This window comes from Brassica napus, chromosome C7 (assembly GCF_020379485.1).
Source record: "Brassica napus cultivar Da-Ae chromosome C7, Da-Ae, whole genome shotgun sequence".
NCBI lineage: Eukaryota > Viridiplantae > Streptophyta > Magnoliopsida > Brassicales > Brassicaceae > Brassica > Brassica napus.
Genome location: NC_063450.1, coordinates 11217888 through 11289976, shown reverse-complemented (window position 1 = coordinate 11289976; position 72089 = coordinate 11217888). Strand labels below are relative to the sequence as shown.

The 72089-nt window shown below is 39.4% G+C and overlaps 3 protein-coding genes, 1 long non-coding RNA gene and 1 pseudogene across 4 annotated transcripts; 3 read left to right on the top strand and 2 right to left on the bottom strand.

The window, feature by feature from the left end:
- Positions 1–2791: 2791 nt before the first annotated feature.
- LOC111207452 lies at positions 2792–6988 on the top strand. Its single transcript, XR_002659649.2, has 2 exons — positions 2792–5924; positions 6444–6988. It is a non-coding gene; the product is annotated as an uncharacterized LOC111207452 (long non-coding RNA).
- Positions 6989–35948: 28960 nt separating this feature from the next.
- LOC111208312 lies at positions 35949–36993 on the top strand (annotated as a pseudogene).
- A 6974-nt stretch (positions 36994–43967) lies between these two features.
- Positions 43968–45484, bottom strand: LOC111207585 (PXMP2/4 family protein 4). Its single transcript, XM_022705775.2, has 4 exons — positions 45088–45484; positions 44714–44942; positions 44450–44574; positions 43968–44365 (listed from the first exon to the last, which is right to left on the bottom strand). The coding sequence occupies exons 1-4, from the start codon at positions 45376–45378 to the stop codon at positions 44267–44269; spliced, it is 744 nt and encodes a 247-aa protein (XP_022561496.1). The 5' UTR covers positions 45379–45484; the 3' UTR covers positions 43968–44266.
- An 11546-nt stretch (positions 45485–57030) lies between these two features.
- Positions 57031–59952, bottom strand: LOC111207868 (pentatricopeptide repeat-containing protein At5g02860). The gene has a single exon (XM_022706306.2). It carries the CDS (start codon positions 59867–59869, stop codon positions 57431–57433), a length of 2439 nt encoding a protein of 812 aa, XP_022562027.1. The 5' UTR covers positions 59870–59952; the 3' UTR covers positions 57031–57430.
- Positions 59953–69052: 9100 nt separating this feature from the next.
- Positions 69053–69921, top strand: LOC125590407. The gene is made up of 2 exons (XM_048763969.1): positions 69053–69355; positions 69493–69921. Exons 1-2 carry the CDS (start codon positions 69053–69055, stop codon positions 69919–69921), a joined length of 732 nt encoding a protein of 243 aa, XP_048619926.1.
- The last annotated feature ends 2168 nt before the right edge of the window (positions 69922–72089 follow it).

Sequence of the window (72089 nt, the reverse complement as noted above, 5' to 3'; positions counted from 1 at the left end):
CCTACATATCCAAAAGCATTCAAATGACTTCAAAACTTCAAAAAAGAACTATGAGCTTAAAACAACAATTTTTTTTCTCAAAAAGTAAGAGCTTTAAACAACAAGATGTTACCAAATAAGAATATATGATTTATAGATTTACCTTTAAAGGAGAAGAAGATGAGAACTATCTAATGAAAAACCTACAAAACAAGATGCGTTAGTAAGAATGACATGAGGCAAAAAAATGATAAATTGATATAAAGTTTGATGTTTACAAAAAAGGGTTAACGGCTTATTTCCACACCATAACTATCATATAGTAAAAAAATTCACACAAACTTTCATCCTCGTCATAATTAAACATACTATAACTATCTCAACCTATTACCTCCTAATTTGAAAGATCGAAACCCGAATCCACACAGACGAAAATTGAACTTGGTTTTAATGGTTTATAATGCTAACCGATATTAAACCTGTTGCTATCAGTTGATATTGGTACAATCCGACCCAAACAAAGATCCGACCGTAAAACATGTTTTAAAATTCCAAATAGAACATGAGAACCCTAAAATTGAATTTTAAAATTTGATTGTCTAAATATCCATCGATCAAAATTAATGATGTATGGATCGTCAAATACTACAACCAGAGGTTCGAGTGAATCATCTAACCTGCTTTACCGAGTTTTCGTTTGGTCATAATAAATTAATCTAGGGAGTAAAAGGAAAAAAAGCTTTTAAAATCAAAATTACAAGTGCTAAATTGTATTTTTTAATAGGGGTCTGTTATATTTGGATAAAACGCACAAGAATCAGTTAAAAAGCTATAAATGGTGAAAAAGTGAGTGAAAATTCGAATTTTAGGGTCTGCAAATAGCAGAGAAGATTGAAGAAGACAAGGGTAAAATCGTCAATTTATATTCATTTAATTAAAATCATAAAAGATATTAGAATGTGTTACACCTGGTTCGAACTTGTGACCGCATCCCTTGTTATAAGAGGCACCAACCACTATCCTACTAAATCTTCATCGAACGTCAATATATATAGTATTATATAATTACTAGCCTACGTATCTGTTAATAAAACTTCATCTTCTCCGTATCTTCTTTGCAAATATATTTCTTTCATTTTTCGAATGAATATACATTTGTCTCTCTGCGTATAAGTATATTGTATCTACGGTGCCTTTAATCTTTTCTATTTGACTTCAATCTTCTCTCAAACTTCACTTTTATTTTCGATTTTGAAATTGGAACACACAATTTGAGTTAACAAGTTTTTCCGATTTGTATTATTAATTTTAGGGTTAAATATGTCGGATTTTGGGTCAGGTTAAAGGATTTGGTTCTAGATTGGGGTTAATTGGTCCACTTATACCGGTTAAACTGTCTAATCGGGTTGTTTGGGTTAAATTAGGTTAACCACTGGTTAACATTTTAACCAACAGCTAGTTAACCAACAGTAAACCACTTTGTGGTGGTTTTAGATCGGTCATTATAGTTCAGGTGGATTCGGGTTTTGATCTTTCGAATCGGGGTAATAGGTTGAGATAGTTAAGTTATGTTCAATTATGACGAGGATGAAAGTTTGTGTGTATTTGTTACTATATGATAGTTATGGTGTGGAAATAGGTCTTTAACCCTACAAAAAATGATAAAATGTGAAAAGGATAAGAGCTTTAAGCAAACAAAAGTTATCAAATAAAAAAAATCAAACATATAAACTTACCAAAACACTCAGATCTGAAATAAAAGAGCAGACATAGGAGAAGACTCCGCCAGAAGTCTTCCAGAATAAGTCTTCTAGTGCATTAAAAGTTAGAGCATCTCCAACCCCACTCCATAATTTACTGCAAAATAGAGTGGGAAATGGAGTGATGAACAAACAAAAAACCCATTACTCCATTTTTATGGAGTAATGGTTTTTTCTTTGTTCATTACTCCATTTCTCTTAGAAGACTTCCGAAAAGACTTGCATATTCAAAAGCATTCAAATGGATTCAAAACATATAAAAACTTCAAAAATAAGATACGAGCTTAAAACAACCAAAAGAGTTTTCAAAAGATAAGAGCTTTAAGCAACAATAGGTTATCAAATAAGAAAATATTATTTATAGATCTACTTTTAAAGGAGTGGAAGATGAGAACCATGTAATGAAAAACCTGCAAAAACAAAATAAATCAGTGAGAAGACATGAAATTGATATAAAGTTTGGTGTATTTAAGTTCAAAGAGATTAGAGAGGGGTTTGAGAGTTTAAGAATGAGAAACAATACATTTTTGTTGCAGCCTTTTGAGAGAAAAAAAAAAAATAAGTAAATTTTCTTTATAAAGAGAAACAAAAATTCCAATAAGGTTAAATTTTTTCGATTCAGAAGACTTTCAAATAAGTCTTCTAATAGAAGACTTCCTAAAAGACTTACCTGGAAATCTTCTGGAAATTAAAATATTATTAGCGGGAGTTAGAAGACTTTCGGAGAAGTCTAGACCCTAAATATGAATCTTAAACTCAAATAACTAATTGAATAGAAATAAACACTTCATTAAACTTAAAAAGTGTTTAACATACACAAAACTAAACATATATATGTCAAAATTTAAATTTTCAAAAACATGTTAAGCTTCCAAAATCTAACTCTAAGAATACATACAATACTACAACATATGTTGTCAAACCCTAAACCAAAGAATATCATGACTCACTATTTTCATTCATCTATGTTGAAACCAATTCAATTTTATTAATTTTAATTTATATCACTTACAAATGTTTATAATTACATGATTTCAATTTTTTCCTATCAAAATATTTTTTTGCAAAATTTATAAATTACTAGGGGGGTGTCCGCGCTGCGCGCATAATATTGTTTTATTATTGCTAAGAACATGATTTTTTGGATAATGTAATTATGTTGTCGTTTTTATTTTTTAAGAGCATTATTTGGTGTTTTTAATGTGTTATGTAGTAGTAGGTGATAAGTTAATATATTTTATGTTTGTTTTTTTGAATAATGTGTTATTGTGTGTAAAGTACTTGTTAATAGTGAAGTGAACCTTTAACGTAAAAGAATATTGAATTTCAATAACTTTGCATCTACGCATTTGTTGATTAATTCTAAGATTAACGGATTTAACGTCAAAATTGTATTATATTTTTCACATTTTTGAAAATTAAAACTTTTAAGATATTTTTTGTCCTCTTCCCATATTTTGACTTGAGTCGTCACCGTCTATGTAGTTCATTATCTTTCTGGTGTGCGGTGCTTCTCACCATCACCGGAAAAAGACTCACTTCTTTCTCTTGTTTTTCTTTGGATTCTTCACCTGTGAGATTATATGGTATTTGTTGTAGATCAGATTTCTGAGTTTTCAGTTATTCGGTTGATTGTCACGGTATTGTAGGCTGTTCCAGTCAATATTGATTGCTCATCTTTTTCTTTAGATTTCAGCTGATGTTAGGAATTGTATCTCCTTGGTTGGGTCAGAGTTTAGTCGTCTTTGATGTTTTATCTCGTCGTTGGCTTACCGTCAATAGTCTTTGCTCGTCCTGGTTTTCAAGATCTAGTTTTTGGTGTTCTGACTTCTATGCTCTCTTTCATAGCTCGAGGGCGGCTCCATAGTTTGCTGATTTCGTTTCGTCTCTCTTTCCCTCTCTATTCTCGCATCTCTTTGCAGCTTTCATCGCATCTCTGGTGGCTCTCCCTTTCACCATGTTTGCCACTCGAAGTTTAGATAATGTTTTCGTTCGTGTATGCTATGTTGGCTTGGAAGGTAATTTTTGGTGTCAAGTTTAGTTTCTGATTTTTTGGTGGTTGTCTTCCATTCTCCCTTCCTCAAGTTGTTTCTTTTCTTTCCATGTTTCCTTTGGTATAGGTGTGCGGAGTTAGTCTCTTGGAGCTTTGGTCTTTTCTATCCAGAGCTTTGTGTTTTTTCATTTGCATGGTCGTCTTGTATGTTCGTGTTTAGTTTATGAGATGTTTCTTACCTTTTAGCTACTGGTTGTGATTCCGGTGCTTTAAGCATATATCTTCATGCTTCTTGGTGGCTTTGGCCTTTCGATTATTATTCTCCATCTGACTCGTTTTCTTGGTTATTTGTGTTGGTGCTCTAATATCTTATTTAGTTTGATTATCTTATGATATTAATAGTGAAATAAATATATAATTTGTAAATAAAATAAGAAAAATTAGTAAAAAAATAATAAAATGGTGAAAGTTTATGTATTTTTAGTTATTAATAAATTTAAAATTTTAACTATATTTATATTATTTTATTTATTTCGGACCAATAAGTGCGAGAAGGATTAGATAGTACACAATTAGAAATTTATAGAGTAAATTGTAATAATTTAAAAGAAGAAGGATTTAAAATAAAAAAAAAAAAGAAAACATGAAGACACATGAAAGTCATCCGCAGCATCCCTTGTTTCTTACCTCATCCGAACCCATTGACTGTGGTGCTTGTAATGAGATTGCATCACCTGTATTGAACTGCGTTGACTGTGGCTTTTCTTTGGGATATGACTGCGCTACTTTGCCTAACAAGGTCAAGCACAAATGCGACACACATTTTCTCTCTGTCTGCTATGGAGAAGAGACGAGTGGGGAATACTGGTGCGAGGCATGCGAGAGAAAAGTCAACCCGAGTACAAGATTCTACACATGTGAAGATTGCAGCTCCACTCTTCACATCACATGCGTGATTGGGGAATTCACATTCTGGAGACCAGGGAAGATGGCCATATCACGTCACGAAGTCGCAATAATTCCCAATGATTTTGCATCTCGGCCATATTGTTATATGTGCAGGTCCCGTTGCGAAGACACTTCAGGTATTATATATATCTCAGAGAAGCACATATGTTCCTCTAAATGTTTAGAAGTGTATATCAAGTTCGACCTTACATTCTCCAAGTTGGAGACAGTGGAGATGGCGCTTCATAACTTGGAATTATTTCGACTTGACCATACCAGCCATGGCTGGAGCATTCTGTAAAAGATCCTTTTCAATCATTGTATGTTCTTCTGAATGAACTTTTGTTGAAGAAATTAAATATTAATAGATGAAATTGGATAGAAAAAAATTCCCATAGTCCTAACTTTTTTAATCACAAATATAGCAGAATCAAAACAATCCAAATAGGTTTAATCAAAATGGATTTTTAACTTTAAAACATCTTTGCTAAGTTTGTTTTGAGCAAAAAACCTCAAACTAAGTATTTAACGAAAAAAATTCACAAACTAACTTTATTTTTGTGAATTAAATCATAGCAGGTCATAATTATCATTACTACCGGTAAATCTTTAGTTTATGGATTTCTACATTAAGTAAACATAATTGAGTGGTTTTACCATTAAATAAACAGAGTTGAAAATATGATAAAAATTATCTAAAGATTTATTATTACATTTTTATTATTTTTTCTTGTTTTTTACATTTTTAATCTTTTAGTATACATGTAAATCTTTAGATAATTTTTATTATATTTTTTGGGTTTTTATATTTTACAGGGAATTTGCAGCAGATGTCAATGATAACAAATTTTATTAGCTAAACGGACATGGCACTGTGTGTATTTTCATAATACCAACATTACCCCTATTTTGTCTGCAAAATAGCTATACATGACTGACATAGACCTTTATTTTTCCAGTCAAGCACGCGCTTGAATTAATGATGAAATTCTTTGAATCCTCAACTCGTGTTACTTTCTCACTTATGCAAAAACCAAGAGTTCTAAATATCATATCTCTTACATACCAATCGACGAGATAGCCATCAATTTCATTCTCAATACACTTGTAGAAGACAAGATCCATTATCTACGAGGACTTCCTTATATATATTGACGTCACAGTTTACACAAACAGACACACGTCTCTCTCTCTCAAAACTTAAATTCTTCATCCCGAGCTTTGATTCATCGTCTCCATCTGAGGTATTTCTCCAGATCCTTGTAGGGGTATCGTCGTGATTACTGTTTCATTCTTATGTGATTTTTAGAGAGGGCTTTGGTTCGATCTGTTTGTTTCTTCTCCCATTGATCTAATCGTTGAAATCTCATATTGATTGATTGAATAATTGTACTGTTTCTTAGGTATTTTATTCTCCCATAGGCTTCGGTATTCAGGAATAGAACATAACTCATGCTCGGTCTTTTGACCTCCAGATCCTTATACTTTGTTGTTCATACGCTTACTGTTTCAATCTTGTTTTTTTTTTTAATTTTTTTTTGTTTCTTAGACTAATAAGGATATTTTCCGGATTTTCCATAGTATTGCTGGTTATATCCGGTTATATGCCGTCTATACATTAATTTTAATTTTTATCCGGATATTAAAGAAACAATGGTTTGCTTACTATCTCAAGATATAACCGGTTATCACTATTAATATCTGGTTTTGCCCCCACTTTCTTTGTATTGTTTTCGTTGTAACTGGTTTAACTTTTCCCACAGCGTCATCAACGTTGCTAATCTATTCGCCAGCAAAGACACTACTAAAATTGCTGAAACGAACCAACCACTACCCGCCAAGGTTTGCAACAATATACATTGTAAGCCATTGACCAAAGACCTCCTCCCAATTTCGCAAATGTCCCCGTTCTTACTGAAATACTCTGGTCGCATTGAAGCGGTTGATGGAAGAATCAAAGGCGTTGCACATAATGCCAAATTAGTTTATTCTGGTCTTATGGTAGCTCTCCTAATACAAACGCTTGCCATGTTTGGACCGGAGACGTGCACCTGCATCACCCCATTTGGTATACATGAAGAAGCACAAATGGCTGTTGTCATGATGTACGAGTACCACCGAAAACTTTAGAATGTTATCTCACAATTCAATGTTATTTTCTTAAAACCTTTGCTATCTGCTTTTCCATTTTATAGCCAGTTTCAACTTTTCTCTATGAAACTTTGTTGAAACATCATGCAATTCTTCTAGGACTCTTATTTTTTTTACATGGGCTCTCACATCTTCTACCATAATACCTTTCCTCAAAGCTTTATAGCCAGTTATTATATCATATAACCTTGCGGGTTTAACCTTTCATATTTTGTCCTTTTCGGATACTATGCATGAAAACTGGTCAGAACCATTCTCAATGTTTGTATGTGGACCCTAAATTAGACTTAAGTTACATTTCTGTAATTTTTCAGGCATCTAAATCACAACTTCATACATCCTCATGGATGATGATTATTCCCATGATTTTATTTTATCTGATATTAAAACCGGTTATCCACTCCATAGGGTGAACCTTTAAATTCACTTTACCATCTAGGACCAATCAAAATGCCACATAAATATTTAAATAAAATATATTAAATTTTTAAAAAATAGTCGAAAAAGAATAACATCAATTTTAACGACGTTAACGCCGCCAGCTAAATCATAAACCCTAAATCTTAAATCCTAAATCATAGACCCTAAATCCTAAATCCAAACTCTAGAACTTTAACCCAAACCCTATACCCTAAACCCAAATTCTAGTCCCTAAACCCAAACCGTATACCTTAAACCCAAATCATAGGCCATAAACCCAAACTGTATACCCTAAACTCAAATCCTAGTTCCTAAAGCCAAACCGTAAACCCTACACCCAAACTTTAAACCTAGACGCTATAAAGTTTGGGTTTATGGTTTACGGTTTGGGTTTAAGGTCTAAGATTTGGGTTTAGGGTATTGGGTTTGGGTTTAGGGTCTAGAATTTGGGTTTAGGGTATATGTTTCGATTTAGGTTTACGGTTTGGGTTTAGGGTCTAGGATTTGGATTTAGGGTATATGGTTTGGGTTTAGAGTCTACGATTTAGATTTAAGAGGTAGGGTTTAGGGTTTATATTTTAGGTCTAGGATTTAAATTTTAGTTTTTAGGATTTACCTGAGAGTGCTAGCGTCGTTAAAATTGAATTACTTTTTTCTTTTAGCTATTTTTTTCTAATTTAATAGTTTTTATTTAATAATCTACGTGGTAATTTGATTGATCTTTGAATGAGAAGTTAATACTTTTTCTTCATATTAAAAACATACTTTTTCTTCATATTAAAAACGATATCAGGTGACACAAGCTTCCGGTTACATAATAGATAATTTTATAACCACATTCTTGTCGGATATAGAAAAATATCCAGATATTTAACAGACATTCTTGAATACTACAAACTCAAAAATGTACTATATCACATGAATACTACAAACTCAAAAATGTACTATATCACATGAGTACTATAAACTCAGAAATTCAAAAATGCCCACCTAATGTTTACCGTGTCTTATTATATACAGAAAAGCCATAGTTGTGAAGGTCAAGGCAAACCGAGACATATGCAGAAAACATATGATGATTCACCAGCATTCAACAGCTGACTGCCACGTATATCCACTTCATTATTTTCATAACACTATCTGTTCTTGTACACAGATTGAAAGCTTCCCCAGAAGCTAAATATATTTTAGAGAAAATTGCCAAATATGACTCACAACTTGATTTCAAACACAAAGGTTAACTCAAACTTGAATCAAATGCAAAAGTAACCTAAAAGGCTATTGAAATTACAACCAACCTCTTGTGAACAAACAAAAAAACCGAAATTTTTTTACGTTTCTAGCCCCCGTTAGTCGTCTAGTTATTCTTCCTTTGGCCCGCTTTTTTAGTTTATGTGTTGGTTGTCTAGTTTCTTATTCTTAATTTGATTATCTTATGATACTAATATTGAAATAAATATAATTTGTAAATGAAATAATAAAAATTAGTAAAAATAATAAAATGATGAAAAGTCTTGCTATTTTTAGGTGTGAATAAATTAAATATTTAAAATATATTTATATTATTTTATTTATTTCTTGAATTTTAGAGACCAATAAGTGTGAGAAGGATTAGATAATACACAATTAGAAATTGATGGAGAAAATTGCAATAATTTAAAAGAAGAATTTAAATACAAAAAAAAACATGAGGACACATGTCAACAAACCCCCCTTCCACATGTCATAAGAATGGAAAAAGCCAACTTTATATATAAAGATTTTTAAGATCTACTATAAAAGAAGACTTCTTGGAAGTCTTCCAGAAGACTTACAGAACCTCAGAGGACTTACAAAATCTCAGAAGACTTTACGGGGTTATATTCGTAAAAATGAATAATGGGTTTTTGTTTGGTCATAAGGAGCTGGTTGTAATTTCACTTGTCTTTTGGGTTATTTTTGCATTTGATTAAAGTTTGGATAGTTTTCAAGTTAAAATCAAGTTTTGAATCATATTTGGTAAATTTCCCCTTTTTATTTCCTTTGTTTTTTTTCTTCTCCCCCTCCCAATTTTATTTGATATGTATCTTTTGTATCATATATAATTAAACCAAATAATTATGTTGATAAAAACATACGTATTTTTCTACATATGTTATAATTTGAAATTTGTGGGAACCGAAATTCGCACCGTCGATTTCCGTTGAATTAGGAAAGTTAGGAAAACCCTAATTTCCGAGAGGTCCTGGATATATGCTAAACCACACATCAAGCAATCAAGAACACGAAAAGACAGACGGAAAAAATATGAGAATTGAAAAGAGAACGAAATTGGTCTTTATTCTGAATCTGCGTATGAGCGTTTCAACAAGGTAAAGGCATCGGCTGCTAGAGCTGCCAGCAAAAAAAACCCTAGTTCTAGCACCTAAGATTGTAACCCCGACTCCTACGCCGACACTCCCTTCACGGATGAAATCACCTTGATCGAGATGCCCAGGAAGTTCTCCTTCCCCAGCATAAAGGCGTATGATGGCACCACTGATCCGGACGACCACGTCGCCCAATACATACAAAGGATGCTCGTCGTAGCACTCCCAAAGGGGTCGCGCGAAGCTACCATGTGCAAAGGGTTCGGCTCCACCCTGACCGGGCCCGCTCTACAATGGTATATCAACCTACCTTCCAGGTCCATAGCTCCCTTTCACGGTTCTCAGCGACAAATTCATGAGCAATTTGCCAGCAGCAGGGACCTGGAGAAGACCTCCGACAGCTTTTACGAAATCCTCCAGCACCGAGCGGAACCCCTGCGAGGCTACATAGCCCGCTTCAAAAGGTCGCCATCCCCGAATGCAGTATCCCCACTGCTATCTATGCCTTCAAGAGAGGCCTGCTCCCCGACGGGGACCTCTATAAGGAGCTGACCAAATACCAGTGCAAAACCATGGAAGACGTCCTATCTCGAGCCTGGGCACATGTAAAATGGGAGGAAGATGTCGCCAGCCGCGCCAAGGCACAGCAAAATCATGATCCCAAGACGATCAGACCAGACCGAACCGAGCTAGAGGAGAAACCCTCTCAAAGACCAGCCAGGGACTCCGGAAATCGAAACAGGGGCATATACCAGAACCTGCCGATCGAGAAGGCAGAAGGGATGGCAGTGTCCACATAGCCAGACATCTCTCACCTCTCCGTCTCAAGGCCGGAGCTGATCAATGTTCTGAGGCAGATGGGCCAATAGGTCAAGTGGCCTACGAAGATGAAAGCACCCGACTCTTTCCGGAATCCTGGTTTCTGGTGCGACTTTCACCGAGACCACGATCAAAACATGGAGGACTGCGTCGCACTAAAAATCGAGGTCAATGAGCTGCTTAAGAAAAGACACCTCAAGGAGTTCCTTTCCGAGAAGGCCAAGAGCCATCTAACCAAGGAGACAACGGGTAAGCCCACTAAAGCTGCTCCCGTCTCGCCACCGCGACAGGACTGAGTGATCCATGTCATATCGGGCGGTTCGGAAATCAGCGGCATAAGCCAAGCCAAAATGCCTGCTCCTAGGAACAGACTAAATAATCTTCACAGCCAAGGAGCAGGAGAAAGTTCTCACCCCGCATCACGACGCCCTGGTCATATCGCTCACTATAGCGAACTGCCTGGTAAAAAGGATACTGGTAGATAATGGAAGCTCCGGCAGCATCATCTTCCAGGCCGCATACAAGGACCTGGGGCTGGAGGAAAGCGCTCTAACTCGGAGGATAACCCCCCTTATTGGGTTCAACGGGGAAGTCAAACAAACCGCCGGGGAAGTAACCCTCCCCATATACGCTGAAGGAGTCAACATGTCAACCAAGTTCCTCATTGTTGACTGTGACTCGTCTTACAACATGATCCTAGTACGGGCCTGGATTCACGGCATGGGGGCCGTCCCCTCGACTCTTCACCAAATGGTGAAATTCCCTACACCCTCGGGCATAAAGGCAATTAGAGGGGATCAGGAGTATTCCCGCTCCTGCTACCAGACCACTCTGAAAGGAAAGCCAAAGTCTTACAGCAATTACAGAGTAAGCCTCCGGCTCATCACACCAAGGAACCGGAGGTAGAGGAAATGGACGACGTGCCTTGAACTGAAGATGATCAGACCCGACACCTCAAGATCGGTTCCAAACTGACTGAAGGATTGAGAAGAAGACTGATCGCTTGGTCCCACGCAGATATGCTTGGGATCGATCCGGAAATCATAATGCACAAGTTGCAAGTGGACCCCCTACATCAACCCGTCAGACAAAAGAGAAGGAATTTTGCCCCCGAGAGAGACGCGATCATCACTGATGAAGTCAAAAGCCTGCTCGGTGCGGGGTTCATTCATGAGGTGCAATAGCCAGAGTGGCTAGCCAACGTCGTCGTGGTCAAGAAAAAGAACAGGAAGTGAAGAGTCTGCATCGACTTCACGGACCTCAATAAGTCCTGTCCAAAGGACCCCTTCCCGCTACCTCATATCGACAAGCTGATGGACGCCACCGCGGGGGACCAGCTGATGAGCTTCATGGACGCGTTCTCCGGCTACAATTAGATACTTATGCATCCGGAAGACCAGGAGAACACATCCTTCATGACGTACAGAGGGACTTACTGCTACAAGGTTATGCCCTTCGGCCTAAAGAACGCAAGGTCAACCTATCAACGGCTGGTGAACATGATGTTCGCGGACCAAATCGGGAGAACCATGAAGGTCTACATCGATGACATGCTGGTCAAGTCCCTGGAGGCGGAAGACCACATATCTCATCTGCAGCAAGCCTTCTCCACCCTGAGGAAGTATAACATGAAGCTCAACCCGGCTAAATGCTCATTCGGGGTCAGTTCTGGCAAGTTCCTCGGGTACATCGTAACCCACCAGGGCATCGAGGCCAACCTGGAGAAAATCAGGGCCATTCATTCAATCCCCTCCCCGAAGAACGTCAAGGAGGTTCAAAAACTAACGGGAAGGATGGCGGCCTTGAGCAGGTTCATCTTCAGACTCTCCGACAAATCTCATGCCTTCTTCGGAACCCTCAAGAATCCGAAAGACTTCCAGTGGGCGGAAGAATGCGAATCCGCTCTCCAAGAGCTAAAGTCATATCTCACCACTCGTCCTCTCCTATCCAAGCCACTACTCGGTGAAGTCATGCTGCTATATCCAGCAGTCTCCGAACACGCCGTGAGCGCCGTCCTAGTTCGCGAGGAGGGAAACAAGCAGCTACCAATCTATTATGTAAGCAAGGCTCTCCTGGATGCGGAGACCCGCTATATCCATCTAAAGAAGCTGGCCTTAGCCCTGATAGTCGCTGCTTGTAAGCTCCGACCCTACTTCCAGGCTCATCCAATCGTGGTTGTTACCTCCTTCCATGAAAAGTTGGTCCTCCAGAAACTAGAAGTCTCCGGACGCCTAGCCAAATGGGCCGTGAAACTAGGGGAGTACGATGTAATATTTCGACCCGCCACGGCTATAAAGTCACATGTCCTAGCAGACTTCGTGGCTGAATTCTCCCCTGCCTTGCTCCCAGCTTTGGAGCAGGAGGTACACCTCTGAGGCAAAACTAAGGAAGAGGGAGAATGTATCCTGCACGTTGATGGATCCAGTAACATCAGAGGAGCTGGAGTGGGGATAGTGCTTACCTCGCCAACGGGGAACACAGCCTCAAGGGCCGTGAGATGCAACTTCAAAGCAACCAACAACGAAAGCGAGTATGAGGCCCTAATCGCAGGTCTAACCCTCGCCCACCAAATAGGGGCAGAGAACATCCAAGTCTTCGGCGACTCCCAGCTGATAATCAACAAGGTACAAGAAGAGTACCAAGCAAATGATGACAGCATGATCTAGTATCTGGCGGTCGCTCAGCGACTAATCAAGAAGTTCAAGAGCTGCAAGCTCACTCAAATCCCCCAGGAACAAAACTCGCAAGCCGATGCCCTGGCTAATCTAGGGTCCGCCCTCGAAACGGATAGCCAGATGAGTATCCCCTTGCTCGTGCTTCAATGGCCAGCTATCCTGGAGGAACCCCCGCCAGAGGAGGTATCTGCCGTCGAAGAAGGCGAAACCTAGGAATGACAATTGGTACCACCCGCCCAACATAGTTAAATATAAACTTCACCAAAAGAACAGAAGAAAAAACGGCATTAGATATTATATCAAGTCATTACCAACATTATGTTGGCAACACAATCAGTCAATCATTAGATTTCATCGTATACATATTATATCAAGTCAATACCAAGTGTTTTACTCGTATCATATGACTCGTATGTGGGACTGATACCAATGCATCATTTACGTGATAGTGATATTGTTTGCAGAAGTACATTACCAAAAGCACAGACAAACACTACAAATTTTTCAAGTCTTAACCAAATTTAAATTAAACAAAACACCAGATCCAAACGATGAATCCCAAAGGTAATAAAAAACCAAATCCAAACAGTCGTTCTAAATGTAGATAAAAGGAAAACACCAAATCAAAAAAAAAATCAAACTTCTTCTTCTTCATCTTCATCTTCATCTTCACCATTGACAATGGATTCAAATGATGGTAGCTTCTCTTCTTCATCATGAATTTCATCTTTAGAAAATATCAATAGTTGAAGTTAGTAAATATTAATAGTCATGGTACTCAAAATTATATGATAATGTGAATATTTTACCATGTTCATAAGCTTCATATCCCTTTAGTCAGTTCCTAGTACAGATCAGAGCTTGCACATTCTTTGGGAGTAGACGGCTCCTATATTTATTAAGGACTCGCGATCCAATGCTAAAGGAAGATTCTGAAGCCACTGTTGTAATAGGTAAATCACAAGCCATTGCTAACAAATCGCCATACCTATGAGTATTATCTTTCCACCACTTGAGAATGTCCATGCTCCGGAAACTATTAAAGTCCAAGGGTGGTTCATCAAGATAAGCTTCTAGAGGTGTTTTTCCACTCACAACGCCGCTGACTTTGCGAAACGCAAAGAAAACCTATGAAGGTTTAAAAAAAGGATCAAAAACTATTTTTAAAAAAATAAATAAACAGAATGTTAAAAAAAATCGAAACACTCACATTGTAGTTCTCAAACATACCAATTGACCCTTCAGCACAAACATTTTGTGGAACCGTCTCACATGGCTCTGTAGAAGGTGAGTTAGTCTTGAATTTTTTGTCGTAAGACTCGAACAGAGTACTGAGCTTATCACGCAAGTTTCTCAACTTTGCATCACGTGTACTCATGTCAAGCTTCCCTAAACAACAATCCACAATAGAAAGCTTAAAACGTGGATCAAAGACGACTGCCATCGCGAAAACACAACTGACTTCTTCCCAATATTTATCAAACTTCTCTTTCATCGGTGGCACCATCTCTCTGACAACCTCATCTTCGCTTTTTTCATTAATTCGAAGCCAATCATGGATCAACCAAACCTGATAGAAATACAAGTTCGAAGTCGGGTAATTGGAACCAGACATCAAACTTGTAATCACAGCGAAAGGTCCCAAAAAAAGGGCAGATATTCTCAGCTCTTGTCCATTCCTCAGCTGTAGGCGCCATTTTATAGCATCTCTTATCAAATGTCTCCAACTTAACAAACGCTTTGCGGAACTTGATGGCTCTTTCAAGCATATAGAAAGTTGAAACTCCATCTTGTCTGCACATCCAGTATCAGACCCTCATTTTCCTTTATACCAGCAGCAACCACACATTTATCGAACAATACTTCACGCGCTTTCGATGCTAATACATACTTAATACTCTCTCTTAGTTTGTGCAAAGAACCTCCAATAACCTTCAAACCATCTTGCACTATGAGGTTAAGTATGTGAGCTGTACATCTGACATGGAAAAACTCTCCGCCACACAACAAGTCACCGTTCAACATCAGCTGCGATTTCACAATATCTTGCATCGAGTCGTTGCTTGTAGCATTATCTAATGTGATAGAGAACACTTTTTTTCTATTCCCCACTCTTTCAGTGATTCAAGGAGCTGCACCGCAACATTCATACATGTATGTGGTGGTGATAAAGCACAAAAATTCAGGATCTTGCTGTTTAACTTCCAATTTCGATCAATGTAATGAGCCGTCCCTCACGTTTTAGCGATGACCACAAATCAGACATCAAGGAAACTCTTCCAGGAAGACTCGCTAATTCCCTCTTCAGTGCATCTCTCTCGTTTTCATACAACTGATACACATCTGATTTCGCAGTGTTTCAACAAATTGTTTGGACATTAGCATTCAAATACCTCCAAGTGTCTCTCACTTTTTCATACTCCACATACGAAAATGGGAGGTCATGCTGGACTATTGACTTAGCTACCAGCTGCCTAAACACAAGATGGTCATATTTGGGAGGTACTAATTTCCCTTCAGCATTGACATTCATCTTCCCATTCAACCTTGTATACATTTTGCATATACCACGATGTCTTTTCAAGGACGTAGTTCCATGCCCGTGAGAGCTCCAAGCATACACATTCTTGCAATGATTGCATTTGGCATTCTCCTCGCCATTGGGTTTTCGAATCACACAAAAATCCCCCCAAACATCTGACCTTTGCCTACTCTTCATAGCAGCATCCTCATCGTCCTCATCAACATCATCATCATCATCCACATTAATCTCCTCTTCATGTTTTTTCTTCTTCTTTTGCGGCTGCACCGAGTCTGTCTCGGAAACCTGCTTCTTTCCATTTTTTGGAGGCGCTTGGAACACCTCCTCCCTCCACGTATTGTACCAGCAACCGGTTTTTTTCTTCCTTCCATCGCCTTTGAAGACGATCCGGATACAGTTGAGAAACTCCCTGATCCGAGAGCACTCCCTGATCCGAGAGAAAATTGTTTGCAAGGCTGAGTGGGTTTGATTGGAGGAGGAGTCTCCTCAACATCACTATCGACCTAATCATCAGCTACCTCAATCACTCGTTTTCCTTGTTGCTTCTTTCCATCAGAACAACCCATCTCAGTCTCACGACTCTCATCAGCAGCGGCAAGAGCTCCTATCAGGCGTTGAGTGTCTAAGTCACAAGTATCCAAGAACTTGAAATTGGGATCCATCTCCTTTGTAGCCGCTCTAAAGTTTCTTTCTTAGTATTTTTGTTTTCCTCACAATAAGTCGTGAGAGAGTTGTTTCCGTGTGTTTAGGTTTGTTTTGTTAGGATTTTTTAATTTACTTCGTATTTTAATTTTACTTTTGAAAATTAATATTTCTAAATTTCAATAACAAACGACAAAGTCACAAAACAGAACCAATACTTACTTCATAATATAACTTAGACAAGATCAAACATCAAAGTGGGACAAGCTATACTTTGACAGACTCAGGTTTCATGCAGACAAGAAGCAATATATTTAGCTACACAGTCTACGGTAAGACCAACAAAATTGATAAGTTCTCACAGTCTATCAAGAGCAATATACTGAGCTACACAGTCTACTGTAATACCAACAAAATTGTTAAGTTCTCACAGTATATCAAGAGCAATATACTCAGCTACACAGTCTTATAGTTCCTCATCAAACAATCAGAACAATAAGAGAACATAGAGGTAGAGAGACAGAGAGAGAGAGAGACATACCTGTTTCCTAGACCTAGAATGAGCAACAGATTCTCTGTTTTTGATCATACGCTTATGCCTTCTATCTCCTCTGCTTTCATTAGAATCTTGGCTTCTTTTCTTCCCAAACCTCGCAAATTAATCAATAAAAAACAGAACAACAATAAGTATCAGTATGACATTATCAATGAATGTCTATTCATGCAGACAAGATCAAACACGAAGAGAGACAAAACTCATATCAGAACAACTCATGATGAACCTATAAATCATTTGACTTTGTAGCTTAGTTGAATCTCAGATTTCAACCCAAAAAACATAAGAATGAAACCAACATGGACACAGAGGTAATATACAAAAAACATGCTCAGTGATACGACCAATGCTGTGCTTGCGAACAAAAACCACCCCGAGTCTAAACTAGGGACCAGCATGAGTCTACGTTCATCAACAAACATATCAGAAACAAACTACTTCAGAGCCTAAGCAAATACCTTTGTAGTCCAGGAACAAGAAGCTACCGCATATGGTGGTAGATCGAGGAAGAAGACAAGCTATGGTGGGATTTTTTGTAGATCGAGGAAAAACAGAAGCTCCAGTGGAGGCTCGAGGAAGGAGAGAAGTTCCAGTGGCGGGATCTCCAAGAAAAAAGTTATGGTGGTGGTAAGAAGACAGAGAGAAGCTCCGGTGGAGGCTCGAGGAAGGAGAGAAGTTTCGGTGGCGGGATCTCCAAGAACAGAAGTCATGGTGGTGGAAAGAAGACGGAGAGAAGCTCCAGTGGTGGCCTTAGTCGAGGAGAAGAAGAACCGGTTGGTGGTGATGCTCCTCTGGTGCTCGTCAATGGAGTCATGGCTACAGAGAATATGAATCGCCATTTTTGTCTCTCTCTGTTTTTTCAGGTGTAGACACAACAAAAGAGGAAGTGGTGCGGGTTTTGTGTGCCCCGCAAGACCCGCAATGACCCAAACCGCAAAGGCCCAACCCGCATGAGACTTAACCCACGAGACCCGCTGGAAGGAGAGAAGTTCCGGTGGCGGGATCTCGGAAAGAGTTCTTGGTTTGAGGGGCTTTATCGTTTCTCGGAGGACGGTCTGAGTCGCGGATGAGATCTTTTATGCTAGATACTTCGGCGACTTCTCCTGCGAGCAACCTGGCACCGAGAACCTTGCAGTTTATGGTCGAATGGCCGCCGGCCTGATGAAAGTCACAGAAAGCGTTCTCGTCGTAATTCAGATTACGAGTCCATGTATTTCCCGTTGTCCGGTCTTGCTCTGGTCCTGAATTGATGGCGTAGTTATGTGCTCCCTGGGTCTCCTCTTTCCCGTGATGGATGTTTTTGTCGTTACGAGGGTTTCTTCTTTTAGATTTCTGATCCGACTCGGGATCCTTCAATGAAGTTTTCGTGAGCTTTTGGTTTTGCGATAAGATTTTCGTCTCTTCTTCAATGGTTATATAGTCCATGGCCTTATGGAGCGCGTCTTGAATCGTACGCGGCTTATCCAAGGTTATCCACTTCCTGAACTTTGACTTGTACTAAAGCGTTTTACGGAGTGCGTCTACTGCCACTTTGCCGCTTATTCCGCAGACTCTAGCCATGATAATCTTAAATCGTTTTATGAATTCGTGGAGAGGCTCGTCTTCTCCTTGGGACATGCTCCAAAGATCGACATCGGAGGTTTCTCGGTCTATGAACATAGAGTACTGCTTGAGCAACTCTGAGGCGAGTTTGCGAAAGCTTCCAATGGAATTCCGCTTCAGGCGAGAGAACCATTCGACCGCTGCTCCTTGGAGGTTTTCGACGAAGAGGCGACATTCACCGGCATCTCTTTCGCATTCTCTGAATTTGGCTCTCCCCATTACGATTTGGAAAGCTTGCAGGTGTGCCCTGGGATCGGTTGTTCTGTCGTAAGGTGTTACCTTGATCTTTTCAGGGTCCGAAACCCTAGTTCCGGTGATGCGGGTTGTAAAAGTCGTTTTTCGAGATTCCTCGAGCAGCAGATCGATCTCGGGCGCGGTGCTAGTAGCGTGGTGAATCTGAGATTTCACCACTCTGACTTCTGCAGCCGTTTTCCTGAGATGATCGCGAAGATCACAGATCTGGGAGTTATCGCTAGCAGGTTTCTGATTTTGTCGGTGTTTGCCGCGAGTGTTCCGAGTCTGCTCCTCGGCCAGTTCTTCCTGTTCGTCCCAGAAGATAGCTTATTCTTCTTCTTAGGTCATAGGATTATTGAACTGGGAATTGTCTTTAGTCGCACGACTCCTTGTACGATGTGGATGTACGTCTGCGTCTTCGTCCGTAGGTTCAGACTGACTGCTAGAATCCACATCAACGTGCTCAATTTCTCCTTCTTCCTCGTCTTCCACGATAGGGGGAAGATCTCCCAGATTTTTCCGTGTTGGCGCGGGTTTGACTTCGTCGGGTTTTTTCCCGGATATTTTCCCCTGCGCGTTGCCGGACCGGTCCAAAGAAGTCGCGAAATCGAGTCTTCTTTCGGGGATTAGGTTGTCCCGCACGGAAGGACGGCCCTGATTCTTGCTGTTAGGTTTTCGACCTGTTTAGCGAGAGAACTCATGACCTTGTCCCGTTCCTCCGACTTCTTTTCGAAAGAAGAGAACATTTTCTGAACCTCCTCGAACGTTGCGGTGTTGAGGTTAACTGCGGTAACGTTCGATGCTGGAGTGCTTCCAACGTAGTCGTCGACGGCGTCGCCGTCGCCAGTTTGTTGGTTGTTGAGATTGTCAGCTGACATGTCTGATCGAGCGTTGGTGGCTGAGAGTTAGATTGATCCGTACCCCCCCCCCCCCCCCCCCGCTCTCCCTCTAGCGCCAAACTGTGGGAACCAAAATTCGCACCATCGATTTCTGTTGAATTAGGAAACTTAGGAAAGCCCAAATTTCCCAGAGATCCCGGATATCTGCTAAACCACACGTCAAGCAATCAAGAACACGAAAAGACAGACGAAAAAATATGAAAATTGAAAAGAGAACGAAATTGGTCATTATTCTGAATCTGCGTATGAGCGTTTCAACAAGGTAAAGGCCTTGGCTGCTAGAGCTGTCGGTGAAAAAACCCTAGTTCTAGCACCTAAGATTGCAGAAAACCTAATTGTGTCGCACTCGAATAACAAAAACGTAAAGTTGCCTAAATCGCTCTAAGTATTTCTCTGAGTAATAACTATTGTGTCCCCTCGCCCCTTCAGCTTCGATCCCCTTATATACTCCTTCTAAGGCGGTTTACCTTTTCCCTTTCTGCCCTCGGTCGAGTTTATCGCTTCGCGGAAATATTCCATTTTTCTTTGATCTCTGTATTTATCTTCGGAAACTTGACATTTATCTTCGGAGACTTGACATTTATCTTCTTATCGGCGACAAATGATAAACCATCGAAACGACTGGGCTTGGTTTCATAAAATCATAAGTGGGCTCTTTGCGTGTTCTGGCCCATTCTAGGCTGTTTTCCGACTTTGGCATTTTTATGATTTTATAATAAGAATGCTGCCGAAACGATGTCATTTCTGGAGAACATTCAAATTCCTCGTATAGGGTAGGCAACCTTGGGTGTTCAGCTAACTGTTGCCGCTTTATATGATCAATCCATATGTTCTTCGAGAAAAAACGAGTTCTTGCGGTTTTTAAATCGTAAAGTTCCAACGATACATCCGATCGAGATGAAACAAGAATGAGTTCGACGCAATCTCGGGAGAGGAGTTACGAGGACGAGGTGAAGACGGACTCCGGTCGATCCAGCTCGGCCGTTCGCCGAACCGGACTGGTCCAACTTGGCGAAAGGTCGAGCTGAATCCGTGTTCGATCCAGCTCGGTCCTTCGCCGAACTGGACTGGTCCAGCTTGGCGAACGGCCAAGCTGAATCCGTGTTCGATCCAGCTCGGCGAACGACCGAGCTGAATCCGTGTTCGATTCAGCTCGGCCGTTCGCCGAACTGGACTGGTCCAGCTCGGCGAACGGCTGAGCTGAATCCGTGTTTGATCCAGCTCGGCGAACGGACGAGTTGAATTTGTGTTCGATCGTTCTGCCGTTCGCCGAACTGGACTGGTCCAGCTAGATAATTCGTTTCTCGGAGGACGGTATGAGTCGCGGATGAGATCTTTTGCGCTAGATACTTCGGCGAGTTCTCCTGCGAGCAGCTTTGCGGCCAACCTGGCACCGAAAACCTTGCAGTTTATGGTCGAATGGCCACGGGCCTGATGAAAGTCGCAGAAAGTGTTCTCGTCGTAATTGGGATTACGAGTCCATGTATTTCCCGTTGTCCGGCCTTGCTCTGGTCTTGAATTGATGGCGTAGTTATGTGCTTCCTGGGTCTTCTCTTCCCCGTGATGGATGTTTTTGTCGTTACGAGGGTTTCTTCTTTTAGATTTCTGATCCGACCCGGGATCCTTCAATGAAGTTTTCCTGAGCTTATGTTTTTACGATAAGATTTTTGTCTCTTCTTCAATGGTTATGTAGTATGTGGCCTTATGGAGCGCGTCTTGAATCGTACGCGGCTTATCCAAGGCTATCCACTTCCTGAATTTTGACTTGTACCAGAGCGTTTTACGAAGTGCTTCTACTGCCACTTTGAAGCTTATTCCGCTGACTCTAGCCATGATAATTTAAAATTGTTTTATGAATTCGTGGAGAGGCTCGTCTTCTCCTTGGGACATGCTCCAATGATCGACATCGGAGGTTTCTCGGTCTATGAACATAGAGTACTGCTTGAGAAACTCCGAGGTGAGTTTCAACAAGGTAAAGGCCTTGGCTGCTAGAGCTGTCGGCGAAAAAACCCTAGTTCTAGCACCTAAGATTGCAGAAAACCTAATTGAGTTGTTGGGGTCAAAAACGGTTACAACGAAGTTAACGTCCAAATCCCCGAAGAAGAAAAACGTAGAAAACTTCTTCGACAAATACTTTTTCGAAATAGATTCTTCTTTACGAAAAACCTTTGCGGAAGAAACGCGAATCATCGGACAAGAGCTCGAGAAGGATCGTTACGCAGCGACCAAACACGTGCTCCGCTCGGTCGCTACGTAGCGACCAAGCTCGAGCCGGAGCTCGGTCTCTACGTAGCGACCAAACGTCCATTCCGCTCGGTCGCTACGTAGCGACCGAGCTCGAACCAAAAGTTTGGTCGCTACATAGCGACCGACCTCTTCCGAAACGTCGATACGACATCAGTCCATGCATTCTCGTCTACCCTTTGATGCTATCTTCTGAATACCATAGCGAACCCATCTCACGTTCCCCGCCATTTCTAAGTTATCAATAAAACTTTACCGTAAAAACCACGGAAAGTTCATTCTTTATCGAAAGAAGCCGTAGTAAACGCTTCGAGTCGAAAGACGGACCAAAGGGACCTAAGATGTGACTCGAGGCCCAACTTACAATTTCTTAACCAAAAGCCCGTGAACCACATGTCGGTTTACTCTTGGTTCGCAAGGGAAGATAAATGTCAAGTTTCCGCGGATAAATACGAAATTTGGAAGATAATTACGAAGATCGGACAAAATGGAATATCTCCATTTTTATGCTATGGCGGCTTAAGGGCTGAAGAAAAAGAGCATAAGCCGACCTTGGAGCCAGTATATAAGTGATCCTAGGCGAGAGGCATGGGAGAGACTTTTTCAGAGAAAACTTAGCACTTAGAGCAATTAGGCAACTTTCCGTTTTTGTTATTTCGAGCTGCGATTCAATTAGGTTTAGCCGTCTTAGGGTTGCTAGAACTAGGAATCTCGCCGACAGCTCTCGAGCCCAGGCTTATACCTTGTTGTAAACGCTCATACGCAAATTCGGAATAAGACTTCTCTTTGCTCTCTTCTTACGATTTTTATACTTCTTCGTTGTCATTATTGTGTTCTGATTTGCTTGGCGTGTGGTATTAGCAGATATCCGGGACCTCTGGGAAATTAGGGTTTTCCTAGTTTCCTTATTTAAACAGAAATCGACAGTGTGAATTTTGGTTCCCACATTTTGGCGCTAGAAGGTGGGGGGGGGGGTACGGATCAATCTAACTCTTAACCACATCACGCTCAACCAGACATGTCAACTGACGACACGGATAACGTGCAGACTCCCCTTAACGGAGGCAGCGGCACTGATCTTCATACTCCCGCAGCGGACATATCCGCGGCCAACGCACCAGCCAACGCCGCGGCGCTCGAGGAGTTTAAAAAGATGTTCGCCACCTACGAAAAAAGGTCAGAAGAACAGGATAAGCTCGTGAGCACCTTGACCAAACAAGTTGAAACTTTAACGGCAAGGACTCGAGCAATCTGCCCCCGTGGAACCACTAAAGTCCGCGGGAAAAGATTCGACTTTGCGACCCCACTCAACAGGCTTGGAGCCGCCCAGGAACGACCTTCGGGTCAAAACCCTAGCGAGAAGTCTCCCATCGAAAGGGGAAACTCCGAAAGCCCTCCGCCTCCCGCGAAGGCTTCGGAGGACAACGGAGTCGACCAAGTCGACCTGGATCCTAGCGATGTCTCCAGCAATACTGATGAGGACACCGACAGACATCCAAGAAGGACCATAAGCCGATTCACTCGGGAAAGCTCTCCGTTCGACAAACCAATGACAGAAGAGGAGGAAATCCTCTATTGGAACGAACAGGAAGAGCTGGCTGAAAAACAAACTGAGCTCACTCGCAGTAAACGCCGACAAGCGCGGAAACCTGCTGACGAGATGTCGGATATACGCGATCTTCGCGACTATATCACCAAGACTGCGGCAGAAGTAAGAGCCGTAAAATCTCAAATCCATCACGCTACGAGCGCGGCCCCCGAGATCAACAGACTGCTAGAAGGGGCTCGGAAGACCCCTTTCACTGCTCGCATCTCAGATACGAGGGTATCCGATCCAGGAAAAATCAAAGTACCGAAGTATGATGGTACAACCGATCCGAGAGCGCACCTTCAGGCTTTCCACATCACTATGGGAAGAGCGAGGCTGAAGGACGGCGAGAGAGATGCCGGCTACTGCCGCCTGTTCGTCGAGAATCTAGAAGGAGCAGCCCTCGAATGGTTCGCGCGCCTTAAACGAAACTCTATCGGGAGTTTCCGACAGCTTGCATCGGAATTTCTCAAGCAATACTCTATGTTCATAGATAGAGAAACTTCAGATGTCGATCTCTGGAGTCTGTCCCAGAGGGAAGAGGAACCCCTCCGCGAGTTCATCAGCCGGTTCAAGTTGGTAATGTCCAGGTTCAGCGGGATAAGTGACAAGGTGGCCATCGATGCGCTCAGAAAGGCGCTCTGGTACAAGTCAAAATTCAGAAAATGGATATCCCTCGAAAAACTGCGGACGATCCAAGACGCTCTCCACAAGGCGACGGACTACATCATGATCGAGGAAGAAACGAAAATCTTATCGCAGAAGCATAAGTCGGCGAGATCGTTCTCGAAAGATGTAGACCCGAAAACAAGGAAGAAAAACCCTCGTAACGACAAGTATGTCCATCACGAGGGGGAAGAACTCCAAGGAGCGCATAATTACGCGATCGGCTCAGACCAGGGCCGAACCACGGGTAATACGTGGACTCGCAACCAAGGATATGATGAAAACACCTTCTGCGAGTTCCACCAATCCCGAGGACACTCCACGACTAACTGCAAGTTCTTGGGAGCGAGGCTGGCCGCGAAGCTACTAGCCGGAGAACTCTCGGAAGTGACCAGCGTGAAAGACCTCATCCTCGAGACCGATCGCCCCCCGAAGCCGGACAGAAATCTTCCCGCGGAGAGATCTCCCCAAAGAAACCAATCTGGAGATAAATACGGCAGGAGGCCAGACGACAAAAGGAACGATAACAATCGTCGTAGAGTCAACATGATCATCGGAGGATCGCAATTCTGCAACGATACGGTTTCGGCCATCAAGGCTTACCAGCGGAAGGTGGAGTCAAGCGCGAACTGGCCTACATGGTCTCCTACCCGAGACGATCAGAATTGCTCAATCACCTTCACAAAGGAGGAAGCCAGCGGGATCGATCAGCCTCACTGCGATTCGCTCGTCATAGACCTCGTCATACGAGATCTGGAAGTCGGAAGAGTACTCATTGACACGGGAAGCACGGTCAATGTAATCTTCCGCGACACTCTCAATCGGATAAGCATTGAACTCGGAGAAGTAACTCCAACTCCGAAACCGCTCACAAGCTTTTCTGGCGAAGTATCGATGACCCTCGGATCGATTCAGCTACCTGTCATGGTCAAGGAGGTCACAAAAGTCGTAGAGTTCGCGGTAGTCGATCATCCTGCCAGCTACAACGTGATCATGGAAACCCCGTGGCTCAACGCTATGCAAGCCGTTCCATCGACGTACCACCTGGGCGTCAAATTCCAGACCCCAAACGGAATCGCAGCTATCTGGGGATGTCAGAAACAGTCGCGACTGTGCTTCCTCGCAGAACACAAGTTAAGACAGATGACAACCTCTGCAATGGCAAATCGCAAACGCACGAAGATCGATAAATATTCAACCAACAACGTTTCGAGAAAAGACGATTTCACATCGTCTGCCGACGCAGACGCTTCGGGTATCGAAACTCAACATGAGTCCGAAGCCGACACTACAACTCAACCGGAACATCCGGAACAAAAAACTGACCCTGCCACGATCATCTCGATCAAGGCGGTCAGCATGGCGACAACCGCCGAGTGAAAACGCTCGCGGAGCCAAACAGAACTACGAGATGGCTTGATCCTCGAAAGGGGTACGTAGGCAGCTCGTCGAAGGACTAGTTCAGCTATCCCCCTCTCAAAAAAGGGGGGGGGAGTGGGTGTGTATACTCGTATACTCCCACATAGGAAAAGATGCGTTATTGTAATCGAATTCTATAGAGATTTCGATAATTTTTACGAAATATGCGTTGCTCTTTTTAAAAGACAAAATCTCAAAACAATCTCACTTCAGCACCAAAAATATACGTATAGTCTTCGAAATAACTGCGAGACGTCGCCAAGTTAAAAATCGAGATGATGCGAACAAATTGTCTGAACGCGACCACAACAAATCTTACACTCCGTTCTTCGATTGGCCTCGACGAACACATCAGCCGTCTTAAACAAACGCAACCTGATCACTCTTTTGATCTTCAAACGTCCAACACAAGGACGAAAGCGCGCTACAAAAAAAATCCGAAATTTTGGTCTAGTACTTCCAGTTGGCTTAAAAATTGTCTCTGGAAAGATGCTCGATTCGTACCATACAAGTCGTATAAGCCGAGAACCTATCGCGGACTTTAAATCGGTACGAATCAGGTAGAAATCGCAACAGGAAAACCGATAACCGGCTAGTCACCGCACAAACCTTAAAATCGAGAGTAAACCTAGGTCTTGCCCTAAACCCATCACACTGGTCTCAAACATCTCAAAGACATGATATCTAAACGATACGAGATTCCTGAAACATGTCTCTTCATTCATATCTCAACGTTCCCGAAAAATCGTAAATAATTTTTACGAAAACTCACGTCTCGAACGAACTAACAGATTGAACGCCTCAACGAAGATAAATATGAGACGACAACTCATGTTCACTTCAAACCCACTCTAAACAAAGTAACTCAAACAAACATCCATTACATAAACCGCATAGCGGTAGGGGTTCAAAGCCACCAACGGCCAATCCCGACGAAAACGGCCAAAATAGGCCCATACAAAGATCGAAAGCCATACTCGGCCAGACATACATGAACAAAGGCCACACTCGACCGCTAAATACTAGATAAAGGAAAAAAAAAACTCATTAAAACCCTCACAGATCAAAGTTAAAACTCCCGGACAAGGAGGCTGTGAATGCATCCGCGGGAAAGTTCACTTCCTCGTCGTCACCGGCAAAATCAGTCGTAGTTTCTACGGTATCAGGGGAAACCGGAATGGGATCTCAGAATCTCTGAATCTTCCCATCGATCGGAAGAATGGTCGCCTCAGCGTGAGCATGATCCTTCATGCCACCCTTCATTAACTCCATCTCCCTTTCGAAAACGTAGTCATCTTCATGCGTCTTCCAAAGACTCCCGACGGAGCCGCGACACTCACGGAAGTCGCCCAGCGAGTTGAAAGCGCCCTTGAAATTTCCGTACTCAACCTGGAATTGAGAAGCGCGAGTCTTCATCACCTCAACAATTTCCCTCTTGCCCTTCCATTCCGCCCTGTGAACAGCCCTAGCATGATCACGAGCGAGTTGAGCGTCTCGCGCCAACATCTCGTCTCGCATGCGAGCAAGATCATTTTCCGCCTTTTCCGCCTTCTCCGCTTTAAAGCGATAGATCATGGCCTCTCTGTGGCTCGCCTCAATGGCCGATCCAAGCAAGTTCAAACCCTGTAAAACCGATTGACACGTTATAAGCAAAAAATAATAATAACGATCGTCAGAATTCTTAAAATTTATACCCCGTTAATGATGCGAGATCCTTCCGCAACAAATTTTGGCCTCCCTGACTCGCTCGTGGCCTGAGGAGCGTCAATGCCCGACGGAAGACCAGCAAAGAAATCATCGAAGTCCAGAATAGGGACCTCGCTCATACCACTTCCATCGCCAAAAGCAAGGTTCAGATCCCATCCTGGAAGCATGGAATCGTCCACCGAAAACTCCAGGTCGCCGAGATCAATATATTTCCCCTTCGAAGAATTTGGCCCCATCACAATAGTGGGAGCGGCGTTGGGACCGGCGTTGGGACCTTGGTCTTCAGGTTCGGAATCACTCCTTGTTTCTCCGCCCAAAGCAGGACCAGGATGCACAAACCTCAAAGCCTTATGAACTTTCTTCGGCGTAAAAGAAGTCTAGAAAAAAGGACCATTCCTGAGCAGATCCCTCATCGCAATAATGTCCTCAGGAAACGGAGCAAGAAGGTTGATAAAAGGACGATCGTTCGGCAACCTCCGAAACAGTGAGATACAACTCTCCTTAACGGACGCCGCGTCTACACGGACGAAGAAGAAAAACTTCCTCCACGAGTTGAAGTTAGAAGCGAACCCCTTTACCACTGACATGAAGTTCCGAGGAACTAGCCTGTACGTGTTCGTGTCCCGGATGATCTGTAATCGAAGAAGCGCTTCGAAATGATCAACGGTGAGAGAGAGACCATGCTCGTAGCTCAGGACCAGGATCCCTATGAGGTGTTGGATGCTAAGAGGATTCAGTTGGCTTATCGCCACCCCGAAACGACCCAACACACGGACGATGATCTCGGGGATCGGGAACCACAAACGGCAACGCACTACGAATTCCTCGTAACAAGTAAAGAAGCCCTCCAGGGGACTACTAGCGCATTCTCCTTGACGAAGAACCCTGAATTCCACCGCGTCCGAAATATGGTAGAACGACCGCATGACCTCGAGGAATTCACTAGTACTCCTACTCGGCGCACCTGCCTCCACCGAGCGATGGTTCATGACCGGGAACGATTTTTCTTTGGGAGGTGTGATCGAACCATAACACGCCACCCACCATGCCTCGTTCTCGGCTGGATCTACCGAATGAGGAACGAATTCCATCTTCGGCACTCGAAGCTCTTCAGAAACGTTCGCGGGCAAGGATCCTTTCTTCGAACTCCTCTTCTTACTCGACATCTCGTGTTTTTTCTTTTTCTTTAAAATCAAGAAGGAAATGACAGAGAGAAAGAGAAAGAACTTTTCAAGAAAAACATCTCTATGAGAATGAGTAAGTGTGAAGATTGTGAAGAAGTTACCTCCCTTCTTATAGGAATGAGAAATTACTATTTACTTGCGGATTTTTGGACACGAACTTCGCCCAAATACACCAATCTCGTCCAAACTCGCCATACCACGCATTGGGACCTCGCTAGAAATCCACGTTCCCAACGAGCTGGGGGGCTAACTGTTGGGGTCAAAAACGGTTACGACGAAGTTAACGTCCAAATCCCCGAAGAAGAAAAACGTAGAAAACTTCTGCGACAAATACTTTTTCGAAATAGATTCTTCTTTACGGAAAACCTTTGCGGAAGAAACGCGAATCATCGGACAAGAGCTCGAGAAGGATCGTTACGCAGCGACCAAACACGTGCTCCGCTCGGTCGCTACGTAGCGACCGAGTTCGAGCCAAAGCTCAGTCGCTACGTAGCGACCAAACGTCCATTCCGCTCGGTCGCTATGTAGGGACAGCGACCGAGCGCTTGCTCGGTCGCTACGTAGCGACCGAGCTACGTAACGACCGAGCTCGAACCGAAACATCGATACGACATCAGTCCATGCATTCTCGTCTACCCTTCGATGCTATCTCCTGAATACCGTAGCGAACCCATCTCACGTTCTCCGCCATTTCTAAGTTATCAATCAAACTTAACCGTAAAAACCGCAGAAAGTTCATTCTTTATCGAAAGAAGCCGTAATAAACGCTTCGAGTCTAAAGACGGCCCAAAGGGACCTAAGACGTGACTTGAGGCCCAACTTACGATTTCTTAACCAACAGCCCGTGAACCACATGTCGGTTTAGGCTTGGTTCGCAAGGGAAGATAAATGTCAAGTTTCCGCGGATAAATACGAAATTTGGAAGATAATTACGAAGATCGAAAAAATGGAATATCTCCATTTTTATGCTATGGCGGCTTAAGGGCAGAAGAGGAAGAGCGTAAACCGACCTTGGAGCCAGTATATAAGGGATCCTAGGCGAGAGGCATGGGAGAGACTTTTTCAGAGAAAACTTAGCACTTAGAGCAATTAGGCAACTTTCGGTTTTTGTTATTTCGAGCTGCGACTCAATTAGGTTTAGCCGTCTTAGGGTTTCTAGAACTAGGAATCTCGCCGACAGCTCTCGAGCCCAGGCTTATACCTTGTTGTAAACGCTCATACGCAAATTCGGAATAAGACTTCTCTTTGCTCTCTTCTTACGATTTTTATACTTCTTCGTTGTCATTATTGTGTTCTGATTTGCTTGGCGTGTGGTATTAGCAGATATCCGGGACCTCTGGGAAATTAGGGTTTTCCTAGTTTGCTTATTTAAACAGAAATCGACAGTGCGAATTTCGGTTCCCACATGAGTCACAGCTCGAATAACAAAAACGGAAAGTTACCTAAATCGCTCTAAGTATTGCTCTGAGTAATAATTCTTGTGTCCCCTCGCCCCTTCAGCTTCGATCCCCTTATATACTCCTTCTAAGGCGGTGTACCTTTTCCCTTTCTGCCGTCGTTCGAGTTTATCGCTTCGAGGAAATATTCCATTTTTCTTTGATCTTTGTATTTATCTTCGGAAACTTGACATTTATCTTCGGAGACTTGACATTTATCTTCTTATGGGCGACAAATGATAAACCATCGTAACGACTGGGCTTGGTTTCATAAAATCATAAGTGGGCTCTTTGCCGTGTTCTGGCCCTTTCTGAGCCGTTTTCCGACTTTGGCGTTTTTACAATTTTATAATAAGAATGCTTCCGAAACGACGTCATTTCCGAAAAACATTCAAATTCCTCGTATAGCGTAGGCAACCTTGGATACTCAGCTAACCGTTGCCGCTTTATACGATCAATCTGAATGTTCTTCGAGAAAAAATCGAGTTCTTGCGGTTTTTAAATCGTAAAGTTCCAACGATACCTCCGATCCAGACGAAACAAGAATGAGTTGGACGCAATCTCGGAAGAGGAGTTACGAGGACGAGGTGAAGATGGACTCCCGTCGATCAAGCTCAGCCGTTCGCCGAACTGGTCCAGCTCGGCGAACGGCCGAGCTGAATCCGTGTTCGATCCAGCTCGATCGTTCGTCGAACTGGACTGGTCCAGCTTGGCGAACGGCCGAGCTGAATCCGCGTTCGATCCAGCTCGGCCGTTCGCCGTACTGGACTGGTCCAGCTTGGCGAACGGCAGAGCTGAATCTGCGTTCGATCGAGCTCGGCCGTTCGCCGAACTGGACTGGTCCATCTCGGCGAACGTCCAAGCTGAATCCGCGTCTGATCTAGCTCGGCCGTTCGTCGAACTGGACTGGTCCAGCTCGGCGAACGGCCGAGCTGAATTCGTGTTCGATCGCTCGGCCGTTCACCGAACTGGACTGGTCCAGCTCGGCCGTTGGCCGAGCTGAATCCGTGTTCAATCCAGTTTGGCCGTTCGCCGAACTGAACTTGGTCCAGCTCGGCGAATAGGCTGAGCTGAATTCCACGGACAATCTAGCTTGTTCGTTTCGACGAACTGATCATTAGACCTTTGATAGTTTTTTCCATTCTTTCTTGACTTCTTTTTTTTTTAATAGAAGAGAAAATTTTATCGGAAGTTTTTCCGACGTTGATTTCGTCGTAACCGATTTTGACCCCAACAAAATTTTATAAAATGGATTTTTGAAAAACTGTTGTCCAACTGTGGTTGTATGGTAAGATTTGGTCGGCTAAGAATTGGTCACAGGCGATTCTCACTTGTGAGATCGTGTTATTCTGATTAAACAGATACAGTTTGTATACTTAAAAGGTTTCTAACAAAAAAAATATGAATTGTGAGTTTAAGTGTGTTCTTTAATTTATCTGGGCGATCTAGCTTTTACATTTGGTATCAGGGTAAATTACTTTCTAAATAAGATTATCTATTCACATGTTGAGATCATGCGAGATACATCGAAAGAGTTGCTGGCTGTCCAGAGAACTCTTATGTTAGATGTAAAAAACTTTGTTTGTTTCTAGCCTTAACATCTCCGAATTGGATAATAAATGATTGGAAAATTTTCATTTTTACCACTTTTTTGGTACCATTATTCATGTTTACACTAATGAAGAAACATTTTCAAAAATATATTCTTCATTAAGTGGCAAAAGACTCGTATACCATTGTTCTCTCTATACATAATATTTAATTATTTAAATAATTAAAAAATATGCTTTCGAATTATACTTTTTCAAATTTGATTTTTTTATAATTTTTTTGAATTTTTTTTTCATAATTTCTTATTAAAATCGAAAATTTATTTTGAAACTATTTTAAATTTTTTTTATATATTAAAGTATTTGTTTATATATTTATTAGAATCCTAAATTTCACATTCCAAAAACCCTATCTTTACCCCTCAACTCTAAACCATAAGTCTTGATTAGTTAATCCTACGGTTATAAATATTTTTTACCCTTCGTTAAAAGTGAAGGTAAAAGTGCTTAGTGTAAACATGAAAAGTGGTATTATGAATGTGTTATTTTTGGCAATTTTCTTAAATTATTTTAGAGATTTGAATGGTGTTTTCTTTAGGTTTTACAAGTCGGTCTCGAAAGCTCATGTTCCAATGAATACAGATAGGGATGTCAATCAAGGAGCTGGACCGCGGGCCTGACCCGTAAAAGCTTGCTGCGGGACGGGATTGGGCCTCCATTTTGTAAGCCTGCAAAATTGCAGGCCTCGCGGGACGGGTTCAAAGCGGGACGGGTCAAAAGTGGGACGGGTCGAAAGCGGGACGGGTCGAAAGCGGGATGAGTCGAAAGCGGGATGGGCTACAGGTCAACCTGCGGAATTTTGAAGACCCGCAACCCTAAGTCCCCATTTCTTCTTTCACCTAAAACAGAGAGAGAGAGAGAGAGAGAGAGAGAAGGCGATTTGACGTTATGTAGCTCCAGTGACGGTGGCTTCAGGGTCGATGATGCTTCCGGTCTGCACCGGCGAAGCTTCTTCGAGTCATCATAAGAAATTTGAAAACTCTCTTTCCACCGAAGAAGAAGATATAGTTCCCGCAGGGTTCTTCATAGTTTTGCCTATATGTATTTGTTCACATTATCATACATTTTGGAGTTTTAGGTTTCATATATCTTTAACTGACTTCTATTATTCTTATTCGCATAAGATGAAGTTGATCGTGAAGAAGATAAATCTCCATCTTTTTGTCTCTTTTTGGTGATAAAGATGAAGAACAAGAAATATGATTGGTGTTTTCTTTTTATTTATTTTTGGGATTAGTATATTTGATTTGGTATTGGTTTTATTTAATTTTGGATTCAGAAAACTAAAGCATTTGTTATGAACTTATGAGTTATAATATTTGGATTCAGCAACTAAAGTATTATTTATTTTTAAAATGTTTAGAGTCTAACAAAAGTAAATAAACTAGTGTTTTGATCCAATTAAAATCTTCAACTAACAAGTGTATTGTTTTATCCAGTCCAATCTTCGACTAAACTCACTTACTGATGCGTCATGAAACTGATAAAGCGTCATGAATCATGTCTTGAAGCGTTCAGGAGCCATATGTCCGTTTGTAATTATATGTCCCGCGGGCCGATCCGCAAAGGCCTACATATTTTGCGGTACGGGTTTGGTCAGCCATTTTGAAGACCGCAGCCCGCACGGGACTGACCCACCGTGACGCGCTCGAAAACGAGCCCGCTACGGTGCGGGACGGGATAGGACGGATCAACCTGTTTGACATTCCTAAATACAGAGTATTGTTTCAAGAAGGCACATAAGATTTAGGTGAAGTTACCTATGGAGTTCCCTCCGAGTCAGGTGACCCATTCGAGTGTTGGACAGGTTAGGTTCTCGGTGAAGAATCGACAATAGTCGTTTTTTTGTCAGTTAAATGCCCTTGAAATACGGCTAGGAGAAAGATTAAAAAGCTTTTGGATTGGTGTCCACCAAATATTCTTGAAAGTGGATTTTGCCTATATTTTGTAGTCTCGTGCTTGCTATTCTGTTGGTAAAAGGCGTACGTCAAGTTTTTTCGATGACTAGATCTATATTCAGTGTCGAGCTTATTGTCATATGCATGATGCCTTATATTTTTAATAATATATATATATATATATATATATATATATTTAATATAATATTTTAATTTAAGAAAAAAGATTTGATGAAAAAAATTTACACAGTATACTAAATAACTTAGTTTACTAAAGAACGAAATTCACAAGTTATTCTGTTTTTCCGTTACTCAACTAAGTATCCTCCTAGACGTGAATATCGAGGCGCCGCATCAGAGACAGCTCTCCGACGCCGGTAGAGCCACTGCTCGCCGGCGTCGACCTCCACATACTTGTAGTTTCGTTTTGTTGCTTCTTTCCTCCTTGTTCATCCTTTTGTTTCTCCTTTTTCTTTCTCTCGGGTTGGACTGGTCCGCAAGGGGGGTGACTCCGACTGGTGTTTTGGCTTCTGGTTCGATGTCAACCATCTATGTCAATGCTCACTCTTTCGCTGCCCTAGATCTAGAATCTGAGCTTTTTTACGGTGCTCAATCACCGCTCAATCACAAACTTTCTCTTCTGGATCTGAGATCCGGATCTGAACCCTTCTCGGAAAACCTCCGAAGATTACTCTCCATCACCTTCGTGCACGGGCTAGCCGCTGGTATGGTAGGAGGCGGATGGACCTCCATTAAGGAGAGCTTTGCACTTCACTTTAAAACAGACACTACGTCTATTCCCGATGCTCGAGTTCCACTCCTATCGCGACAACCAAAGCTGAAAACACGATGTCGATTCTCCAGCTCCATCCCGACAGCATTATGTCTTACTCTGACCTGTCTCACCAATCTTCCTGAACCTTCTTGTTCACTGCAGACAAAAATCACAAGCCATGACGGCTCTGAGCTCTCACCGCAAATCCTCGCAGCTGTACACAACAACGAAAGCTTACTCTCCTTAAGCTTTTCAGACTTCATTGACCAGAGGCTCGACTTTGGTTCTGGCAAATCTTTATTGCTCCAACACGGTAATGTTGGAAGTGAAAGTATATGCATGGATTCACTGCCTGCCCTTTTGGAATCTATTGAGAAGCTCATCCTTATGTCCGTTGACGTGAAGGTAAAAAGATCAGTGTTGCCTAATTTGTATCATTCATGTCTTCATACCATTGTCTTAGGCGCACATCATACATGCTTCATGAGTTCGTGCTTTACATTGTCAATGTCTGTTCGACCGGCCTGTGTTTGTGGGATTCAACACTTAGCTTGGCAACACAAGTTGAAACATCCACGAGTGATAGACTCAGAAGTACATACGTTCCTCCTTGGTGCAATCTTTGGAATTGTCCCAAATGTCTCAAGTGTAACTCACCATCAACGTCCAACTCCGACAACAGCAAGTACCACATCAATATTATTATTATTATGTTGGAATCTATCGAAGCTTGAAGATTGTAGTCCTTTAGCTTTTTCCACTCTTAGAAAGGCTAGCCAAACTTCTTCATGCAAGGGCCATGAGAGATCCTTTTCCACCTTCCTCCGCTTTGCAGGAGTGACAACTTCCATCAAAGTCTTCCTTCATGAGAAGGACCCCTGTCTTGGCTGCATAGCCAATGATCATTGTCGATTTCCTTACCGCTTGATACCTTGTGTGATGGTTTGTTTGGGACCGGAAGGTACAACGATACTCACCCCGGTGAGAATCGAGGTTGTGGAGCGCTCAACGTCACGATATACGGTGACTATTTCCGTTGAAGAATTTAAAGGACGCTGTAATCTCTCTAGAGGTTTCCTCGTACGTGGCACCTTCTTGTTATCAAGTTTATCTACTTGTGTCTTTATATCTTTACTGCCTTGTATTGAACGTTTTCATTAGGCTCGCACATCCAGTCTTTGATGTTGCTTTTATCTTTGTAGCTGGCTAAATTATGAATGAAAAATGTTTGCGTTACAAAAAAAAAAGGGAACGAAATTCACACACGTGTATCTGTCCGAGTTGCGAATGGAAAAGAGTGAACGACGTCGTTATTTCTCTCAGGCACTGATTGTGTGTTGTAACTTAAAGCCCCGTTCTGGTCTCTTTCTCGTACGTACTAACGAATACACAAAAAGAAAGAACAAAAAATAAAACACAAGCGAACTCGGTTAAATAAGAACAAATCAAAACCCAGAAATCTGGTTAGGGCACAACGAAGAAGACAAAAATCGCGGCTAAATCAATCGCTTCTACTGGTCCGTACCCAACTCTAATCTTCGATTATCATCCTGGGAATTTCATTCATCCCTTTTCAATTTCGATTGATTTATACTCTTTCTTCGACGATAGCTTCATGCTTTAAATTATCGGATCCTCCTCAATCTCTTCTTCGTTTTCTCCAGTTTCGTGAGTTTCTCACTAGTTTCTCACTTAAATTATGCTTTAAATTTAGTTCAATTTTATTTTCTTACTTAGTAAAGCTGAACAATTGGTTTCCTTCAATCTCCAGAATCTGATTTCACATGTTTGATTTAGATATCAGGAATTGAGCATTGAGGAGGGTTTATAGGTATTGGGGTTTGTTGAAGAAGATGGGGTCAGAATCAGATCAATGCTCTTCCAGATTGAATACCCTCGAGATCAAATCTCTCATTTACCAGAAAATCAGACATTCAAGAGCAAACAGTTACTTCGACCACCTCGGAAAGTTCCTCACCTCGAGGATAAAAAACAAGTCCGAGTTCGAAACGTCCCTCTTCACAATCGCTTACTACGTTCGATTCTCAAGAACGCAACTGTTACTAAATCTCCTCCACCAAGATATCTCTTGGGATCTCCATTACCTCTCTCGCCTCTAAAATGCAGGTCGAGGAAATTTAGGGACCGACCGAGTCCGCCTGGTCCACTTGGGAAGCCTCAGAGCATCACTACAACGAATGATGAGTCAATGTCGAAGCTACAGAGAGTTCCAATAGAATTTGCTTCTGTTGAAGAAGAAGAAGAGGTTGAACAGATTGTACAGAGGAGAATCCCGTTAACCGCGCCGCTCGGTGTTTCCATAACCAGCAAAAGAAAGTCCGTTTGTAGATGGGGTGGGACTTGTCAAAATAGCGGCAAATTGCCTGATACAATGACGTCGAAGACTGTGCTAGAGAAGAAACTTGAGAAGGAAGGGATGAAATTAATGGACTCTGCTAGTGTTTTGAATAATGGGTTGGATGCGTTTATTACAAGGCTGATAAAGCCTTGTTTGAGTTTGGTGCAAAGACAGCGAGTATCGATGTTGGATTTACGTGCTGCCATGGAGTTGAATCCACGGGTTCTTGGAGAGGATTGACCTGTACATCTAGAGAAAGTTTGTTCTCATGCTTCTGATGAGTAAAGTTGTAGAAAAAGATAAGCCATTATTTAGCGTGATTTTGGACAATGAAACGGGTGTCATATTTGATTGATCGATTCTTTTCCGGAATTCGGATGGAATTGCCACAAATAGAGTGTTGTTCTTGAGGAAGGGGATACAAAGAGGCTTCAGGTTGTACAAGTTCTCATAGTAGTTTATATATAATAGATACTAGATTTTGATCCGCGCGGGTTTGTTGTCGAAATTAAATATTTTTTTAATGAATTTCTATATAAGATAGTGTATAGGTTTGATGTGAGCCGGACCATATTAAACTGCAAAAAAAAACGAAATCAAAAGTGAACTGAATTTCATAAATAACAGAGCATATCATATATCTTTAAAACCGGTAAAATTGAAACCGAACTGAGAACCAAATGGCAAATGGATATCTGAATTTTTAAAATAAAATTATATGGTTACAATTATTAATTATATTTAATTTTTAAATACCCAAATATCATAAAATAATATTTTTATATTCCGAATTATTTGAATCACTGGATAACCTGGAAATTTTGTATTCAAAAATCATCTGAATTATCAGATCCTTTATACGAACAACTCGAATTACCTGATATCTAAACTGAAAACTCAAATTATCCGATATTTTTATCTACAAATCTGTAATTACCCAAAAATCAGAATCGAACGGAATTGAATTGGACCCTTTTTTTTTGCATATTAGCAATTTCCCAATTTTTCTACTTTACCGATTCGGCAAATAAACCGAACCCGAAAACCCAAACCGAATCTGATCAGATAAAAATGAATCTGAACCAATCCGAACCCGGCATAAATACTGAATGGATCTTATTTTATGGTATTTTGGGTTATGGGCATTATCCAACCCGAACCTAAATGGATATCCAATAGAACCCGAAACATTCAAGATTCCCAAAGAGAACTTGTACCAAACATGATCTCAATTCCTAATATGTATTCAAAATATATTGAACATCTAAAATAATTATCTATTATATGAAGATTGATGGTTGAAGGTGGCGATTGAAGGTTGAAGTTTTTAGATTTTGGTTTTATTTTCATTGAATAATGCTTTTCCATTTCATGAGAACTTGGTTTTCGTTTTATGTTTTCATTTATTTGGTTTTCTTTCGGTCAATATGTTTACCTTTCACTTGATTTTGAATGATCACATTTGATGTTCCTTTCTTTTTTTTTAACCGATTTTATTTATGTTTTGGTTACAAAATAAGTACAAATCAAGTATTTTAAAACCGATGGTTCTACTTATTTTTTTGTTACAAAGTAGATATAAATCAAGTACATTTAAACCGAAGAACCGATTGGGACCCGAACCTGAAAGTACATCGGATTGTACCGGTTTTTTGAAGATTTACTAACCCCGGCCCGAACCCGATAGAACCCGAACCGGTCCCGAACTAAATTTTCATATAACCCAAATGGGGCTGATTTTGATAAACCCAAAAAACAAAAACCCGATTGGACTAAACCGAAACCCTATTGGGACCCCGAATGCCCAGGCCTATTACCGAACCAAAAACCAAAAATAACCCAACTGAAACCAAATCAAACTTTGTAAATACCTGAACGGTTCCTAAATTTTTAGAATCTAAATTTCAAAAACCAAAAATACATGAACCAAAAACTAATCCACATGACTAATAGTGCATATACATTTAAATGGTGCGAAGAAAGAAATCTATTTTTACAAATGATTTAGCTCTTTTTAGTGTGGTGGGTACATATATGGTTTATAGACGAATTAAGACATAAGAAATATTTTTATATCAGAACCAGATCCGCACTTAAACGGGTAAATTCAGTTGTCGTATATAATATGGGCTGGTTTATATTTTTCATCTAACATTTTATCAGAGGTTCTATCAACTCATATGTTTTCACAAAATTCTGATTTAATAAAAACCTATTACAGTAAAACCTCTATTTATAGAGATATTAATTTAAAAAGGTTTTCTTGTTTAGATTTCTTATTTAAAGATATATTTATTCTAAGATAAGAAAAAATATTTGATTTTAGTGTATAGACATTAATTATTATTTTTTAAAATTTGACATTTATATTAATTTTATTATATTATTTGGGGTATATAATATATATTGCATAGAACTTAAATGTGGTTTTAAATATAATATTATTAAATCTCATCAAAAATATATTAAGTGTTAAGAAAATATAAAGATAATTCTATTGTGAATATTAAACAAACAAAGAAAATTGTCAAAAATACTATTTTCAAAGTACTACTTTTCATGTTTACACTAACCACTTTTACCATTATCTTTAACGAAGGGTAAAAAACATTTATAACCATTTGATTAACTTTGACAAAAAAAAACGTATGGTTAACTAATCTAAACTCTAACTCATCAACTCTAACCCCTAAACCATGAAACATCAACTTTAAACCCTAAACCCCGAAACATCAACTCTAAACCCTAAACCCTAAACCTTCAAATCTAAACCCTAAAACATCAACTCTAAACCATAAACGTAAACCTTAAACCCTAAATCTAAACTTAAAACATCAACTCTAAACCCTAAATCATCAAATATAAACCCTAAACAATGAAACATCAACTCTAAACCCTAAACCCCGAAACATCAACTCTAAACCCTAAACCCTAAACCTTCAAATCTAAACCATAAACCTTCAACTCTAGGGTTTTAGGGTTTAGGGTTTAGGGTTTCGAGTCAAAAGTTTAGGGTTTAGGGTTTAGAGTTGATGTTTAAGGGTTTAGGGTAAATTTTTTAGGGTTTAGGGTTTAGAGTTTACTTTTTACGGTTTAAAGTTTAGTATTGATAGTTTAGGGTTTAGTGTTGATGGTTTAGGGTTTAGAGAAGTTTAGGGTTTAGGGTTTAGAGTTGATGTTTTAGGGTTTAGAGTTGAAGGTTTAGGGTTTAGAGTTTAAAGTTGATGTCCGGAGTTTAGGGTTTAGAGTTGATGTTTCAGGGTTTAGGGTTCGTATTTCAAAAAAAAAAGGTTTAGGAATGATGGTTTAGAGTTTAGGGTTCGTATTTTTTAAAAAATTATAGGGTTTAGGATTGATGGTTTAGGGTTTAGAGTTGATTTTTAGGTTTTTGGGTTTGAATTTCGAAATAGTATAATTCGAATAAAATTAAAAAATTAGTTTTGATTTTTTTTTATTTAAATATTTATTTATTATATATATAAAGTACAAGGACATAAGAGTTTTTTGCCTTTTAATGAAAAATATTTGAAAATATCCCTTTAGTGGTGGTAAAGGAAAAGTGGCAAAAAATGTTTGAAAAATTATTTTTTTATATTTTTATTTATTTATTATATATATAAAGAACAAGGGAATAAAAATCTTTTGTCATTTAATGAAAAAAATATTTTTGAAAATGTCTCTTTAGTGGTGGTAAAGATGAAAAGTGGTAGCATGAAAGTGGTAAATATAAAATTTACTTATATAAAATATGTATACATATAAATTATTAATTTATAATTTTAATGGAACCATGTATTTATAAAAAATTATTTTATCGATTTGTGTCAAATTTTGAACTGGTCCAAGTTGGAATCGGCAAAATTTATTAATTTAAAGAGATTATTAATTTATCGAGTATTAATTTATATAGGTTCTACTGTAATTAATAATCCGATAAAACCTATAAACCCGCCATTAACCCATTAACCAACACCTGGTTAGAATTCAGAAAAAAAAATCTTATAATATTCTTTAAAATTTGATTAAAATTTTCATATACTTTATATATTTTATTTTTCATATAAAGTAAATATATCGTATTTATATTATGCATTTTAAGTTATAGGTTTTGTAGTGATCAATAACATTACAATTTTAATGTAGATAATTTATTTTTTCTATTTAGAAGCATATAACGGGTTTAGATCTATTAATTCAATTAAATTTATGATTGCTAAAATGGACGTACGAATAATATTATATTTTATTAATAGGTCTAAGCGAATTTATTATTATTCTGCATGTGTCATTTATAAAGGATATACTGGAATGCATAACACTTATCTGCATGTATAATATTAATTTTATTAATAGGCTTAAGCGAATTTAATATTATTCTGCATGTGTCGTCAATATTATTACACTATAATTCTTTAATTTTAAATAATTAATAACTCTATATGTATGAATTATAAAATAAATTGCTATATTGAATATCAATAAAAAGCCATTTATTGTTTCTTGATAGAATGCAATAATATGTTTTTAATCAAAGAAGTTCATTATATTATTAATGTAATAAAAACATATTTTTAAATTAATAAATCGCATGCAACATATTTGAAAAAGGATTATGTGTGATATACTCATTTAAATACCTTGCAATGCGGGAATATATATTGGTGAGGAGGTTACAGGAAGTTGAAAATATGTTGTTTATAGATTTTGTTAACAAAGAGTTAAGAAGAATATAATATGTGTTAGAATAGGGAAGGAATGTATAAGAGAATAAGTCTATTACATTGCAATATATTGCAGTCGTGCTTTTAAATTAAAGATAAAAACATATGTGGTTGTTATAGTGGTTAACTCACCAAAGGAGTAAAAATCGGATAAATATACGGTATAATGTTATTGAGTAACGTACTCTTTCAAATATATAAGACTAGTTTAAGATCCGCGCAATTGCGCGGAATAAATGTTATATTGTAAATAATTTTTATATATTATTATTTGTTTGTATTCATTTATGTATTATGTATATAACTAAATTATAGTAAGCACATAAATCAAAACAATACATCTTGTTTATTTACGATATTTTTTTGGTAAATAAATCAAAACAATAATTTTATTTATTTTATATGGTATATAACTAAATTTCAATGACATAGACATATATATATATAATATTTTAATATAAATATTTATTATTGAGAATTCATACTCATATGATAAACACAAAATTTCGAATGTGCGATTTTTTGAATGTGAATTTCAAAATTAAAATATTAAGGTTTCAATATTTTTTTCAATACAAATTTAGAAATTATCATATTTAAGTATTTTTCTATGTTATATAGTTTAATTTTAAACTATATTAATATATAATATGAATATCTAGTAAATGAGACTTCATATTCATACGATTATTGTATCTTGTTATTACCAAAAAAGTAACCTTTGATCACAAAATTTTAGTGTGAGACATTTAACGTTTTTAATAATTTATAGTCGTTCTAAAAATTCAAAATATAACATATAAGAAAAAAAATTAATTTTTTTGTTATATGGATAATGTGGTTGTTTAATATATTTTAATAATATAAAATTAAACAAAAAAAGAGCTAAGATACAATAATTGTTATCAAATATTTATTATTCATAATCATTAATTGTCATATATACGTTAATCATATTAGGAAATTCCGTAGCTTTTATTTAAGGAAAGTGCGAGGATACTCTTTTGTACACTATTTATCAATTTTATCATATTTAAGTATTTTTCTATGTTATATAGTTTAATTTTAAACTATATTAATAAATAATATGAATGTCTAGTAAATGAGGCTTCATATTCATACGATTTATGATAATTTGTATCTTGTTATTACCAAAAAAGTTAAACCATTGATCATAAAATTTTAGTATGAGACATTTAACGTTTTTAGTAATTTATAGTCGTTTTAAAAATTCAAAATATAAAATATAAGAAAATATTTTTTTATTATTATATAGTTAATGTGGTTGTTTAATATATTTTAATAATATAAAATTAAACAAAAAAGAGATAAGATACAAAAATTGTTATCAAATATTTAATATTCATAATCATTAATTGTCATATATACGTTAATCATATTAGGTAATTCCGTAGCTTTTATTTAAGGAAAGTTCGAGAATATTCTTTTGTACACTATTTATCAATTTAATAGCTAGTTTAATAAAAAATATAATATAAGTTAAGATAGACCAACCTATTTCTTTAAGAATTTTGAATTTCATCCTCATGGTGACATGTGGCTACAAAATAATGTTGTAATGTTTTTCAATTAATATATAAGGGATAAGACCAAAATAAAAATTAAATCTAATAAAATGGTCCAACAACCTTGCATAAGTAGTTTTTTCAGAATGTTTCTCTTTTGATAGTATAGATAGTTTAAAACACCATTTGTTTAGAAGATATCTTTTACTTATTTTCTGTATTATCTTACTTCTCACGTCTTTCTTAATGTATCAAATTTTCCATGAAGCAAAATAAATTTTTTACCATTCTCTATAGACTGTCTTATTTCATTTAAGCAGAACTTAATTAAGGCTATAATAAGAGGAAACAAAACTTATGGATACGTGAAAGTATGTCGAAATGTGTACTTGTTCAAGTTAATTCTCAAATGACCATACAGTTCAAGGAAATGTAACACCTTAGTTACGACTCTTGTGTGTGTGTTGGTGGTATCCCTCGCCTTTTGTTCGGAGTGGTTTTGCCGGTATAGTATTTAGTGGCAAATCCCTTATCTAGTTGGCGCAGTTTTGTTCTTGGCCATGACTCAGCACAGTACTTAGGCAATCGGCCAGTTTTTTCTCATGCTAGTGAGTTTTTGGAGAATCAATTGCTATATCCTCTTTAACTTTTAAAAAAAATTCAAATACTATTCTCACCTTTATCAACTAAACTAAAAATTAGAAAATAGTAAAGACCACGAAACCAAGAGAAACTTAAGTACTTACAATTCTACCGAGGACTATCCAAACCCAAATCTAACCAACCCTTTAAATTCAGATCCACTTTCAAAACTTCCCCTAAAATCGCCCCAAGTCTTTTTATGGTTCACTCTGACGAAGCGAAGCATTGAGAACGTAGAGCAGAAAAAGAAGGACTATCTCACTCATTCTTTTCTTAGTCGTCCCTTATCAGCTTCATCTTCTTCAATCCTCATCATCTTCACCGTCAATCGAAATCCCAGTCAAAGATAATCAATAAATAAAGGATTAGTGTGCTTTGGGATTGAGTTTGAGTGTGTTTGTGAGGAGAATCAGTGCTCAAACTTTATCACAACATCAAGACCTACATCTTTCTCCTGCTTTGCTGCTGTAAGTTTCTCACTTTCTTTCTTTCTTCCTATAAAACTTTGTTTGGACATACCGAAGTGTGTCAGGTGATTTATCGATGTGTTGAAGATGGACTAATTCGACCGGTATACATTCTTGATTTTGATCTCTTCAGAGAATAGCTTAACCCAACATCAAGGATACAAAGTCTAGACATTTTCCAAACATTCAGAGACTGTTTGCTTACCGCATCAAATTGATCGTGAAAACAAAAGTGGTTTAGACCGCATACGGCATAGTGAGCTAATCCCTCTCGTATGCAACTACCACTCAAACCTTGAGTGATACCGTGTCAAACCATCAAAGATGATAGTGACATCACGCAAATTAATAGTAGTTGCGGAAACAAAATTCATCACATATGTGTTCTTTGAAAATCTTATATTAACCAACCTAAATCTACATAGAGTGGCAATGCGCAAGATAGCTTAGAAGGTATTATGGTGTTTCAGCTGAAATCACTGCTGGTTTTTCGCGGTTTGCCATGTACGTCATGTAGATTGTCCAGAGATATGAAAACGAGTTGCTTACAAGAGGCTGCAAGAAATAAAAAAAAAAGTAAGACCAACTCAGGAAGCGGTAATGTGAAACGATTTTTCTTACGAGTCAAATGATAGTTACCTGTAAGTGAACGGGGAAGAACCTGAATGTTATAAAATCACAAATAGGCCAATACATGACACCGTTAAACATTGCAGGGATTACGTCCCTTTTCAATCTTGCAACTATATCTGAACCACTTTCCCCTGAACAAACAACGAAACACAGTATAGCTTAGAAACATGGTTTCGTGTAATCAGACCTTTGTATTTGTGAGACAATAGGCAAGTTAAACCAATATAACATCTATAAATGAACCTGAGATGTATAATATAAGAAACTTACCCTGTAGGGTAGCGTTTAAGGAGAAGAAAACAACGGTCATTATAGGCCCGTAGATGGTTTGTCCCATGGCCATTTTCTTGAACGTGGTGATCAAATCTTGTTTTGGAAAGAGTCTTGACATGAAGTTGAACCAATAATGAAGTGTTGGACCCAAGACCAATAGACCATACCCTCCCATCCTTGCTGTTCTCAACATGTCATAAGACTCCGAAGATCTTTTCGAAATTATCTGTTGAAAAGAAAGTCAGTTCTCAAAGAACGATATGTAACATCATAAGCTAATTAAATTACCACCTCAAGAAGTTAAAATTACTCAAACAAGAAACAGACACAAACATATGTAAGGAGCTAAAAACAAGATTTAAAGAAAGTACCTGAGAAGACAAATCGGCGGCAATGTAAATAATGGAAGAAGTGACACTTTTGGTGATGACAGGTCGTGATTTCACCATACCAAGATACCATCCTACGAATCCCACCTTCGCAGATGAGCAGAGACCGGAAGGAGAAGACGGAAGTGAGATTCCGGTTTCCTTTGCTCTACCGAGAAGCTGAGGTGCGCGGAAATCAGGCCTGGATCGCAGTTGCTTAATTTCCGCTGCCGCGTTCCGCCGTATCAGCCGTGCGGTGTCGGCGGCGACATTTCTGAATAATGCGCCGCTCATTCTGATTTGTTTTGTTTTGTGTTTGTTTGCTTCTTCTCCGAGGTTCTAATTCAGGAAAGTGCCTCTGCCTTTTGGAAGTTGTAAGCAAAAAATAATGAATTTCCTTTTCTCTAGGGAGTTGATTTTTTTTTTTTAACGCTGATTTATTATGATCTTACAACTATGATATTATAAAGATTACATAGACGATTCGACAACCGATAATACTACCTGCCTTATGAAGACTTACGCCTAACTGCATCACCTGAGCCGTCCTATGAAGATCCACGTCTGACCAGATTTACTTGCACCATGTTGAAGATCCCTTGTAAGCCTTTCTTCTGTAGTCTGCATAATTGTTTAATAAATCGCTCTCTCCGGGACTTGAAACCTGGATTTCCTGTAATCTGCAATAAATTGCATAGTCTGGGATTCGAACCCCAGACCTAAGTGTAGAAACCTTTAAACCTTAGGGTGTTCATAAAAAAGAGTGTTGATTTCGGAATTCACATCTATTTTATAATAATTCATATATATGGTCTGTGATGAAGGATTAAGAAAACAGATCACGAATTTGTTCACAATTATGAGTAAAAAGTTTACTTTTGGGTGAATACCCATGTTCGGAACTACGGTAACTTCGGACCTAGCGAGTTAACAAAAATTCGGGAATTAAACGGGCTTTACACGGAGAGTAATTTTAATTATTTTTTTAAGTTTTAAATACATATATCTATATATACAGGAACTTAGGTGAACAAACAAGTAAAAGAAATGTTGCCTGGTGGTAAATATGCTATCTTCAATTTGTCTGCACTCGGGTTCGTTTTTTGGTTCTTTTTGTGTGTTTCTTAAATGAATGGCATAACTGTTTATGTCATCTTCTTCCTTTCATTTTTTTAGGTTTACTGCAAAACATTTTCCGCTGTCAACACAAATTTGTCAAAATCCACAATTTCTACGAGTTTTTCTTGTTGTTTATGCATCAAACTCATAGATTTATCTTCTAGCATGTGATTTAAACACTTAAAACTTAAAAAAAAATGAAAGTTTTGATTTTTTGGCCGAAGATGGTGAAATCGCCACGGTCGACCTCCGTCGAGCGCTCCAGCGCCGCGTAATTGGGTTCCACGGGGCATTTTAGAACAGGGGTTAATACCCGGTAAAAACTTTGTATTTTGTTTATTGAAAGAAAAAAAAAAGCAATCAAAAAAATAGTAGTAATTGCTGGAAAAAAAATTTGATGTTTGTTTCTTCGTCAGCAAAACTATAAATCTAAACCCTAAATCATAATCCTAAGCCTTAAACGCTAAATCTAAAGTTTAGAATTTTGATGACGGTGTTAACAACATTGAAATTTTGGCAATTAGTATATATTATTTTAGATTTTTTTTTCTTAAACAAAATATGACATGACAAATTTTTATTGGATATTATTTTGGTGGTGAACCCCAAAAACTCACGAGTAAATATATATTAATATAATAATCTTCTTTTGTTGAAATGTAAATATCATTAAAAATGAGCATTGAAGTGTACAAAATACTGAAAATAAACGGTACTACCTTCAAACTTGATTATATAGCAAAACAGTTAAGAAAACATGTAATCAAAACTAAAGTCATTCTAACTTGAAGTGAATAAAACAATAAAAACGATATACTCTTGAATAATTGGATGAAAGATCGAACCGAGATATACAAGAATATAGAGATCCAAAGACTAGAGATCGAGAAACACATTGCTAGCAAGAAGTTGTTTCATCCGGCTGTATGAACAATTACCTTCCTCCGAGAAACAGAAAAAAGCCCGCTCGAAGACCGATCTCATGTCCGAGCTGGGCAAGAACTGAATCCAAATTACGACAAAGACATGACAGTACTAATCACAGGTACTAAATACTGCTCAACTAACCCAATCACACTTGTCCTCTAGTATAATACTAATTAAGCCACATAAAATAAATATTATACAACTAAAATTTTCCTTAACACTTAAAAACATTTGATTAATTTATAAAATTCGTTTAAAATAAAATTCGCGCTATTGCATATATCAAGATCTAGTCTATTAATTTAAATTGGAGTATCATTGTTGTTGGTAATTAATTTCCCCAATATACAATTACTTTATTATTTAATTGATAAATAAGAATCACAAGGGGTCTGGTAGAACTGGTAAAAATGTTGAACATGGTTTGATGCCAATACAAAGATAACAAAACACATTCATTCACAACACCAGCCACTGCCACTTCAAACTTTTTGGTAGATGGATCATGGACTTCTTTTTCACAGTTTAGTAGATATGGTTGGGTTTAGAAAGATGAATTATGAAAGAATCAACTATTAGGACTGTGAAACAAAAGAAGACACTTGTCGCTTTTGCATACAAAACTGAAAGCTCATATTTGGGCTATGACGAGCAATTTTTATATTCAACATCTCAGCAGTCTGGGACAGATGGGAAAGATCTTATTTTGATGCCCAACTTCTCAACTGAAGTAACGAAGATACAATTTCTACAAAAATTTTAAGAAATCAAGATTTTTTTACATCTGAAAGACACAAAACCTGACAGCAAATTCATTTGCTAAGATTACATGTTATTTTCATAGAGATTTAGGTTTTGTTGATTGTCCTATTCTAGTATAGATTTTCAAACCAATTTAAGATCCGTGTCTTGCGCAGAATGAGCATTATATATAAATTATTTTATGTATTATATGTTTTAAATATTATGAAATAAAATATATATTGAATAATCAAAAGTCAGTAACAATTACATATATAATTAAATTGGTGCGAAAATAAAAATCAATTTTATTAATCCAAACAATATTTTTTTTCTATTTGATAGAATATTTAATTAAATTTAAATGATATTAACATGCGTAGTATATTTTTAATATTAATGTCTATTAAATGATGTTTTACTCATATGGTTTTTTTATCATTGTATCATTTATAGCAAATACATTAAATTACCGATAACAAAATTTTCATTGTGAGATTAATAGTTCTGGTAATTTATAATTTTTTTTAAAATTAAGTTGTCAATGTTTGGTCAATGCTTTATCAAAAAAAAAATGTTTAAAGTAAATTTCAAAATTAAAATATTTATGTATTTTATATGGTATATAGTTTAATTTAAAAGGATATATATATATATATATACTTAATATAACTTTTAAACTTAATAATTAATTAGTTAGGTTTTTTACTTATATGATTCTGTAATAATTTATATTTTATCATAACAAAAATTTTAAACCATGTATCACAAAATTTGAATGTGAGACTTTTAACAGTTTTAGTAATTTATAGTCGTTTTTAAAAATTTTAATTATAACATATACAGAAAAATTTATATTTTATTATATGGTTAATGTGGGTTTTTGTAGGGGTCAAAATCGGTCACGACGGAATAAACGTCTAAATCTCCGAAGAAGAAAAACGTAGAAAAATTCTTCGACAAATATTTTTTCGAAATAGATTCTTCTTTACGAAAAACCTTTGCGGAAGAAACGCGAATCATCGGACAAGAGCTCGAGAAGGATCACTACGTAGCAACCGAGTTCGAGCCAAAGCTCAGTCGCTACGTAGCAACCAAACACCCATTCCGCTCGGTCGCTACGTAGCGACCGAGCTCGAGCCGGAGCTCGGTCGCTACGTAGCGACCGAGCTCAAACCAAAGTTCGGTCGCTACGTAGCGACCGAACTCTTCCGAAACGTCGATACGACATCAGTCCATGCATTCTTGTCTACCCTTCGATGCTATCTCCCGAATACCGTAGCGAACCCGTCTCACATCCCCCGCCATTTCCAAGTTATCAATCAAACTTTACCGTTAAAACCGCGGAAAGTTCATTCTTTATCGAAAGAAGCCGTAATAAACGCTTCGAGTCGGAAGACGGCCCAAAGGGACCTAAGACATGACTCGAGGCCTGACTTACGATTTCTTAACCAACAGCCCGTAAACCGTATGTCGGTTTACGCTTGGTTCGCAAGGGAAGATAAATGTCAAGTTTCCGCGGATAAATACGAAATTTGGAAGATAATTACGAAGATCAGACAAAATGGAATATCTCCATTTTATGCTATGGCGGCTTAAGGGCAGAAGAGGAAAAGCGTAAACCGACCTTGGAGCCAGTATATAAGGGGTTCTAGGCGAGAGGCATGGAGGAGGGAATTTTCTCAGAGCAAACTTAGCACTTAGAGCAATTAGGCAACTTTCCGTTTTTGTTATTTCGAGCTGCGACTCAACTAGGTTTTGCGGTCTTAGGTTGTTAGAACTAGGAATCTCGCCGACAGCTCTCATAGCCGAGGCTTCTACCTTGTTGTAACGCTCATACGCGAATTCAGAATAAAACTCCTTTTGCTCTCTTTTACGATTTCTTATTTCTTTTCGTCTTTACTTGCGTGTTCTGATTGCTTGGCGTGTGGTTTAACAGATATCCGAGACCTCTGGGAAATTAGGGTTTTTCCTAACTTTCCTAATTTAAACGGAAATCGACAGTGCGAATTTCGGTTCCCACAGTTTGGCGCTAGGAGGGGGGGTACGGATTACTCTAACTCATAGCCGCAAAACGCTTGATCAAAACAATGTCTGGAAATACGAAAGAGAAAGTCGCAGTTCACAACAACGCTGGTAAGAAAACAACAGCCGCCACTCCGCCTATGGCCAACGCCTATGCAAACGCCACAGTTCTTGAGAAAATCGAAAACCTTGCTGCGACTTCTCGCCACAGGACGTGCAATGAAACGATCTCGCGATTTCTCTTTTTTATAAAGGGAAACGATAAATCTTATCAAACCCCGTAAGTTTGGCTCATTACCGAACGAAAGAAATCTCAATGCGTAAGGGTTTTACCAAAACACGTTTTCCGAAAACTTTTTGGAAGGGTAAAACTTGATCTCCCATAAACCGCAGAAAACCCCTAGGTTAATCGCGAAAAAAAGAAGTGCAGCAAATCGATTACACAGCTCGGTCGCTACGTAGTGATCGAGCTCTAGCCAAGCTCGGTGGCTATGTAGCGATCGAGCACGCACAAGGCTCACTCGCTACGTAGCGACCGAGAACGCACACAGCTCGGTCGCTACGTAGCGACCGAGCACGCACACAGCTCGGTCGCTACGTAGCGACCGAGCACGCACACAGCTCGGTCGCTACGTAGCGACCGAGCACGCACACAGCTCGGTCGCTACGTAGCGACCGAGCACGCACACAGCTCGGTCGCTACGTAGCGACCGAGCACGCACACAGCTCGGTCGCTACGTATCGACCGAGCACGCACACAGCTCGGTCGCTACGTAGCGACCGAGGCTTCACATAGATCGGTCGCTACGTAGCGACCGAGCACGCATACAGCTCGGTCGCTACGTAGCGACCGAGCACGCACACAACTCGGTCGCTACGTAGCGACGGAGCACGCACACAGCTCGGTCGCTAAGTAGCGACCGAGCTCAAGCCAACTCTCCACTCGCTACGTAGCGACCGAGCTCAAGCCAACTCTCCACTCGCTATGTAGCGACCTGCAAGGCCTCAGAAAGGTCCTCCTTTGCGTTCTCGTTTGAATCCTCATCGAAACGCTTTTCGTTTCGTCTCAATCGGAGTTTCCGTTGAGATTTTACGACGAAAACAAGTAGGACTCTTCTTGGCTTGCTTCCACTCGCTACGTAGCGACCTGTCAGACCTTCACTCGCTATATAGCGACCTGTCAGGCCTCAGAAAGGTCCTCCTTTGGGTTTTCTTTTGAATCCTCATCGAAACGCTTTTCGTTTCGTCTCAATCGGAGTTTCCGTTGAGATTTTACGACGAAAACAAGTAGGACTCTTCTTGGCTTGCTTCCACTCGCTACGTAGCGACCTGACAGACCTTCACTCGCTACATAGCGACCTGTAAGGCCTCAGAAAGGTCCTCATTTGGGTTCTCTTTTGAATCCTCATCGAAACGCTTTTCGTTTCGTCTCAATCGGAGTTTCCGTTTAGATTTTACGACGAAAACAAGTAGGACTCTTCTTGGCTTGCTTCCACTCGCTACGTAGCGACCTGTCAGACCTTCACTCTCTACATAGCGACCTGTAAGGCCTCAGAAAGGTCCTCCTTTAGGTTCTCTTTTGAATCCTCATCGAAACGCTTTTCGTTTCGTCTCAATCGGAGTTTCCGTTGAGATTTTACGACAAAAACAAGTAAGACTCGTCTAAACACCTTCGCTTGCTCCTACTCGCCCTTACCTACATCTTTGTGTTCTCCTTCAAATCTCGATCGAAACGTCTCTTATTTCGTCTTGATTGGAGTTACCATTGAAACTTTACGATAAAAAAAACCCCGCAAAGACTTGTTTTCTCGCTTGGACTCAGATTAATCGTATAAAACGGCAACGGTTAACTTAACACCTTAGCTGCCTCAACTATACGATTACGTTGAACCTTTTTATAAAAATTGACGTCGTATCTAAGGAGAAGATAACAGCCAAGTTCTAAAGATAAATGTCAAGTTTAAAGGATAAAGACCAATATCGAAATTGGCGAACATACACGAGAAGAGGAAGGGAAAATAAGCAAGCAAAACTGAGAAGAGACAAAACTGCATCTTCGAGAGAACTAAGGTATTTCCGACCTGAAATCAGACTTGGAATTTTCGTAGGAAATTACTAAGAAAAAAAAACGCCTTTGAGACTGCCATAGGACTTCAGAGAACGTAAAACCTAGGTGGATAGTCTAGCGAACTAAGTCTTAGGCGATTTTTCTTGTCTCGATATATCGTTCCATAACTGTTCAGCCAGATCTTGCAAACCGATCTACACTCTCCGAAAATCAAGAAATGATCGCCACGCATATTAAGCTCGCTTCCTAAAAGAGAGAAAAAACGAGAGACATGAACATCTTCTTAAAACCGATTCGTTTCTAGCAATTTTCTCGGAACCGACATATTCCAAGTCGTCAAAGTGGAAACAAACCAAATCATAGTCCAAGCGTCGTCTTTAAATCGTCCAGGATTATTGATCATTTCAAACCATAGAAGAAGAAACGTACACAACCCTTCAAAGTATCGGTTCAACTGTTTTCTTTCGTAAAAAAAAAAAAAAAAAGGGAGTAGGTACGTATACTATACTCGTATACTCCCAAAACTTCAAAAAATTTTGCAAATCGTCAAGAAGACGATTTTGTCAAAGCAAATCGTCTCATATAGGCAAACGACAATCTAAAATTCGTCTAAACGCTAGCAACATATCGAGACGATCATGAAGATAATCTCAAAGACTATATGTCATTTCTTGTCGCAATCATGCGTACAGAAAACATATACCAATATCAAACTGAAACTCGACGATTAGCCAAAGTATTGAAGCCCTTTCTAGTTTCAGAAAGCTAGTTTCGTTTAAAAATTTCTACGAAAAATCTTCAATCACCAGAGCATTTCTTTCAGTTTCCATTGTACCAAGTGAGTCACGGAAAAGCATCGAAAACATTTGTGACGAAGAAAACTCGAGAATAGATGTAGCATCATGTACAAAGAGATGCTTTCCTCCCGATGGTGACTAGATCCACCTCTGGTCGACCAATTCGTTCCAGAACGAATGTGTCATGAGAATCCTTTCATAAAACCTATGAAAAACGTTCTGCGACTAGATCTTAATGAAATAAACTTCGGTAACACTCCGTGAGTAACTCCAAGCAACTTTCACCTAGGATCGAAATCACAGCAGAAACGATTCTCTTGAAACCCACAGAAACAACGCTACTTTAACATATGTTTACATATCACCGATCTACAACCTTCGTAAAACAGGTCCCCGTTACTTACGCGAAAAATCCTTCGTACAATCAGACCAAGTCTTACGAAGAAACTTTCTAAAGTTAACATAACAGGCTTTATGAAGAACCATGCGACTCGCTGGCTTCTTCTTTTCTTTTCCCTCGGTCACATCCGAGAAGGCAGTCGTCCCGCAACTGACTCCGCACGGACTATGTATCGAGCTTCTTAGGCTTTATCTCCCTCGGAAACAAAGGAAACAACTTCCATACGAATAAAGGAAACATTATACGAAACTTTCATCGTATAAATTAACCCTAAAGTGGAAAAACATTTTCTACCACCATGGGCATACTCGGCCTATCAATCTCGATAAACGCCATTCGTCACTCGCCCAATTACGCCTTTCCTTCGAAGCCAAACTAGGTTACAGCATCCCCTATAAGGACGATTCTAACCGACTTGACCTTATTGACAGCACAAAAGTGTCATGGTCTAATCCTTTGGCAACAACGTCCTTGGCTATAAAGTTGAGCACAACCTTCGCGCAAAGCCAAAACAATTGAGCGAGCACCGCACAATAAGTTGACGGCTAAACGGTAATCCAGAATTTTCCTTGAAACGCCAAGTAACGATTACACAAACAATTATCGTACCACCCAAAAACGAGAATCATACGGTAAATTCGTCATAACAAAACTCAGTCCTAACAACCAAACAGTTAACGGAAAGGTTCCACTTGTCAAAAATCGACCAAGTTCAATATACTACGATTCACTTTAAGCCCGCTGTGTTTTACTCGTAAAATGCGGCATGTAAGGAATACTCGTAAAATGCGGCATGTAAGGAAAACTCGTAACAGAGCTCCTACAGCTATACGGAACATCCTCAAATAGACACGAAAGAAGTCTCGGAAGGTCAACACCACACAAAGCACGGTATAGGAGGATGCCACTTTCCGGGGACAAATTTACGCGACCCCTTGGTCCTAATTCCTCGATCGCAAATCAAATCCAAATAGGAACAACAATTCTGGCTGCGAACATCCGTAGTCAAACCAGAATGTTTCCCAAACGCAGGGCTAAGACTAATCCCTTGCAACATCGCGAAACATCTTCAAGCCCGCGAACATTTCAAGCACGAAACGCGGCATACGAAAGAATAACAAATCTTCAGCATCGCGAGACGTCGCAGACGCGTGAAGATTCGTTCCTCGACGAAATTCCCTTCCTCGATAAAAACACTTTCTTGGAAGACCAGATAGTCATACGCGCTAACATCTTCTCAAAACATATCCTTCGCGAAGACTCAAAACGGTAATTTTAACCATTAAGTTTGTTGCTGATCACAACAAACTCTTAACGTCCTAAACAGACTTAGCCATCTCGTAGAGATGACTCTCGTACATCCGACACAATGATAATAGCGCTATAAAAGAAACCCAAAATTTTTGGTCAGCACTTTGAGGAGGCTAAAATATTTTCCTTGGAGAGATGCTCGGTTCCAACCATACAAGTCGTATAAGCCGAGAACCTATCGCGGACTTTAAATCGGTATGGAATCAGGATGACACTGAAACAGGATACGTAAGTCGAATTAGTCATCGCACCCTCTAAAACCAGGAGTAAACCTAGGTCTTGCCCTAAACTCAGCGCACTGGTCTCTAACATCACTAGGCATAGTATCAAAAACCTTGATACGAGATCCCAAAATTTGTCTCTTTGCCAATATTCTAGCGTCTTCAGAAATCCCGCAAATTTACACACTGCGGAAAACTCTCGAAACAGATCACGGATATAGCAGTTCACATAGAGTTAAATTACGAGATGACAACTCGTAGTCTTCCTTCTACACCCATATAAAATGCCATCGGCATCAACACGCCTGATAACCTCTACATAAAAACCAGACCGTAAAGGTCACGCTGGAAAACTAGTCATACAAAACTTAACCCCAAGACGAACTACGAAAGGCTTGATCCCTTCAACAAGGGTACGTAGGCAGCCGTCATAAGGCGCAACCCCAATCTTATCGTGTTCTACTCTTAGAAGAGCGAGAAGACCACTTACCACGAACCTTTTCGACCATTAATTCCGCCTAACTCACCTAACTTGCCAAGCCACTCGCTAAAACCTCACGCTAGAAGCTCATGGTTCTAACGAGCTGGGGGCTAACTGTTGGGGTCAAAATCGGTCACGACGGAATTAACGTCCAAATCCACGAAGAAGAAAAACGTAGAAAAATTCTTCGACAAATATTTTTTCGAAATAGATTCTTCTTTATGAAAAACCTTTGCGGAAGAAACGCGAATCATCTGACAAGAGCTCGAGAAAGATCGTTACGCAGCGACCAAACGCGTGCTCCGCTCGGTCGCTACGTAGCAACCGAGTTCGAGCCAAAGCTCAGTCGCTACGTAGCGACCAAACGCCCATTCCGCTCGGTCGCTACGTAGCGACAGAGCTCGAGCAGAAGCTCGGTCGCTACGTAGCGACCGAGCTCGAACCAAAGTTCGGTCGCTACGTAGCGACCGAACTCTTCCGAAACGTCGATACGACATCAGTCCATGCATTCTCGTCTACCCTTCGATGCTATCTCCCGAATACCGTAGCGAACCCGTCTCACATCCCCCGCCATTTCCAAGTTATCAATCAAACTTTACCGTTAAAACCGCGGAAAGTTCATTCTTTATCGAAAGAAGCCGTAATAAACGCTTCGAGTCGGAAGACGGCCCAAAGGGACCCAAGACATGACTCGAGGCCCGACTTACGATTTCTTAACCAACAGCCCGTAAACCGCATGTCCGTTTACGCTTGGTTCGCAAGGGAAGATAAATGTCAAGTTTCCGCGGATAAATACGAAATTTGGAAGATAATTACGAAGATCGGACAAAATGGAATATCTCCATTTTTATGCTATGGCGGCTTAAGGGCAGAAGAGGAAAAGCGTAAACCGACCTTGGAGCCAGTTTATAAGGGGTCCTAGGCGAGAGGCATGGAGGAGGGACTTTTCTCAGAGCAAACTTAGCACTTAGAGCAATTAGCCAACTTTCCCTTTTTGTTATTTCGAGCTGCGACTCAACTAGGTTTTGCAGTCTTAGGTTGTTAGAACTAGGAATCTCGCCGACAGCTTCTTCTACCTTGTTGTAACGCTCATACGCGAATTCAAAATAAAACTTCTTTTGCTCTCTTTTACGATTTCTTATTTCTTTTCGTCTTTACTTGCGTGTTCTGATTGCTTGGCGTGTGGTTTAACAGATATCCGGGACCTCTGGGAAATTAGGGTTTTTCCTAACTTTCTTAATTTAAACAGAAATCGACAGTGCGAATTTCGGTTCCCACAGTTTTTAATTTACTTTAATAATTTAAAATTAAACAAATGATAGAAGATATACTAATTTTTATCAAATATTTATTATTCAAAATCATTAATTATCATATATACTTTAGTCACATTAAAGAATTTCGTAACTTTTGCTTAAGAAAATAATATAGAACATTAATAATGAATTTATGGTTAGTTTAATAAAAAACTTATTATATAATTAGATGGACCACAACCTATTTTTCTAATGATTCTAAGAATTATCTTAGTCATGACACATGGCTAAAAAAAAGTTGCAATGTTTTTCAATTAATATATAGAGGATGTACAAATATATTTAATATTTTATTAATAAAAACATATATTTTTATTGAAAATTTAATATTAATATAATCTGATTTTGTAATGTTTTCCAATTAATATATAGAGGATGTACAAATATATTTAATATTTTATTAATAAAAACATATATTTTTATTGAAAATTTAATATTAATATAATCTGATTTTGGGAAATTCACTTAACACAATTAATGCACATATTTTTGAATATTATTATCTACAAACTGAATATGATAGTGTAGATGACATGGGAATAATGAAAAACAATGTGCAAGTTTCAATCAGAAATATAATATTGCATGACATATATAAGCTAAAAGAGACGTCTCAAAACATACAACTAATTCGTATAAACTATTCACTATGCTTCTTAGCCTGACACAAAAGACAGCATCTCTCCTTTCCGATCTAGAAACGATCTCAGTCAAACAAGTTCCATATTTTCATCACAGAAAGGGGAAAAATGGAACCGGAGCTTGAGCAGAAGTGATCCAGTGAACATCAGTCCCATACATAAACTAACCAAAACCACCAAACGGTTTCATACTTCAGTTTCATCTGTACAAGTGAGACGATGATGAAGGGTCAGCTGCAGATTGTATAGCTTACTGCGATAAGCAGATATGCCCAATAGTCCTGACTCTAGAATTCCAACTATCTTATTGGCCATTTCTTCACTATGCGTTCCAGCAACCTTTGTTCCTCATCTTTAGGAGCATGAGGATCAAGATTCTTCAGATCTTCAGCAAACAGCTTTGCCTCATCTTTCCTGTTTAACTTACAGTAACCATCGACAATGGAGTTGTAAGTGTTCTGGTTTGGTCTACACCCATTCTTGATCATGTACCTAACGACGCCAATGGCTTCCTCAAACATTGAGTCAGCCGCATAAGAACCGATAAATGTATTGTAAGTGATCACATCAGGAACAATCCCTGAATCTCTCATCTCTGCGAAGATTCTAGAAGCATCTCTCATCCGAGTATTCCTACAATATGCGTAGATGACTGTGTTGTACGATATGATATCTGGTTTGATCCCTTTAGCTTGTATTTCCCTCAAGATCTCCTCTGATTTCCCAAAATCTGCAGACCTGCTATGCATATACATGAGGCTATTGTACGTCGCCATGCTTGGTGTGAAACCCATCTCTTTCATGTAATCTAACACTTTGTTGGCCTTCGCCACCATCTGCCTTCTTCCGTATATGGACACCATGGAGTTCAATGTGGTTATGTCTGGTGAAAACCCTCTTTCTTTAAGCTCGGAGAACGCACGTTCTGCTTCCGGTAAGAGATCACACTTACTACAAACCAAGACTAGTGTCTTCAAAAGCACAGCTCGAGGCTCGATAACTCCAGAATACACTTCTTCTGCTAAGAAATGCATCCGACCTATCTCCTTGCCGTTTGCATACGCATGAAGTAGCGAGCAGTAAGTTAACTCATTCGGCTTGCACCGACCATCCTCCATCTCTGCAAGAACTTTCTCAGATTGTTCCCACATTCCTCCACGTGCCAAAGCAGCCAACACAGTGTTATAAGTGGAGAGGTCAGGAGTGACCCCAGCTTTAAGCATTCGCCTGTAAACAGTCATAGCTTGTTCAAACGAGCCACATCGGCTATAAGCACTGATTAGCGTATTGAAAGTCTCTCTCTCAGGTACGAAACCTGCTCTCTTCATCTCTTTGAACACACCCGAAACTTCAGAATCCATCCCGTTTTGGCCAAAGACTGCTAACAGTGTATTCCAAGTGACAATGTCCGGAGAAAGACCACACACGTTGATCTCATCAAATATCTTCATCATCTCCGCAAACCTCCCCCTGTTACCATACATCTTTATGAACGCATTAAAAGTACAAATATTCGGTTTGCACCCAGCGGTTCTCATCTCTTCGAAAACACTCATAGCAGATTCAACCTTCCCAGCTCTCTCGAATCCGGATAAAAGCGTGGTGTAAGTGAAAACATCAGGCTTCATTCCCTTTCCCACCATCTGATTCTTAAGCTCCATAGCTTCATCCAACATTCCATCACGCGCATACGCAGATATCAACGAGTTATAAGTCACAATGCTCGGTGTAAACCCACTAAGCTCCATCTCATTCAAAACCTTCATAGCTTCTTTAGGCCGATGAGACTTGCCATAAACATCCAACAGGGCGTTGTAAGTAACCTTATCATGACTAAACCCTGCCATCTTCATCTCTTGGAAAACCCGAGCAGCTTCTTCATGCAAAGATCCTCGTTTACAGCAAGTTATAAGCGTGTTGTATGTATACGCATCAGGAGCAATCCCATAACTCTTCATCTTCTCCACAAGAGACATAATCTTACTCCAGGGAGTGCCCATTTTCCCAAACACGTTCAGAACAACATTGTAAGTAATCAAAGTCGGTTTACAACCTTCTTCTTCCATCTTCTTGAACACCATTACAGCATCTCTATACCTTCCGCTATTTGCAAACGCAGATATCAACGAAGTGTACGAGTAAACATCAAGCGAGAACCCGTTTTCTATCAGCCCATTGAATAAGTTCGCAGCGGAAGAGACTCTTCCTTCTTTACCCAACATCGAGATAACAACAGCAACAACAGAGTTATCTAATTGATAATCCTTTTGCTTCATAAACCAATCAAACACGCTAAGAGCTAAATCGAATCTCTTATGGAAGCCTAATCCTTTGAGAAGAGCGAGTAACTCCGAGGAAGACGACTCGGATAACTGAGAGAGAAGAGGGTCTAATTGGCCGGAATCGAAAGTGGGTTCGATTAAGGAACGGAGAATCTGCTGACCATGAGGAGATAAGCCATGGTAAGACCAAGGCTTTCCGAGGTTAGGGTCTCGTGACTTGCCGATTCGAGTTCGGTTACGGGTTTTGGGAGTTTGTGGGGTTATGGGTCTTCTCGAATTAGGGTTTTGGTGGAGGAAGACGTCGTGAAGGAGAGGCTCTACCGGAGAAGGAGGAGGTTGTGATGGAAGTTGTGAGGTGAGAAAGGGCGTTCTGGAGAGTTGGTGGTGGTCGTGAAACAAGGGCTTTGAGGAAGGTGTGCTTGGGAGAAGAAGAGGGAGAGCTAGCTTGTCCGCCATTGGAGAGAAACGAGGAGGAGAAGTGAATGGATATATCTTTTTTTTTGTTATTAGTTAATTTCGTCATTCTTTATTTTAAATTAGAGTGACCAAAATATCCTAAATGTTAAAGATGGTCAAAGTGGTGTATATGCGAGGGAAAAACGGCCATAACTTACTCAGAGATCCAGAACTGGACAAAGACTCATCATATTCGTGGATTATTCGTTATCTCTATAAAGTCAGGAATGATAATCTTGTAATATCCCGAGTTGTGATATATGGAAAGCGTGACACTCCGTCCCGTAGACCTAGTCTCACAGCCCTGTAGGACACTGACCCTAACCTCTCAAATGTGAATCCTCACTAACTTCTCCATGTAAATTATTAATGCTTGGCATTCCTTAAACCGAAGACCTCACCCTTTAACAACACTCCCCCAGGACGAGTTGTCACCAATTGATACTTGTAACTCCCCGACCTCCCACAGCGAATGGGCCACCCACGTCCGCTCTCTCGGTCTGTGGGCCCCATCCCGCTCCAACGGTCGGTGCGTAAATTTCCAATGCTCGAAATCATTGTTTAATAACCCTGCAATCACCACCCGACCTTTCTCCATGCTTTGGCCTCACTCACACGGTATCGCAAATCACTTCTCGATAGGTCACCTATCTTTTCACTACTCCAGCCCAAGCACGCTTAACTCTAGAGTTCTAAACGAATGTGTGACAGAAAAAGTAAGTCAACTTTGTTGACATAGATAACCAAATCAATTCTCTTAAGCTTTTCCATATATCACAAGTCAGGATGTTACAGGAAGATTAAGAGAAGTGATTTAGCTACCTATGTCACCAAAGTTGACTTACCTTTTCTGTCACACATCCGTTTAGAACTCAAGAGTTAAGCGTGCTTGGGCTGGAGTAGTGGAAGGATGAGTGTCTTATAGTGTACCGGTTGGGAGAGAGGCTAGCCAGTGAGCTGCTTTCCCATCGAGAAAAAATGGGAACATGGTGCATTTGACGTAGTCTGGTGGCACTCCATTCGCGCGATAGAAGTTGCAAACTCTCTCAAAGTTCTCGATGTGATCCAACGGAATTTCAGCTGCTAGGCCGTTGAACATCTTTTTCTGCACCAAGGCGATCAAAGCAGGCTTGATCTCATAATCCTGTCGAGTGCAGTGGGTGGGTTGATGGCGGAGGGAGTGGTTGGGAAGTTCCGCGGGAGGTTACGCTCTCCGATTGGAGAGCCTTGTTTCTCAACTTGCTGTGCAGCAAGTTCAGCCGCTGCTTGGCGAGCAGCTTCCTATGTGTCGATGGTCTGTTGCATCTGCTGCATTTGTTGTTGCATGAGCACCAGCAGTGAGATCATCCTGGCCTCCGTGATCATCCATTCTGATGTTAGTAGGCCGCGGTTGTTGACGGTTCAGTCTTTCTAATCTTGCGAACTCTTCGTTGCTTAGCGTGAATAATGGTCCTTGTGCGTTGCTCAGAGTATGTCTACTGGTCATGCGCATGGATCATTCGCTGCAACAAAGAGAGGAAAGCAAGTTAGATGTCTTAGACTAAATATAGAACTGAAAAATAAAGGTAAATATATGGTCCCCGTCGCAACGGCGCCAAAACTTGATACACTAAAACTGAACATTTCCTACTCTCAAGTTAACAGTGGTAATTGTAGTATTTAAGATTCAATCCAGAGGACCAGTCTACACTTTATTCTTATGAGTTTTCAACTTAGCTAAAACTAAAAGTGGGGTTTGAATTAGGTGATAACATGCAAGTAAAGTAATGATTGCAAAGAGTAAATTCAATATTAAAGAGAAGCCAATCTAGGGTTTCTCATCGGGTGTTGAAGCTAAACCAAACATTTATTCAAGCGCAATATAACACAATCTAGGACACGGATCACTCATGTAGAACAGCCCGCTGTTGTGGTGCTGCTCCCTTTGTGGTTCGATTTTGACACCTAAACTCTCGTTTGGATCAAGGATCGACTACAAGCAATAGAGATCAAGTCCGATAGGTTCACCGGGCACTCTAGTATCTACTTTCGCTGACTAGACATACACGGCTCATTCACTCAATATCAAGCAATCGACTACACGGTTAATGAGCAGATTCAACCTATGATCTAGCAGTAAGTGATCAGGTTATAACTAGCATTAAGAACAGAGATGAACAAAGACACAATATAGTCACTTATTTATGTTTAGCTTTTGCGATCAACACCCTAGAATCCTAGACAAGCTAGCCGAATGCTCAGCCATATAATAAGATGAACCATACATAATAACTGAATAATACTGCATATAAATCCAAAGAGAAATTAATAGGGTTCAGGATAATCTTCTCGGTGAAGAAGATGAGCTGTCTCCCTTACAATAGCAAAATCCAATAATTCGGTCTCCGTGTCTTGCAAAACTACCGTACGTGAAAATAAAGATATGGATGGCTTTTTATATTGAGGCGCCATCGCCAGGCTGTTCCTAGTGGGATCAACCGCCAGACTGCTCCGCATGATTGTTCCGCAGGGAAAGACTCCAATTATTGCTCCTTTCTTCACGCTTCTTCCTTCAACTCTTTAGTCTACTCCAGACCTGAAATAACTCTAAAAGAACTGGACTAACTCGATAAAACATTGAAAACAAGTTAGAAAGCATTTACACAATAGTGTCAACAACACCATATATCAGAGTTCAGTCAGCATCCTATAGCAGAAGTTATGCATGTTTTACTGAAGAGTGGTTAGTCTGCCTCGCGAGAGGAAGCTGTCGAGGAGATAAAGGATTGTTGATCGACGGTGTACCCTTGCCATCGATCGACGGTGATGCCAGAACTTGGGCCAGGCATATTTCAAGACCGACTGAAGCCCATAAGCCACACAAAGTTACCAAAATACCCATAGAAAACCAAAAATCCTATTTATGTATTTCTAAGCTATTGTTGACGGCTACACGCTATCTTAGTTTTCTATTCATTGTTTTCTCTTAGTGAGGAGAGAAGAAAAGAACTCTTCAGAGTCCTCCTGGAACTCCTTCAGAGTCTTCTTGGAACTCCATTGGTTTTGGTTTTTATATCTATTGCAATTTTATATCTATTCATATATGATTTTCTGTGACAAACTTCATGCTTGAATAGATCCACCTGTTAGGTTTAGGGTTCAAATAGGTTATGAAGGATTATCACCAACTATAGATTGTTAAGTGGTTTTTATATCTATTGCAAGAACTTACCCTAGGAGTTATAGACACACTACAAAAAAAAAAATTGTGTTATTGTGACGAACACTTGAGACGAAAAATATACGTCACATATTTGTTACATTTTATATACAGTTTATGTGACTAAAATTGTGTGTCACATCACAATATTGTGACTAAATAAGCCGTGGCAAAAATCAGTCCCAATTTAAGACAAAATTGTGACAAAATAGAAATTGTAATGGATGTGACTATTCCGTGACCAACTTTTGGTACATGTTAGTTACGAACATGTGACAAGACTTCCGGTATCAATTTATGACAAAAAAATAACTAGTTATCTGTCACTAATTAAGACCAGTATCGATCACATATATATATATATATATATATATATATATATATATATATATTCGTAAATAATAACATGATTATATAAGCAAAAAAACATGATTGTCTAACAAATTCATAACAATAGGTGAATGCTTTATATAAAAATGTAGCGTTATCAAGACGTATACTTTAATATATCATAAAATGCCATTAGATTTTTGCATCTAATCTCCATTACGAAAATTGTGAGTTAATGGATGCTCTAGTTGTCAATGACTTAAGGTAACAATATCATATACGAACTAACCGTTGATGTATACGAAAAAGTTATAATCTTTGTTTGTTCTTCATATACGATTTTACTGTTGTTATATCATTCGTCTGATTTTGTTTTTTCATAAATAAACTTGCACGTTTTCTAGTTTTGCTTGTTTAGTCTTTTGATCAAATGGTTTTGGAATCTAAGTCCTTATATTTCAATATGTCATCTGATCGTGTGTTGTGGTTTAGTACAAAGTATTATGTCCAATAATTAAAGTTGAGTTGTGTATCAATCTAATCTAATATCACATAAAATAAAATAGAACAAAAATATAAGTTTATCAAATACAATACTTAGGGTTTAGGGATTATGATTTAAGATTTAAGGTTTATGATTTAGGATCTAGCCACTTCAAAAAAAAATATGGAGTATCAAATTTAGCGGTCAAAGAGAAAGAGAGAAAAATCAAAACATAAAAAATTAGTATCAAAATTTTAATTAGAGAATCATTAAAAATACGGAAGTTTACTCAAATATACAATATTTTAGGACAATTGACTAGAATTGTACAAATCTTTTTTTTTATTACTAGCATTTTTAAAATACCAAGCGTGCCCTTTTTTACGTTATCAGAAAAATCGTATTTACAAGAATGCTATTACTTTTCGTTGTCACGTAAGCAAAACCTGTTGCTACGTAGGAATTCGGTTCCGTGTTTTCATTAAGTCAGCCATAAATCACTTCATACGTCGTTACGGCTGATTTATTTCACGAGTCGGCTGAATTAATAAAGACTGCTGACTTAAGATGAAAAAGCTAATTTAAGAACATAAGTCAGCCGCCCGGTACAGCTGATTTACAGAAATGTGGCTGATTTATGGGATAACAGATGACTTACATACACAAGTTACGGCTAACTTATACATCGGCGGTTTGCTTGATGGAATATTGGGCTGAGTCGTAGTTAAGACACGACTGAGTTATTTTTCCACAGCTGAGTTAATGAATATCGACTGGCTGAGTTATTTGATTTACGACTGACTAATTGGATGTTGTTACGGCTGAGTTTACATTTAATCAGCCGTAATAGGATGGATTAACATTAAACTCAGCTTGTTTACGGCTGACTTATTAGCAAAAGATTAATTACTAGAATATCATTTGTTTGACGGCTGATTTATGTGACGATACAGCTGATTTATGGTTTTTCATTCTAATTACGGCTGATTTCGGATCAAAAGATTAATTACTGAAATAGTATCCACGGTTCAGCTGACTTACATTGTACACGAGGGCTGATTTACGTAGGCTGAGTTATATATTCGTTTGTCGGCTGATTAACTGATTTTCCATGTCATCCGCCATGTCATCAACTCGGATTTGTCATGTCACTGCTAACGAACTACTTTACAACTATGTTTGTGTGTGTTCATCTTTTTCTTCATCTTCTTTATCTATCAATCTATCTTCTTCATCAAAACGCTATGTTTCGTTTAAAGAGAAAACATCGACATGTTAGCTCATAGAAGTTAAAATCGCGAGGCTCATTCCAAAAACCCTCAAATTTGAAAATTAGGGTTCTTCAGAAGAGAGGATTAATCGTAAGTCTCTTTCGTCAAATCCGAGATCATATACTGTTTTTTTTACTTGAGCATTTTGTGTGTTTCGTCTTGGTATAGTTTCAATCATTTTTGTGTGTTGTGAAGTAGAATTCGATGGATCTAGGGCGTGGAATCCCAAGGAGGTGCGACTGTGGAGCTGCTACTGTTGTGTTAACGTCACATACAGCAAGGAATCCGGGAAGAAGGTTTTATCGTTGTGGAGCAATTTTGGGAAAACCATGTTTTCAAATGGCTTGATGAAACACATGATGAAGAGTTTGTAGTTGTGGCAAACAAACTGGCGACGATGGAGCAAGATTTGGCCGACATAAAAGCAGACTTAGCTGATATGAAGAACGACATAAGTGAGATCGTAGCACTTATCGAGTGTCTTAGGGTGAAGTGTTAAATGTATTAGTTGTTGTTGGGAAAAATAAAAATGTAGTCTTTTAATTATCATTTAATTATGTTGGAGTTATCGTTTAATTTATGTCTGAGTTATCGTTAATGCAAAGTCTTATCAAACTTTGAAAATAATAAAGTATTATCGTCTCGATGTTATAAAGGCCTCAATATTAGTTCTGAGCCGTATTTTCCACACTTCTGATGCGCCATAATTTATTATCAACACGGTCAAATCAAGAAAGACGAAACGTCCCATTAAACATTTAAATCAGTTTTTAAATACTAAAGTAATAAAAGGCCTCGATATTAGTTCTTAGCCGTATTTTCCACACATTTGACGTATTTTCCACACTCAGCCGTCCCATTAATATTAACGTCTGAGTTATATTCTGAGTTAAATAATAAAGTATTACCGTCTCGATCTCTATGAAGGCCTCGATGTTATATAAACCAACATGGCTGAGTTATATCAACCATCATTGCTAATTTATATTAACGTTACATTAATGGATTATTTCCCGATTCTTGAATTGCCTGAAGAGATTCAGGCGTTAGTGGTTGAACGTGTGGCCAGTAACTCCTTCCAAGATCTCTATGGCCTCAGAGCATCGTGCAAGTTGATCAAGGCGTTAGCAGATCGGCGTAGTGTATGCCATTTTTACGATGTATTATCCGTTCCCTGTGGACTCAATATGCATGCCGAGTTGTTGAAAACTTGCTACGCGGAGAGAAATCCAAGCACACTTTATATGAAGGGTGTACAGTTTTTCTTCACATTTAAACTTCAGGAAGAAGGACTTGCTTTCATGAAGCTTGCAGCGGGTGAAGAATATGAGCGTGCTGTGTATACATACGCAATGACTAGAAATTCTTTTTGGGGTGATGAGGAGTATTTTGCTCGTTTTACAAGGGAATCAGTCGATAGGATCGGGAAACTAGTTCGATCTCTAAAATGGGCATGGGGTTCTCTTCACGGTGATGAGTTTCGGGCAAAGAGGGACGAGTTCATTTCAAACATTGTTCCTTCGTTCTATAGTTGCCAATGTGTTCCTGTTTTGGAGCGAGATTGGGTCTTGTGGTTCATTGAAAACAGTAAGGGTGACAAAATGTGTAACAGCTGTTCTGGATCAAAGAGGTGGGGCTCTTCTTCCGTGAGTTTAAACCGATGAGCGTGATTAGGGACACAAGGGCGTGGTGAAGATGTATTGTATAGAATCTTATCTTTTTTTTAATGTACTTTGCTAAGACATTATTACGGCTGGGTTATGTTTTACTTTATGGCTGAGTTGTCTTTTAATTGCGGCTGATTTTTGTTTATGGCTGGGTTCTCTACAATTACGGCTGAGTTTTAAATTCATAATGACTGAGTTATCGTTAATTGGCAGTGTTATTTAAATACGACATGACTGAGTTAATTGCCATGTCATCACTAACGAACGAAATTTACAACTTGGTTTATGAGACTGTTCATGTTCTTCTGCATGTTATTTATCTATCGTTTTCATCTTTCTCAGTTGGTTATGGATCTGGTAGTTATTGTTTCCGGTAACTGGATTAAGAAAAACATATATGTATTCAACCTCGACAGAAGAGGGTGTAAAGTTCTTCATTTAGATGAGAAAACAACACACGAAGATTTCGCAAAGACTGTTCTCGATGATTACAGATTGAATGCTTTGAGGGATCATATTCAGCTTAGCTACATGTTCTCGAATAAAGCATTGAAAACAATGGTGCATGACACACCACCAGTGTACGTGTCCAATACTCGACAATTGCAAGGTTTTCTAAGCCTAAAGAAAATCAAACAACTACGTCTGTGTGTGGAGATTACGGAGAACAGAGCAAGAGAGAAGAGTAAAACATTTTTCAGCTCTAGCTCAGAAGTAGAAGCTTCAGTAGTTGAGTCCAGAGACGAAAATTACAGTGAGAGTTACGATGGTTGCAGTTTGGAGAAGGAACAAGAGGACAATGAGAATGACTGCTCTAGTAATGTGGAAGGAGAAAAACACGACGTAGTTGGAGAAGATGAAATCGGCAAAGAAAACGAAGAAGATGATGAATTTGAAAGCCGATTTGATATGTTCGACGATTCGGACGGTGCGTCATCTGAAGATGATAACTTCAGCTCATACAGTGAGTCTCCTACAGAAGACGAAGATTCACCAACGCTACCTCCTAAAAAGAGATATAAGAACTTCTCGATGAGCGGATCTAAAGGAAATCTGGAGGTTCTCAGGTTGGAGATGTCGTCGATAGACATTGCGGTAGGTCAACGATACGAGAGTAAAGACGATTTGGAGAGACGACGGAAACTTCTTACAGTGAGGCATCAATTTGATTTTGATGTAGAAACATCAACCCCGACATCATACGTTGTTAAGTGTTGGGTTTATGGATGTCTTTGGAGAATTCGTGCTTCTACCCAAGGAGATCCCCAGCGTTTTATGTTCTTATTTACGATTCGAAGCATACATGTTCCTGCACAGAGCGTTCTAATTGATCTCGACAAGCAACACCAGATATTTTAGGAGAGTTGTACAAGAACTTTCTTGGCGACGTTGGTCTGGCCGTTCGCCCTACGAGCGTCAGAATAGCTATCACTAAGCAGTTTGGTATAAAGGTAATTACTTTGTTGTGGCTAAGTTATTTTAACGATACGGCTGAGTAATATCAAATGTAGCAGCTGTCCTATTCATACAATGCGGCTGGGTTACTATAATGTTAGATGCGGCTGAGTTATAGTAAAGATAGGGTTGAGTTATTTTTACGTTGTGGCTGTCTTAATTAATTGATGGGGCTGAGTTATGAGGATCGTTTTTTCATGTGAACAGATGGATTATTGGAAATCACACCGGACGTTGAAATTTGCAAGGGAAATCGATGAGGGAACACCTGAGTGTGGGTTTGAAAGCTTGCCTTATTACTTATACATGATAAGAAGGGCAAATTCGAGTACAGTTACGCGTCTTCAAATCAATGAGCTTGGAAGATTCATGTATGTGTTTCTTGCTTTTGGTGCGAGCGTAAATGGTTTTCCTTTCATGCGCAAAGTTGTTGTAGTCGACGGTACGTTTCTCAATGGTAAATACAAAGGGACGCTACTCACAGCATTAGCTCATGACGGTAACTTTCAGATTTTTCCAATAGTCTTCGCAGTGGTTGACACAGAAAATGATGATTCGTGGCATTGGATTTTTACGCAAGTAAAACTTCTGATTCCTGACGACGAGGGTCTTGCGATAATCTCGGATAGGCATAACTCGATAGGGAAAGAAATTAGAAATGTGTATCCGTTAGCTACTTAGGGAATATGCACCTACCATTTATATAAGAACATATTGGGACAGTACAAAGGAAAAGATGCATTCCGTCTGGTGAAGAAAGCGGCGAGATGTTTTAGGATGTCTGACTTTACTGCGATTTTCGAGGACATTGAAGCGATTAATCCTGCACTCCACGGCTACCTCCAAAGAGCTGATGTCCGACTTTGGACGCGTGTTCATTTCCCAGGCGAGAGGTACAATTTGATGACTACAAACATAGCGGAATCAATGAACAGAGTATTGTCGAATGCTAGAGGTCTAAACATTGTTCGAATATTAGAATCGATACGGGTTATGATGACCAGATGGTTTGCTGAACGGAGAGAGGATGCCAGATCGCAGCCAACGACGCTTACGCGTGGTGTCGAGAAACTACTACATGTAAGTTAGTCGTAACAGTAAAAATAAGTCTGTTTTTAAAATTCATAAAATTCTTAAGTCAGCCTTTGTAGTTCTTAAATCAGCCGTAATATGTAATAAGTCAGTCGTTTCATATTTATTCTTTTTTTTGTTAATAGGATCGTGTAACTACCGCCAGAGATTTGACGGTCCAAAGGATTGATGATCATCACACTGACGTTAAATATGGATCTTCTAGCGAGTCTTTGAATGTTGTTAATTTGGTTGAGCGAAAGTGCACATGTCGGCATTTCGAACGCGAGAAATTACCATGTGTACATGCAATCGCAGGTGCGGAGTACAACAATGTTTGTAGTATATACCTGTGCAGTCCTTACTATAACAGTGCATATTTGTTGAGCGTATACGCTGAACCGGTCATGCTGGCAGACTCAGCGCAACATTTTCCAGAAATCATGGCTAACCAACCGTGCTTGCCCCCGTCTATTTATCAACAGCCAGGAAGACCTAAGAAAAATAGGATGAAATCTGCTTTAGAAGTTGCACTTCAAAACAAACGTCCTAGGAAAGAACACACATGTTCTTGATGTAGACAGAGTGGACATAACGCGAAAACTTGTCCGATGTAAGCAAGTGTTGTAGGGATTTTCATGTTTTTGTATTACCTTTGTGTTTTTGTTTTAATGTTTTTGGTATTACGGCTGGATTAGGGATTTTCATGTTTTGTATTACGCCTGTGTTTTTGTTTTCATGTAAATGTATTACGGCTTGATTAGGGATTTTCATGTTTTTGTATTACGGCTGTGTTTTTGTTTTCATGTAAATGCATTACGGCTGGATTAGGGATTTTCATGTTTTTGTATTACGGCTGAGTTTTTGTTTTCAAACGGCTGATTTATTAAATTAATTTGTATTACGGCTGGGTTATGGAATAACTTCCCGCCCAAAATAAGAAACGTCGCGATATGAAAACCGTTTTACTGTCCATAAATAAGGCACTTCTCGAATAATTATATGTTCAACTCTCTATTTTTACACAATTGCTCTCTCTCTCTCTAAATCAATTTCACAGTAAACGGAATATTTCACTCTTCTTGAATTGCCTGAACGTGTGGCCCGTAACTCCTCCGTAACTCCTTCCAAGATCTCTATAGCCTCAAAGCATCGTCCAAGTCGATGAAGGCGTTAGCAGAGCGGCGTGGTGTATACCATTTTTACGATGTGTTATCCGTTCTCTGTGGACTCAATATGCCTTCTTCGTTGTTGAAATCTTGCTACGCTGAGGAAAATCCAAGCACACTTTATATAAAGGGTGTACAGTTTTTCTTCTCATTCGGCCTTAAAGAAGAAGGGCTTTCTCTCATGAACCGTGCAGCAGATGCAGGATATGAGTGTGTTGTGTATACATACGCAATGACTCGAGCAATCTTTTGTTGTGATGGGCAGTATTTTCCTGGTATTCCAAGAGAATCAGTTCAGAGGATAGGGAAACTAGTGCGATCTGTGAAATGGGATGGGGTTTGTGGCATTCTGACGAGTTCCGCCAAAATAGGGCCGTGTTCGTTTCAGCTTATGTTCTGTCGTTCTACAGATGCCAATGTGCAACACATATGGAGCGACAATGTCTCTTCTTGTGGCACATTGATATGACTAAGGATGACAACATGTGTGAGCGCTGTTTCTGGATCAAAGAGATTGGCATGTTCTTACGTGATTTGATAAGCGTTATTAGGGACACAAGGAATTGGTGAAGATGTAATCTATCGGAATCTTATCTTTTTAAGTTCTTTGCTATGCCATTATGTATGTCTGACTACAAATTAATGTAATGAAGGCTTAGTTATTGTTTCTTTTGGCTGATTTATAGTTTAATTACGGCTGAGTTACTTTTTTTATCACGGCTGAGTTATTATTTTCAAGCACACACATCATGCAAACATCAACAAACATCATGCATAGTTATTAACAGCGTTATTAATTATGGATGAGTTATTGTTTTATGACGGCTGATTTATTGTTTCTTTTGGCTGATTTATAGTTGAATTATGGCTCGGTTTAGGTGTAATTATGGCTGAATTATCATTAATTTAATTAGGCTGAGTTTTGGTCACATAATATGAAGTCATATTAGCATTAAACACCAGGCGAAAAGAGGTTAATTTACGTGCATTGCAAAACGTTCAGATTTCTTAATTTACATGCATACATGTAAAACGTCAATTAAATACTTAGTCCAATCAAGCAAGCGGAGGGAGTAATAATTAGCCTCGATATTCTCATATTGTTGGCGGAGTTAAAGTATAAATCGTCTTGATATTATAAAGACATAGATATTTTCCACACGCGCCACCATTAATCGACAACTCAGTCCAATCAAGCAAGTGGAAACGTTCCATTAATAATGAAAGTGGGTGAGTGAGTTACTTTATACGTTTTGGCTGAGTTAGCTTAAAGTTGTGAGTGAGTTACCTTATACATTTTCAGATTACTTGACGGCTGAGTTACTGTAATACGTTAAGTCTGAGTTACATAAAACATAGGCTGACTTATATGTACAAAACATTATTAAACAAAGAAATAGTAGTAGCAAAGTAACGACATTCCAACCCCACAAACAACCACATTCCTCAAACACCGACCCTGACTCATACATTCTTCTCCTTTTCCCTCAGACGCCGTCTTTATTACTTCAATCGCTTTCTTCAACCGATCAACGTTAAGTCTGAATTCTGAGATGTCTTTGTTCATGCCACTT

Coding starts and splice junctions, on each gene's coding strand:
- LOC111207585 (XM_022705775.2), bottom strand. CDS start 45,378: ATGAGCGGCGCATTATTCAGAAATGTCGCCGCCGACACCGCACGGCTG. Junction 44,575..44,713: donor CTTAAACGCTACCCTACAGG/GTAAGTTTCTTA, acceptor TTGTTTGTTCAG/GGGAAAGTGGTTCAGATATA. Junction 44,366..44,449: donor TCTTCCCCGTTCACTTACAG/GTAACTATCATT, acceptor TATTTCTTGCAG/CCTCTTGTAAGCAACTCGTT.
- LOC111207868 (XM_022706306.2), bottom strand. CDS start 59,869: ATGGCGGACAAGCTAGCTCTCCCTCTTCTTCTCCCAAGCACACCTTCC.
- LOC125590407 (XM_048763969.1), top strand. CDS start 69,053: ATGTCTGACTTTACTGCGATTTTCGAGGACATTGAAGCGATTAATCCT. Junction 69,356..69,492: donor GTGTCGAGAAACTACTACAT/GTAAGTTAGTCG, acceptor TTTTGTTAATAG/GATCGTGTAACTACCGCCAG.